The sequence below is a fragment of the Vombatus ursinus genome, unplaced genomic scaffold, assembly GCF_900497805.2.
Source record: "Vombatus ursinus unplaced genomic scaffold, bare-nosed wombat genome assembly UNPS02014926.1, whole genome shotgun sequence".
Lineage (NCBI taxonomy): Eukaryota > Metazoa > Chordata > Mammalia > Diprotodontia > Vombatidae > Vombatus > Vombatus ursinus.
Genome location: NW_020954704.1, coordinates 5,316,031 through 5,388,119, shown reverse-complemented (window position 1 = coordinate 5,388,119; position 72,089 = coordinate 5,316,031). Strand labels below are relative to the sequence as shown.

The 72,089-nt window shown below is 39.5% G+C and overlaps 2 long non-coding RNA genes across 4 annotated transcripts; one reads left to right on the top strand and one right to left on the bottom strand.

The window, feature by feature from the left end:
* Nucleotides 1-18,741: 18,741 nt before the first annotated feature.
* LOC114029321 lies at nt 18,742-39,812 on the bottom strand. Of its 3 annotated transcripts, none has more exons than XR_003567468.1 (5): nt 39,498-39,810; nt 26,379-26,595; nt 25,861-26,095; nt 24,852-24,941; nt 18,742-18,974 (listed from the first exon to the last, which is right to left on the bottom strand). It is a non-coding gene; the product is annotated as an uncharacterized LOC114029321 (long non-coding RNA). The 3 variants fall into 3 exon arrangements; XR_003567469.1 differs by lacking the exon at nt 18,742-18,974 and having other exon boundaries at nt 24,492-24,941; nt 39,498-39,603; nt 39,744-39,812; XR_003567467.1 differs by lacking the exon at nt 18,742-18,974 and having other exon boundaries at nt 24,492-24,941; nt 39,498-39,808.
* Nucleotides 39,813-39,845: 33 nt separating this feature from the next.
* Nucleotides 39,846-46,039, top strand: LOC114029322. Its single transcript, XR_003567470.1, has 3 exons — nt 39,846-40,155; nt 45,381-45,492; nt 45,956-46,039. It is a non-coding gene; the product is annotated as an uncharacterized LOC114029322 (long non-coding RNA).
* Nucleotides 46,040-72,089: the final 26,050 nt, after the last annotated feature.

Here is a 72,089-nt window from a genome sequence, read left to right as displayed (position 1 = left end):
ATGACCCTGAGCATGTCACTTAACCCTGTTTGCCTCAATTTCTTCATCTATGAAATGAGCCAGAGAAGGAAATGGTAAACTACTCTAGTATCTTTGCCAAGGAAACCCCAAATAAGGTCATGAATAGTCAGACATGACTGAAACTACTGAACAGCAACAAAAATGGTCTTATGACTTTGTCTGGACTAGCTAATACAATGATTGGCAACTTCTGATCAAAGGGAAGGGAGATAATAAAAAATCTCCTTGAGCCCTTCTACATTGGGCAATGGAAGCTGTTTCTTGTCAGATAGCAGGTGACTAAGTGGAATAAGAATAATCATAATAGTTTATAATTATATCTCATTTATATTGCTTAATATAAACCTTAAAGTACTATGTAAATGTAATTTTTAAAAATTTCACCTAATGGGGTTATCATGTGGTGTTGAGAGTACTTAAAGAAAACCCTCATCATGATGTGTGGATGCCCTCTGGCAGATTTTTGAGAGGACACGGACATTAGTAGGTATGGATTGGTTGCAATCTGCGTCATAGGAGGGACTCTCCGTATTGATAAGATTGCAGATCCAATGGAGAATTGAAGGTTTACAAAAAGCTTTCCATATGATAATGCTTGTACATAGGTTGGACAGGTTAGGAAACTGAGGCTCATAAAGATAAATTGAATTGTTTGTATTCAGACAACACATAAGTGGCACAGCCTATAGGTTACCTTGGCCTGAGTTATGAAGGGGACTCCAGAGGTGTGGGTATACAAAGGGAAAGGAAACAAGTATTTATTAAATACCTACCATGTGCCAGGCACTGTGCTAAGTGCTTTACAAATATCTAGTTTGATTCTCACAACAACCCTGGGAGATAAATGCCATCATTATCCCCATTTTATAGATGAGGAAACTGAGGCAAACAGAGTTGAGTGACTTGCCCAAGGTCACACAGCTAGTAAGTGTCTGAGGCTGGATTTGAACTCAGCGCTTCTTGACTCCAGGTCACCTAGCCACCTCAAAACATAAACAGTTTACATTGGTCCAGAAATCTGTCCACCCTGAAAGACTCTTGGACACTTGCTGTGCTGCTGATAAGACAGCAGATGATTCAGCCTCTTTCTGGGGTCAATCGTTTGTTTCCTGAAGGACATTAAGAGCTTCTTAGAGCATATCCAGCTTTGCACAACTTTACTCCAGTTTTGGCCCTGGTGCTTCTGTCTGGGCCCTGACTAGGTCTCCACCTCCAGGGCTTCTGGGGTGGCAGTGAAGGTAGATTTAAGTTGAGTTTCAAGGGATGGATTTCAAAGGAAGAGAGAGGGCACAGGCCTATTATTCTGAGTTCCTCCAGGACAGGACTATCTCCTGTTTCTGCTACATGCGCTTGTTGGGTGTTGTTTTACACTCAAACTCTATTTCTGCCTAATTGGTTTGGAGAATGGTATTAAAGTTTTCTCAGATACTTTTGATGATACTCAGGAAACTGTCAGATTTCACCTTGAATGCCTGGAAGAAAAGAGTGGTATTATATGGGTGTACAAGCATAAGGGATGAGTTGAGTTTGGAGTCCCCTCCCCCCATGTTTGGGTTGGATAACCATTGAGATCCCTTCCAGCTCTCTTAAATTCTGTGATCATTTTGTCTCTACTACAGTAGGACAGTAATATGAACACAATAGATCTCAGTAAATACTTGATGAAAAAATAAATGTGACTTATAAAAAATTAGTCCTTTGTCCCTGGTGAAAGGAAATATATTTTATTTGCTGCTAACTTACTTCTACTCCTCTAACTCTACCACATATAGTGGTGTTCCTCAGAACCATAGTTTTCTAAAATTGGACTTTTAATAATGCTTAGGAATCTGACAGGTTATACTTTGCATACTTTGCATGCCTGGAAGAAAATAATAGTATTTTACAGGTATGCTGAGGTGGTGGGTGAAGGGAAGAATATATTGTTCTGGTAAATCTGAAGAGGGTTTTTCTATACAGTTTTAGCACAGTTCACATAGGGAAGAGAATATAGCTTGTTAATTGTTATTTTATAAAATTTTAAGATCACAGAAGGCCCTAGAGGAAACCTTAAAGGCTATCCAATCCAACCCCCACATTTTGTAAATGAGGAAACTGAGGCTCAGAAAAGTTAAATGACTCGGTCAAGTCATAAAGGTAGATAGAATGATAGATGATAGATAGATAGAACATTTATTAAGCTTTTCTACATGTGAGGCACTGTGCTGAGCGCCAGAGCTACCAATAAAAGCACACCAGTCTCTGCCCTCATGGGACATACATAATAGTGGGGAAAGATAAAACTTAAAGGGGGCTTGAAAGGGAGAGGGTTATGGCTAGAGATGTCCAGGAAATGCTGTCGAGGGCTGGAACTGAACATCAGTTTTATTTATATGCATGTTTTAAAATATTCAAAGTAAAAATTTATTATGTTATAAATGAAAAAGGAAGGAGGATGACAATAACAAGATAAACTGCTGAATATCATGATGGGAGTGTAGCAGTCTTATATTTAAAACTCAAAGGGTGTGTAGTTGGGGTCCAAAACAGCTAATACGCAGATCAAAATAAGAATTCTTTAAACTACCATGTTAACTCTGAAACCAGTTCATCTCCTTCAGCATCCCAAAGATTAATAAATACATATTCTACTCAACTATATAATAAAGTGGCAAGCAATGCTATACCAGTCAGCCAGTCAACTGGCAAATTATTAAGCACAAGCGATATAAAGAAAGCCCAAAACCAGGCAGTCACTACTCTCATTAAGCTCAGAGTCCAATGCAGAGATGGGGAACCTGTGACCTCAAGGAGACATGTGGCCCTCTAGATCCTCAAGTGCAGCCCTTAGACTGAATCCAAACTTCACAGAACATTGGCCTTGAGGCCACAGGTTCCCCACCCCTGATCTAATAGGAGAGACAGCATGCAAACAACTATGTACAAGCAAGATATAAAAAAGATAAATTGGGGCTAATCTCAGAGGGAAGGCACATAGATAAGGAGGACTGAGAAAGACTTCTTGGAGAAGGTTGGACTTTCGACACCACTAACATCATGAGACAGTTGCTGATAAAACTAGTAGTTCTGACATTGGGCTCTAGCAAGGTAATATTTGTAAAGTGCTTAGCACATAGTAGACACTTAAAAATGCTTGTAAAAAGGAAACTCTCGGGGCAATTAGGTAGCACAATGGATAGAGCTCCAGTCTTGGAGTCAGGTGGACCTGAGTTCAAATTTGGCCTCAGACACTTGACACTTACTAGCTGTGTTACCCTGAGCAAGTCACTTAACCCTGAGTGCCTCATCAAAAAGCAGAAAGAAAGAAAACTCTTTATGCCACTCAGGTACATTTTTTTTTTAATACTAAAACAAATATACAATAAGAAAAGAAAAAGAAACATAAACTTAAATATTGAAATTTAAATAGAAAAGAAAAGCATGTCATGTGCACAACAGATTGTAAGAGAGACTTCAAAAGATACAGCCATGAATTTCTGTTTCAAGAAAGCCTATCTAATAAATACTACATGTTGTGTTGGAGCTGTCCATCTTTTCTTTGCTTTATTGTAAGTTTTCTTACACTTTTTTACATTTTTTTTTACATTTTTTTTTTCTTTTTTAAGCAATTGGGGTTAAGTGACTTGCCCAGGGTCACACAACTGGTAAGTGTCAAGTGTTTGGTCTGAGGTCAGATTCGAATCAGGTCTGCCTGACTTCAGGGTCGGTGCTCTATCCACTGTACCACCTAGCTGCCCCCTGTTGTAAGTTCTCTTTACTCTGCTGTGCACTTTTTAAAAAATTTATTTATTTATTTATTTTTATTTTTCAACATTCACTTCCATAAGATTTTGAGTTCCAAATTTTCTCCCCATCTCTCCCCTCCCCACACCCCAAGATGCAATTTGATATAGGCTCTACATACACATTCATATTGAACCTATTTTCACATGAGTCATGTTGTAAAGAAGAATTAGAACCAATAGGAGGAACCACAAGAAAGAAGAAACAAAACAAAACAGAAGAAAAAAAGAGAGAGAGCAAATAATATGCTTTGATCTGCATTCAGACTCCATAGTTCTTTTTCTGGATGTGGACAGCATTTTCCATTGTGAGTCCTTTGGAGTTGTCTTGGATCCTTTCATTTGCTAATAAGAGATGAGTCTATCAAAATTACTCATCACACATTATGGCTGTCACTGTATACAATGTTTTGCTGATTCTGCTCACTTCACTCAGCACCAGTTCATTTAAGTCTTTCCAGATTTTTCTGAAGTCTGCCTGCTCATCATTTCTTATAGCACAATAATATTCCATTACATGCATATACCACAACTTACTCAGCTATTGCCCAGTTGATGGGCATCCCATCAGTTTCCAATTCTTTGCCACCACAAAAAGAGCTGCTATAAATATTTTTGTACATGTGGGTCCTTTTCCCATTTGTGTGATCTCTTTGGGATACAGACCTAGAAGTGGTATGGCTGGGCCAAAGGGTGTACTTTTTACTTTGTTCCTTTTTCCCCCTTTCTCCCCCAACAAAGGTACAATTAAGCACAGATGTATGTGTGTACATATATATGTATTATATACACACACACACACATATATGTACATACACACGTACATATATATGCATATATACATATACTTTCAATAACAAATTCTACTCCTGATCTTTATTTTATGTTTGTGCATATCTCTTATTCCCTATCCCTGCTGACTCCTCTACTTTGCTTCTACCCACTCCCTTAACATCCTATTACTTAGCCTACCCCACCCCCTCCAAGGAGCCCTCCCTTATCCTCCCATTCCCATTAATATAAATACCCTTCTATGCCCCCCTTTAATCTGTTCCCTCACCTCCTCTAAAGATCCCTCCCTTGTCCTCAACCCTCTCCGTCTTCCATTAGCATTTTATTTCTTTCTGAATTTAGAAGACTTTTATAGTCTTCTAGATATATATGTATTGTTCCTTCTTGAACCCATTCCCAATGAAAGTAGGTTTCCAGAACTACCAGCCATCCTCTCCCATCTAATTCCTCTGTGTTGGTTCTTTCTCTCACATCTCATTTGTATAAGATAATTACTCTTTTTAGCTGTTCCTAAATGATTGTACTTTTAATATCATACTCAGGTCTACCCCAGTCTTTCTTATAAACCACCCAATTACTAATAACAATCTTAGACATATGTTTTACATTTTATATACATAAAAAGTAAACAGTCTGTCCTTATTGAATCACTTGTAATTAGTCTTTGGTATGTACCTTATATTTCTCTTGGATCTCATATGTCAGATCTTCTATTAAGTTCAAGTTGTTTTTTTTTTTAAACAAAATCCTGAAAGTCTGACAATTCATTAAATATCCATTTTTTTTTTCATTTAGGATTATGCTTAGCTTTGTTGGGTATGATATCTTCAGCTGGAACTCCAATTCTTTTGCTCTTCGATAAATAGTGTTCCAAGACCTGTGGTCTTTTAGTGTCACCAATGCTAGGTCTTTTTAACTGTGGCACCACCATATTTAAATTGTTATTTTTTTCCTTGTTGCTTATAATATTTTATCCTTGAGCTGGGAGTTTCAGAATTTGACTATGATATTCCTGTGGGTTTTCCTCATAGGATCTCTTTCAGGTGGTGATCAGTGGATTTTTTCTGTTTCTACTTTCCCTTCTTATTCTAATGCTTCAGGACAATTTTCTTTATTTCTTGTATTATTGTATCAAGATTCTTTGTTTTTAATCATAGCTTTCAGGTAGTCTGATTATTCTTATGTTTTCTCTTCTTGATCTGTTCTCCAAATCAATTGTTTTTCTTATAAGATGTTTCACATTCTCTTCTATTTTTTCATTCTTCATATTTTGTTTTATTATTTCTTAATCTCTTCATTAGCTTCCCCTTGCCCAATTCTAATTTTCAAGGTGTCATTTTCTTCCTTAAGATTCTAGATGTCTTTTTCTAATTGGTTGACTTTCTTCTCATAATCTTGTTTTTCTTTTCTTTTCTTTTTTAGTTTTTCCTCAATCTTTGTCATTTGATTTTTAAAGTCTTTTTAAAGTTCCTCTATGAATTCTTTTTGGGCAGTAACTATTTGACATTATTCTATGGGGTAGAAGAGGTTTTCTTTGCTTCAATATCTTCCTCTGAAGATGAACCTTGGTCTTCTCTATTCCCATAATAACTTTCTGTGGTTGGATTCTTTCTCCTTTGTTGTGCATTTTTTTTTTTTGTAGTAATAGCTTAATTTTTGTAATCACCTGTAGTCTATGAGGGATGGTGCCTCTGGACCCAGATTTCAGTTCTCTCCTCTAGCCTGGAACCAAAACCAAGACCTCAGCTTCTGTAAGTGCCCACAGCCAGCTGCATACCATCTCACTGCTTCTGCACTCACCTGGCATGTGCTGGTTCCTTCTTGCCCCCAGCTGTATCTCCACAGCTCAGCTGGGTCTGGTATTCCTTGTCAGCAGAGGTTCCCTCAGTCTTCCCCTGGGCTCAGATGCCCAACTCCCCTCACTGTCCATGGGGGTAAAAGTTCCTGTGCTGGGATCTAGGCAGCCTCCCAACCCAGCTAACCCCAGAGTTTGCCTTATTATTTAAGTGGAACTACCCTGAAGGTGTTTATTCTCCACAGCAACCAAACCATCCTGGGATTTTGCTTCATATCTTCCCAGGAGGACCACTATCTGCCCCTACTCTTATTTATTTTTACCACTGTATGTTTACTGGGACACTATTTTATCTTATTTGTGGGGAAAATCTGGAGAGCTTGGAGTTTTCTGACCTATTCCAACATCTTCCCAGAATCCTCTCACTACATTCTTGCAAGTAACTCCCAATGTTACATCAAAGATTATAACAGCACACTGAGTTTGGATGTAATAACCATCTCTCAGACCTCCAAATTTTTCTTGGCCAGCTATATCTCATACATTGAATTTGATAGAACCTCTGTTAGTCTAGAACTCAAGGAGATAAACCTTAGTGCCTAAGGTAGCTACATACTCCTCAAATTCGCCAGTCAAATGATGTTTTGCAAATAAGGTTTTTCTTCCATCATCAACTAATATAAGTTTGGACTGAACTTGGGGTTCTCCTTGGATTGCCTTCTTGATAGTCTTAAAAAATAGCACATTTCCAACTCCACTTGACTTAATTGGAATTGAACATTTAGAAAAAGGCAAAGCTGACCTAACCTAGCCCAGAGTCCAATTTTCTGGTGAGGAAAAAGTAGAAGTGATGGCCCAAGGGAAGTCAGCATGGCTGAGGATATCAAGGAAGAGCTATGGAGGGCTAGAACTGAGCAAGATTAGGCTAAAGTTAGCCTATCACAGCTCAGGGTGTTTCCATGGGTAAAGTCCAGTTTTCCAGTCACAATGAGTCAAGTGGCAATAGAATGGCTGGAGATATCCCAGAAGCTAGTAACTAGAAGAACCATAACTTATACTCAGGTCCTCTGATGCCAAATCTATTTTCTTTCCAAAATTGTGCCCTTGCTTTTACAAATTATCCCAAAACCCAAACTCTAAAAATAAAATAAAAAATAAAGCCACTCCAAATTCACTGTCCCTGCACGCTCAGAACTCCTGAACTCAAGTGATGTACTGGCTTCAACCTCTGCAAGTAGTAGGGATTAGGGGTGTGCCCCACCATGTCCAACTCATTCCTTTTATTCTTCAAGAGATTTGGATAAAGGGGTTCTAGCTCAATGTCAGAGTTCTATCTTCTGTCAGAGGAGGCGAGGTATAAGCCAGAGTGGAAATAACAGGGTTAGAGGGACAACACAATCCATCTGAGAAAGGGTTAAGGAACTATGGAAAATATCAAATTGAATACATCAAGGCCTCCACCCTGGATTAATGTAACTATAGTTCAGCAGGAAACTCCCAGATAGCTACTATGAGGATGCTGATAGAATGTTCATATGCTAGGACTCCCTTAGGCAAGCAGGACATTCCCCGCTGTCTCACTAACACTGTGGTCTCCATCCTAAGACTGTCACACAGCCAATTCCTCAAGGATAGAGAGAAGAAACCCTCTACATCCTTCAGTTCAACTCATCCAGTATTTATTAATCATGTCACTTATAGTCATCCTTTCCTCCTAGGATGCTTCCATTCAATATCTTTTCCATTTGAGGCCTCAAGTAGCCAAGTTCTTGAATCTCTTGCTTCCTACCTCACCCATTTGGCAGCCTCTGCCTTTCCCTGGGCAGTAATGAGGTTTCATTTCTAGTCTCAAACGGTTGTGCTATCTTTCATCCTGCTCAGCATCCCCCTGGCTGCATTCATTTTTCTTTCCACTCTCGGGTTTATTCAGCTGTGTTCTCCTCTGCTCTGCAGGCTATCTGTCATAGAAGGCTGTCACAGGCCCATTGAAATTCACTTTATTTCTCACTCCGCCTTATTCTCTGAGCAAACGTGGGTACTTGGCATTTTGGTCCTGAAAACTCCTTGGTACTTTCCTTTTCCCCCTAAAACAGAAACCTTCATAGTTTTGCTGAATGCTGAAGTCACCATTTCTCTTGTACCAACTAAAATCTCATCTTCTACATGTGTTTATTGAGGAATTATTATCAGTTGATCGACAAGAATTTATTAAGACCAGCCACTGTGCTAGATGCTGTGGATACAAAGATAAAATAAAAAAAAGTCTTTGACCTCAAGGATCTTACCTTCTGGGGGGGGGAGGCGGGGATGCTGTGTAAATACACAGCACAGTGTCTGGCACATAGTAGGCACTTAATATTTGTTGACTGATTGATAAGTTAGTGAAAGTTAATCTGAGGCAGGGGAAAGCACTGACAATTCTGGAAATCAGGAAAGGCTTTTCATAGGAGGTGGTACCTAAGTGGAATTTTGAAGGAAGCTAATGATTCTTTGAAGAAGGACTGAATTCCCAGAATTCAAGATAAACTATGTGAAGACATGGAGATGGAAGATGGAATGAACTTGCTGTTCAAGGAACAGCAAATTTGTAATCTAATGTAATGCTTCATTAGAAGGGTAGGGGATAATATATAAAATGAGTATGGAAAGATATTTCATAGCTGAATCAATCTATGAAAGGCTCTAAATGCAAAGTCTGAGGAGTATGTATTTTATACTACAGGTAGTTAGGAGTCCCTGATGATTCTTGAGTGAGGAGTGACATAATCAAACATGTTCTTTAGGAAGGTTATTTTGGAAGCTTTGTGGAGGATGGATTGGAGAAGGGAAGTAGTTGGAATCAGGAAAACCAGTTAGGAGGTATTATAGTAGTCCAGGTAAGAGGGGGTGAGGGACTTAACTAGGGGAGTGGCTATATGAGTGAACAAGAGGGGATATACAAGACAAATGGGAGGAGAAGAGACAGGACTTGGCAACTGGTTAGGTATTGGGGACAGGGAGGGAGAGGGAAGAGTCCCGGATGACTCCAAGATTGCAAGCCTGGGTGACTGAAAGGATATTGGTACCTTCATCAGAGATGGGAAGTGTGGAGGAGGATGGGTTTAGAAGGAAGATGAGTTCTGTTTGGAACATGTTGAGTTTGAGATGCCTCAAGGACATACACCTGGACATTCCCATTAGGCAGTTTGCAATGTACCTAGTAATGAAGGAGACACGAAAGAAACCTGTATCTTATAAAGGTTCTGTTATTGGAAAAACAGAATGTGTCCATGCACATGAACAATTGAAGAATGCTATAATTCAGCATCTGGCTAAGTGCAAAATTGTGTGGCACTAGGCAGCCAGTGCCTGAGGATTGGGAGGGATAGTCAGAGAAGGGAGAGATCTGGGTGTGCCAGCTGAACCTATTTTCCAGGGTCAGAGTGGGGCAGCTGAGTTATTTCCAAAAAGGCTCAACTTCAGACACAGGTGCAGTTCAGAAGTGAAACAGGAGGACTAAACTGTGTTATCAACCTTGGTCAGGATTTGTCAGAAAGGATTTCAGTGATCGTGCTCCATCCACATCTCATCCAACTCTTAACCCAGCTGATTTCACTTGCCTTCCGATGCTCTGTTTCTCTCTTACCTGGAATAGCTCCTTTGACAGAATTGCCAGAAAAATGGGGTTATTAATCTACCCAGTTTGGGAATTTCTGCCCTGGACTAAGCTGCCTTGATTGGTGAGAAAGTAATTGCAAACTTAACCAGCCTGCTGTTATTTAGCCAGGCACAGACTGCCAGACCAGACCATGCTTCTCATCTTGTTTAACCACCTAGCTCTTCTCCATTTGGTTCTTCCCCTCCACCATGTTTCATCTTTTATTGTGAGCATAGTAATCAAATCAATCCTACCTCACTACTATTATTCCTATAAAAGGGTATGGTAGTTGACTACCCTAAGGATCAATTCATCAAACCGGGTAGTATAGAGCAAAAAGAGAAGATGACCCAGGACAGAGCCTTGGGAGTGGCATGGCTGAAAAACTGGAAAAGGAGATTGAGAAGGAGCAGTCAGATACATAGGAGGAAAACCAGGAGAGAGCATTGACATGAAAATTTAAAGAAAATGAGACAATGTTTAGGAGGAGAAGGTGATCGACAGTGTCGATTGTTACAGAGAGGTCAAGGGAGTGAGGATGGAGAAAAAGCCATTAGATTCAGTAATCAAGAGACATTAGTAACTTTGGAGAGAACAGATTTTGTAGAATGATGGAGTCAGAAGCAGAATTTAGAAGAGAAGAAGAGTAGAAGTGGAGATGCCAAATGTAGATGACTTTTCTACAAGAAGCCTTTCCTGATTACCCTTAATGCCTAAAGACTCCCCTCTATTGATTATCTCCATTTATCTTGTATGTATCATGTTTGTACATAGTTGTTTGCAGATTATCGTCCCCATTAGACTGTGGCCTCACTGAGATCAAGGATTGGTTCTTTTGCCTTTCTTTGTATTCCCAAGATTTAGCACTGTACCTGGCACATAGATGGTGCTTAATAAATGCTTAATAAATGACTGACTTTCTCAAAGAATTTAGGCATGAAGTGGAGACATGGAGAAGGTATGGGATCAAGGGCACATGTATAGGGGTTCACCTTGACAAAGAGAAGGGCTGTCTTTTCATAAGAGACCATAGTGAAGGAGGACATAGTGATCATACATATAGGTCTGGGATGGACCTTTGAAGTCACTTAGTCCAACCCACTCATTTTGCAGATCGGGAAATTAAGGCCAGAGAAATGAACTGCTCAACATCAGAAAGGAGCTGAGGTGAGATTTAAACCATGATACTCTAACTCCAAATCTAGTGCTGTTCCCACTATACCTCATTGCTTCCTAAGGAAGTGAATCTGCTCACTTTCTATCCCCTCTCTTACCCGCCTCTTCCCTCTCTCAAATTAATTATCCCAAATTTGATCCTGGTGTCTAGAGGGAAAAAAAAGAAAAGAAATTATGTGAGCTTTTCCTAAGTCAGGACCTAGAATTGAGCCAAGTCAAGAAGCATATTAAGTGCCTACTCTGTGCCAGACACTATGCTAAGTGTTGAGGATACAAAGAAAGGCAATAAATAGTCTCTATTCTCAAGGAGTTCACAGTCTAATTTTGGGGGGGAGGGAGAGAGAACAAAGCACTTAATAAATGACTCTTATGTGCCAAGCACTTTGCTATACAGTTTATAAATATTATCTCACTTGATCCTCACAACAACCCTGGAAGGTAGGTGTGTTATTTCCCCATTTCACAGCTGAGGAAACTGAGGGAAACAGAGTTAAGTGACTTGCCCAGGGTCACACAGCTAGTATGTTTCGAGGCCAGATTTAAACTCATGTCTGTGCTGACTCCACACAGAGAGCTCAGTGCTCTATCTACTATATGCTACATAGCTATGGTAGACAACATGCAAATAAACTATGTGCTAACAAGATATATGCAGGAGAAATTGGAGATAGTATTAGAGGGATCAAGAAAGACTTCTTGTAGAAGGTGAGACTTAAACGAAGTCACGTATGTCAGGAGGTGGCCAAGGATGGCAGAGATCTTCACAAGGGTAGCCATAAAAGGGAGGAGAGATATAGAACAATAGGGCTTTTTGAGGATGGGGGAAACATGAATGTCTTTGTAGGCAGTACAGAAGGAGCCACTAGACAAAGAGATTGAAGATAAATGAGAATGGAGATGATAGAGGGGGTGGGTAATCTGCTGAGGAACATAGGACTGGATGTCCCTCATGCATGTAGAGAGATTAGCCTTGGCAAGAAAAAAAGCCACTTCTTCATGTGAGACAGGAGTGAAGGAGGAAATAGTGGTGGAAGGCATCTGAATGGTGTGAGATGAGGAGGGGATAACAGAGTGCTCAGGAAAGAGTCTTAATTTTTTTCTTCAGTGAACTGTGAAGCAAGATTTTCTGCTGAGAGGGTGGGAGAGGGGAGCTATAGAAGGTTTTGTGACATTTAAAAACTTTGAGACATAGTTTCTGGGTAATTTAATCATTTTACTAATAAGGCTAACATGTTACTAATAAAAGGTCAGTGGCACTCTCAAAGACCCCTCATGGTTGTGGGCTCACAGTTTATGTGCTCTTGGAGGAGTAAGTGTTTCTAAGAGTGGCAATCAATTCTGATTGATTAACAATTAATGAAAGAATGAATATTATAATGAGAGGTGGGATATATTACAATGAGGGTCTTGAGGTACATGAGACTGAGCACCTAAATCTTGGTCAAAGAGACTTATCAATTTCCATATCACCTGTCTGACAAAAAGGAGAATCCATATTTCCCCAAACCTGTCTGAGTAAACCCAATAATAGGAACCCACTTATTAGCCTAAACTTAAAATTTCTTTTACTGTCTTTGATTAGATTGTTAGCCTGGGTAAGTCTTTGAGAAAGATTTCCCATACTGGTTGATTTCTGGATAAGGAAGTAGAAAAGGGGAAAAGCCTTGGTCCTGATTCAACAAGAGAGAAATAATCATTTCTCTCAGTTTGAAAAGCCTCTGGGTGAGTACTGTATAGTGAATTGTTTTGTTGTTGTTGAGTCATTTCCAGTTGTGCTTGACTCTTCGTGACCATATCTGGGGTTTTCTTGGCAAAACTTCTTCGAGTGGTTTGCCATTTCCAGCTCCTCTTACAGATGAGGAAACTGAGGCAAATAGGGTTAAGTGATTTGCCCATAGTCACATACCTAGTAAGTGTAAGTGTCTGAGGCCAGATTTGAACTTAGGAAGATGATTCTTCCTGACTCCAGGCATAGCGCTCTATCCACTGTACCACCTAGCTGCTCCAGTGAATTAATTAGGGAGGTATAGAAAAGATTGCCTTGTGTGGTTGAGATTATGTATCATAAATTTTGTAGAGGACACAATCGGCATGGTTTCATGATTTTCTCTAGTTTCATTCAGCTGTACTCAAGTAGGAGGAAAGGCAGGAAATGGTGGGAGTAATCCAAGGCTGAGGCTTGGGAGGACAAGATCAGCAAATAGGATAAGGGGTCAAGAGAAGAGGGCATTGTAGAGATGAACTGGTTCACTAGGAGGTCAAGACTGGGGAAAAAAAGGAATATAGCCAGTGCAGGGGTGATGGCCTGGGGAGGTTGGGGGGGAGGGGGAGGAAATGAGAAAACTTGAGATTTAGAATTGGGAGAGCTGGTTCAGGTGTAAAAGAATTCACTTAGACCTTCTCTGTAACCATTGGGAACTTTATTGATGCAAAAGCATCAGATTAGCCTGGAAGGACTAGCAACTTAAAGAAGGACAGGAACAGTTTTATAAGGATAGAATGCTTACAGAAGATGGTTGCTTACAAGACAGTTTTAGAAGTTTTTATGGGGGTTAAAGATTAGAGACAGGTCAAGGAAGGATTTTATGACATAGGATGAAGGAGTCGAAGGGAATTCTTTATGGTTTAAGGATTTAAGGACAGGGCAGGAGGGCACAGGTTAAAAATTAAAGGACACGGGGAACATAGGATAAGGGACACAAAAGCAATTCTTTTGGTACAAGTTCAAGATAAGGGGGAAAGGACTTTAGGACGCCTTTCGGGTTAGAGAATAAGCTGGGGTTTCACAAAGTACTGGAAAAGCAACATTAATATTCTCTTAACCCTTAGGGCACTGGATGTCTACGCATCAAAACCAAGCGGAGGGATTAGAGGTTATGGTGAGGATAAAGAGCAGGGTTAGGGGTTGCAAGGCAGAGGAATAGTTGGAATGACAACAGATTATGATCAGATAAGGGAATATCAGAGTTCATGAAGATGGATGTAGAACAAGTGGGTGGTGGCAAGATCAAGGTGGCAAGACCATCTCTGTGTGTAGCTGAGGTGGGGTGGAGGAGTAGGTCATGGGAAAATGAATAAATTGAGAACTAGGTTCCTAGTATGTGGACAAGAGTATGTAGGAGAAGAGAAAGACTGAGCAGGGCACTGAACTTGTTGAAGAACGAAAAGGAGAGTATCCTGGGGGTCAGTAGGAACAATTAACTTGACTGAGCATTAGGTATGGATTAAATGAACCTAAAGGAGGAGAGTTTACAGATAGTAGTAGAGAGAGAGCCTAGAAGTATAAAAGGTGTGCAAGAAATATTTCACCTCTCCCACCAAGACCACTGAGTTGGGGGTATGAGTGAAAATGCAACTGGTGCTGGAAAAGGTGACAGCGAAGTTGTGGCCTCAGTTGTGGATACTTACTAGCTGTGTGACCCTGGGCAAGTCACTTAGCCCTATTTACCTCAGTTTCCTCATATGTAAAATGAGCTAAAGAATGACATGGCAAACCACTACAGTGGAGTCACATGACTGAAATGACTAAACAACAGCAACAACAATTTGACTGAGTCAGGTCTCAGTCAGTTCAAGATTATGGAAGGAAACGGACAGGGTTTAAGATGAAAGCAGATTTGTTACCTATGGAACAGGCATTCCAGAGTGCGTGGTGGAAGGGGTGGGTACCTTTAGAGTGGGACATCGGGTGTTGGGTTAGGGGTGAGGGGGATAGGAATAAGGGAATGGTTAGTGATGGATGGAAAATAAGCTTGACAAAGGATCCATGATGAAAAATGCTATCTATCTCCAGAGACAGAACTGATGAACTCTCGGTATAAATTGAAGCATATTTTTTCACCTTATTTTTCTTTCTTATTTTTTGTAACATGGATAATATTGAAATATGTTTTGCATGACTTCACATGTATAATGGCTATCATATTGCTTGCTTTCTCAATAGGTAGGGACTGGGCTGGAAAGAGAGAATTTGGAATTAAAAATAAAAATGAAAAAAAAAACCAGGTTTCACAGCTGGGAGTTTAGAATGGCAGGGATGGGGGAGAGTATAATGGGAAGGGCATGTTAGTCATTGAGGAATGAATTCAAGTAGATTAATCATCTTCCCTAGGAGTTCCACTTTAGGGTAGAGTCATCCCAGGGCATCAAGCAGTGTGGTATGTAGCTGGAAATCAGGGACAGGAGGTGGAAAGAAGTAACCAATAGTATGGGGGTGAGTTGTGGCAAAGCAACTGGTTTGGAATTACGAGAGGCAAGAAAACTTGCCAGGAGTGGGATGGAATGGCTGACTTGTGGACGTTAGGATGCTTCTCTCCTTTGCAGGCAAGACAGCTAGAGGGCTAAGATCAGCTGTCAGAGATATCCAGAAAACTAGGGTGAAACGTTCCATTTATTGGTTTATTCAGTTGGGTCCTTTGCTCTGGGACAGTCTTTTTTTTAGCATGATGGGTAAAGTAGAAGATGAAGAACAGGTGAGCAATCAGCTGTGAAAAGCTTTAATGGGCTAGACTACCCTTGGGGAATGAGACCTAGGCTCTTGTCAGAACTAATGACCAGTACCTCTTCCAGTTCAATGGGCTTTGTTTTTGTAATGGGTATTTAACATCCTCTGTTGGTCCCAGGGCAGAGAGACAATATAGTGTATTTCCCCCAAGCATGGTGCCTTCCACACAATAGGCACTTAGTAAACTCTTATTGAATTGAATTGAACTCAACCAGTCTGATGGCTGAAATTTCTTTATATAGAATTGAAGTCTGTTTCCTTATATCTTGGTCCGAGTTCTGCCTTCAGAAGCTATAGGTTGAATCACTATAAATATATATCAGGTTAGTTGCCGTGTATAGCATTTGAATTGAAATCCTGTAGTTTTTGCTAAAAATGCAATTACTACTGCTACCACCACCACCACCATCACCACCACCACCACTACTACTACTACTACTACTACTACTACTACTACTACTACTACTACTCCTACCACCACCACCACCACTACTTCTCCAAGTAGATTCTAGAGAATCCATTTGCCCTGAACTCCAAATGGTCTTGTTATTCGAGTCCAGAGTTCTCCCACCCCTTATTCTAGGCCTTGGGGGATATACTGCTTGGTTCCTTCAATGATCGTTTTCCCAAGTCTCCTTAATCAATAACTTTATCTCCTCAGCGTGGTCTGGACTAATGATACATGACCTAAGGCAACAATGTCCTGTTTAGCCAAACTTGATCTGGATTTGATCTGAACAAACCAAACTGGCAACAAAATTTTGAAATTGGATGGTAACTCCTTAACAGTTTGGGGGAAGCTATTTTTCCTTCCTGGGATACTTCCAAGTCCAATTCTCTTTTTCCCAATAAGGCATCTACTAGAATGAAATGAAAATTAAAAAAAAAAAGATGTGGTTGTTCATTGTAATTATAACTATTTAAAAAGTGTATGTGTGTGATTATTTATTGGTGACTGGGTTATGTGCCCATCATTCAGCTTCAGAAGCCGAGACCTTTGCCCCTTTTCGCCAAAAGGAATTTGGCTCCCATTTGTAGAAAAACCTTAAACTTTTAGATTCCTTATAGACTCCCCTTATCTCCTTTCCAAAGCCTTAGCCTCACAGCCTTTTGATCTTATTCAGATGCACCTTTGCCCCTAGCCCTAAAAGAATCTGGCTCCCCTTTGTCTACCAAGAGCACCCTTAAACTTTTAGATTCCTTATAGACTCCCCTTATCTCCCTTTTAAAGCCTTAGCCTTACCTTTTAATCTTATTCAAATGCACCTTTGCCCCTAGCCCTAAAAAGAAGTTTGTCTACTAGTCCCAGAAAACCCTTTAACTTTTAGGTTCCTTATCTACTCTCTTTATCTCCCTTTGTAAGCAAACTTCTACCTTTCAGTTCCCTTCATTATCTATTCTCATTGTTTATTCAAATCTCTCAGACCTTCCAAACAGAATTCTCACCTAAACCCTTTTCCCAACCAACCCCCTTCCTCTGGCCACCTAAAGTTGCTTTAAGTGTATAAAAGATCCACTCTAACCTCATTTAGATGCTGAGCTTTTCTCATGCCCAAAAGGCTAAGACTGTCTCATGCCCGCATGTCCCTACTGGCGTTACTGATGTTTGGGTTCCTTGGGAGTCTGACCTATATGCTTTATCTCTAATAAACTTTTTCTCTGGCTAGAAGAAGGTTTGAGTTGAATTCTTTCAGGCAGGGCTCGGCGCCGTGATCTTGGGGTGCCTCTGTGCATCTAGGAGCACCCCAAACCTCTAGACCCCTTCATTGGGATTATATCTCTATACAATTTTTCCTCTAGCATCTCCAAGGATATTCGTTCACAATGTTTGAGTTGGAGTTTTTTCTCCATAAGCCAGTTTTCTCTGGCTCATGGCAGATACTGGCACCACCTCCCTAAATAAAGGGCTCTAATAAGTTTCTGTTGCCTGGGATGAGTAGTGGGGCACTGAGACATCTACACATTTTAAAACAATAGAATCATAGGTAGTAGAGTTTTTTCCATCCCTTCATTCCCCTCATAGAGGACTCAGGGATAGCTATTATTAGTAACAGTAAGATTAATTTAAAAAATTATGCATCTCCTGTCAGTGGGCAGCTAAGTGGCACAGTGAATAGAGGGCCAGGCTTGGAGACAGGAAGACTCCTTTTCCTGAGTTCAAATCTGGCCTCAGATACTTACTAGCTGTGTGACCCTGGGCAAGTCACTTAGCCCTATTTACCTCAGTTTCCTCATCTGTAAAATGAGCTAAAGAATGACACGGCAAACCACTACAGTGGAGTCACATGACTGAAATGACTAAACAACAGCAACAACAATTTGACAATCCTGTCAAATCTCTTGTCAACCTGAGAGACGTTAAATCATTCAGGCTAATCTTAACAAGTGACTTTTTGGTTCTGAGTGAACTACTGTGCCACATTTATATCAGAATGTGTTATTTGATTCCAAGTAAAAGCCATACTTTTTGGAACAGCTCATTTATGTATCAGAACATCACATATTCAAGGGGTATCATCCATGCTTAGCAGGTAGGAAACTTTCCCATTTAGAAGAGAAATAGCACAATGGGAAAACTGAGTCAGGAGGATCTTGCCATTATGAGGCTTCAGCCTTCCTAGCAGTCTGTGCCCACTTGGCTGAATGTAACCTTTGGAGGTGACTGGAAGTACTTCGTGTGCGCAGCTGTTGGCAGCTTCCTCTTCCTGATGAGCTATTGACTCAACTTTTGCCTGGATTCAAATGGAGATCAGACTAAAATTGCAGACCCAAGAAATCCCACTTCACACAGCAAGTTCTATTGCTTGCATCTTAAAACAGAGTAGAGTTGTTTCTCAAGTTCACATTAAATACCAAGTTGTTGAAAACATTCATCTTTTGTAGTCACTAAAATACATCTTTTCTAAAAACACCCAGTTCTTTTCCTCGCTTACCAGTTTACCTCCTTCTGAGGCAAATACAATGGAAAAATTAACAATTACAAAAAAAAAAGATAATCACATCCTGTGATTTTGATCATAAAGAGGATACACAGCAATTCACTTAAAACTAGAGAGTCATTTGTTAAGGTGAGCCTAAATGACAATATCTCTTAGGGACCTACATATCAACTCCTAGAGGGAAAGGTCTTTTAAATTGGGCTCTGTTAATCCAAGATCTAATGTTCTGATGGTTAGCAGAAGGGCTGGTGGTCTGAGGTCTCTTATAAGATCTATCCTCAGTATGCTTCACAGCTTTCTTTGTCCTCAATGGCTTGGTGAAAAGATTCTAGATGTGGGAATGAAAAGTTTTTATACATTTTACAACAATTGAAAAACTTATCTTACACATAGATATAATCTAATGTTTAATTATTTTTCCATGTTTCTCAAAATTATGTAATTAGTAGATGGGACAAGTAAGAAAATATGCTGATAAATTTCCAATGATTATCTAGTAATTCTCCCTAGATTACATAATGATCAGTAAAAACTATAATCAGTATTCATTCAATAAACATTTATTAAGCACCTACCACACGCCAGGCACTGTGCTAAGCACTGGGGAAACAAAAAGAGTCAAAAGACAGAAACTTACAATCTGAAAGGGGAGGCAACATGCAAACAAATATATACAAAGCAAGCTATGTACAGCATAAATAGGAAATAATGAAAAGAAGGAAATAACTAGTATTAAGAGGGATTAGGGAAGGCTTCCTGTAAAGATGGGATTTTAGTTGGGATTTAAAGGAAGCCAGTGACATCAGTAGTCAGGGCAGAGGAAGGAGAGAGTTCCAAGAATGGGAGATAGCCAGAGAAAATACCTGGAGCTGAGAGATGGAGTGTCTTTTTTGTGGAACATCCAGAAGGCCAATGTCACTGGATTGAAGAGTACATGTTGGGGGAGTAAGGTGTAAGAAGACTGGAAAGGTAGGAGGGGGCCAGGTTATAAAAAGCTTTGAATGCCAAAAAGAATATTTTGTATGTGTTCCTGGAAGCAATAGGAAGCCACTGGAGTTTGAGTAGGGAGGTAAGTGGTCAGACCTGCACTTTAGGAAAATCACTTTGGTGTGTGAATGGAGGATGGATTGAAGTGGGGAGAGACTTGAATCAGGCAGACCTACCCTCAGGCTGTTGCTGTAATCAAAATGTGAGGTGATGAAGGCCTGTACTAGATGGTGACAGAATCAGAGGAGAGAAAGGGGCATATAGGAAAGATGTTTCAAAGGTGAAAATGACAGGCCTTGGCAACAGATTGGATATATGGGAATGAGAGATAGTGAGGCATCCAGGATGACTCCTAGGTTGGGATTCTGAGGGACTAGGAGAATGGTATCGCTTTCTACAGTAATAGGGAAGATAGGAGGGGAGGAGGGAAGTTTAGGGGGAAAGATAATGAGTTCTGTTTTGGACATATTGAATTTCAGATGTCAAATGGACATCCAGGATGAGATATCTTGAAAAGCAGTTGGATATTTGAGCTTGGAGGTCAGCAAAGAGATTGAGGCAGGAAAAGTAGATTTGAGAATCATAAGTAGGGTGGTAATTTAATTCATGGAACTATTGAGATGACCATGTGAAGTAGTATAGAGCAGGGCTTCTTAAACTTTTTCCACTCAAGATCCCTTTTTGCCCAAGAAATTTTTATGCAACCCCAGGTGTATAGGTATATCAAATAGGTATACAAATCAAACATTTACTGATAATAAATCATAAAGAAATTTATTTTAAAACAATTCTTTGGTATGCATATAATTTTACCATTTATTAAAGATGAAAGATATTTTCATACTAATGAGATGGATGTGCTTGTTTATTTTTATATAAAGAAATAAATCTTGGTGAATACTTGATACTTCAGAATTAAAGTATCTTCAACATTTTTCAGAGTTGATAGATATTTTTTGTAATTTATGTATATATATTATATTATATACTTTATGTGGTTATGTTATATATTATATAATATATATTTATAATTACATTTTTAAAATTTTATTTATATATCTTTTATTCCTATATCACTTGTTCAAGTGATCCTATTCCATCCCATATTTAAAATCATATGATTTAAAAAATATAATATAATTATATATATATATAATTTTTACAATCGTCAATGCTGAGAACACCGCTTTGCATAAATACATAGTACAAAATGGCAGATGTATGTTTGGGGCCATTTCAGAAATTGTTGGAAATTCTGTCCTAATCCCAAGCCAAAATTCATTTAACGATTTTGTATGTACAGTAAAAACACTGTAATTCATAACATATAATAGTCTCGAATCTGGGCTGAGGTGTTTCTGGCAACATTCATTGGTATTGTGTGGCATGATGGCATATGTAGTGCAAAGTGTGCATGCTGTGTGTTCAGAACCAAGGCTGCAGTGAAGTCACATGACATAATACAAGCAGCTGCCAGAAAAACCTCGGATTCATTGCATGTTTGATTTTGAATTAGTTTTTTTTTTAATCTAGGCAATGGGGTTAAGTGACTTGTCCAGGGTCACACAGCTAGTGAGTGTTATGTGTTTGAGGCCAGATTTGAACTCAGGTCCTCCAGCCTCCAGGGCAGATGCTCTATCCACTGTGCCACCTAACTGCCCCCTTGAATTAATTTTCGGTGTGTTCAGAAACCTTTTACTCTTGCCAAATTTTTCGTGACCCACATTCAGTTACGTGACCCCTATGGGGTCATGACCCGCAATTTAAGAAGCACTGGTATAGAGGGAAAGGAGAAGAGGACTAAGCACCCATACAGTCCTGAGGGGATGCCTACATTTAGGAGGCGTGGTCTAGAGGAAGATCCAGCAAAGGAGACAAAGGAGTGATCAGATAAGTAGGACGAAAACCAGGAGACAATGGTATCCTGAAAACCTAGGGAGAAGAGAGTATCAAGGAGGAGAGAGTGATCAACAGTATCAAAGGCTGCAGAGAGGTCAGGGATTAATAAAAGGCCATTGGATCATTAGTAACTTTGGAGAGAGCAGTTTTAGTGGAATGATAAGGTCGAAAGCCAGATTATAAAGGGTTAAGAAGGAGTGAGAGGAGATAAAGTGGAGGCTCCTATTATAGGTGACCTTTTCAAGGAGAGAGTGGAATAGAAATAAGATTGCAGTGGGGATGGAAAGATCAAGTGAGGTTTTTTGTTTTGTTTTTGTTTGTTTTTTTAGGCTAGAGGAAAGGAGCAAGGAAGAAATTAGTACACAGGGAGAAATTGAAGATTAGAGAGAGAGTCAGAATGATATTGGGGGTGGTCTGCTGGAGAAGATTGGAGGGAAGGGAACAAAGGTGCATAGAATGGGGTTGATCTTGGCAAGTAGAATGATTGCCTTTTCATTAGAGACTAGAAAAGAAGATCATAGAATATGATGTTAAGGGGATGTGAGTTAAGGGGGAAAGGAGAAGAGGAAGCTCTTCATGAATAGCCTCATTTAAAATGAGTCATTTTTTTTCAGTGGAGTATGACAGGAAGTCCTCAGCCCAGAGTGTAGGTAGAGGGTGCCATGAGAGCCTTGAGGAAAGAAGAGAAGTTATGGAACAGCCTCTGGGATTAATGGGGTATAGAATAAACTAGGAAAGAGTAGAAAGAATGCCTTGCTGTTTGTAAGGGTCTAGCTGAAATTAGACAACATATATTTGTAGTGTATACAATCAGTGTAGTTTTAGGACTTTCTCCAGTTCAGCTCAATAACATGTTAGTAAAGAATGAAGGAGTGGGTGGTGAGAGTAATCCAGGGTTAGGATTTGACAAGGAGGAATCAATGATAGAACAGAGTCAAAGGGATTTGAGAGTAGGGGATGATGTAGAGTTGAAGTAGTTTACCAAGGAGTTGAGACTGGGAAAGCTGAATTATCTTACTACTGGGTCCACTCAGAATTTATGTTACGTGACTTCAAGTGGGCTCTCATTGCTATTAGGCAATCCTACTGTACCTTCTTTATCAATTCACAATCCCACTCTCCACAGCAGCTTTTCCAAACTTTTTTATCTCTCTTCAAACCTCCCATGGCTCCCCCTCCCCCTATACTCTCTTGCCTCATATTTTACTGAGGCCATTCACTGTGATCTCTCTCTTCTCCTCTCTTTCTCCTTTACTATCACTAAAATGCCTTCTGCCATTTTCTTCTTCTTCACCCCTGTTTCACATGATGAAGTGGCCCTACTCCTTACCAAGCCTAACCCCCTCCACTTGTTCAAGTGATCCTATTCCATCCCATCTCCTCCAACAGATTGCCCCCTCTGTTATCTCCACTCTATTACTTATTTTCAATCTCTCCCTCTCTACTGGTTCCTTCCTACTACATGCAAACATTTGGTCCAACCATCCCCACTAGCTAGTGTCCTATTTTTCCCCTCTCTTTTTCCTTGAAAAAGGTGTCTATGCTCAGTCCATCCACATCCTCTTCTCAACAATTCTACTATCTTCTAAACCCTCTGCAATCTGACTTTTTAACTTCAACTTTCAATTGAAAATGCTTTCTCCAAAGTTATCAAGAATCTCTTAATTGCCAAATCTAACGACCTTTTCTCAGTCCTCTATATTTGACAGTTTGTCACCTCTTTCTCAATACTCTCTCTTCTCTAGGTTTTCATTTCACTTCTCTCTTCTCTTCCTTTCTGTTGGATTGCTCTTTCTTAGGGTCCTTTGCTGGACTTCATCCTTGATGTACTCAATGAGTGTTGTTAGTATGCTTATTGACATACTCACTTTGTCCTGGGCTGTCTTCCTAATTTGCCCACTTAGTGATTTCATCAGCTCCCAGGGGTTTAATTATCAATGTAGATAATTCACAGATCTATTATCTCTAACCCTAATCTCTCTCCTGAGCACCAGTCCTGCATCACCAATTGTTAAACATTTTAAACTTGATAATCCATAGGCATCTCTCACTCAAAACGTCCAAAACAGAACTCATTCTTTTTTCTCCCAAACTTGTCCCTGTCCTGAATGTCCCTATTACTTTTGAAGATACCACCAGGCTCACAACCTCAGTGTCATTCTCGATTCTTCAGTCTCACTTACCCCATATATTCAGTCAGTTGCCAAATCTTACCATCTCTGACTTCACAATATCTCTTACTTATGTCTCCTTTTGCCTACTCACACAGCCTCCATCCTAGTCCAGGTCCTTGTCACCTCTTGCCTGGACTACTGCAGTAACTTTCTAAATGGCCACTTGCCTCAAGTCTTGCCTTGCTTTACTCCATCTTCCACTTGGTTACCAAAGTGATTTTGCTAAAGCTCAGATATGACCATAGCATCACCTTAATAAATTCCAGTGGCTTTCTCACTGTCATTCATACAGTCAACAAACATTTAGTAGATTGTTCTGCTTTGTTCAAGGCATAGGGCATGGCACAAGTAATGTTCCTACTGGGTGCAAGACATTGTGCTAGGACTATTCATTATCTATTACCAATATACTATCTTTTGGAAAATGCTGTCCATATCCAGAAAAAGAATTATGGAGTCTGAATGCAAATCGAAGCATATTATTTGCTCTCTCTCTTTTTTTCTTCTTTTTTTGTTTGTTTCTTCTGTCCTGTGATTTCTCCCATTGGTTATAATTCTTCTTTACAACATGACTAATGTGAAAATAGGTTTAGTATGAATGTATAATGTAGAGCCTATATCAAATTTCACGCCATCTTGGGGTGGGGGAGGGGAGAGATGGGGAGAAAATGTGGACCTCAAAATCTTATGGAAGTGAATGTTGAAGACTAAAAATAAATAAAGTAATTTAAAAAATTTTTTTAAATAAAGCAATAAAAAAAAACAACATACCATCTTCCCTAGCAGTGGGTTTATTGTTTCCTTGTTTGCCTTCTTACTCTTAAAAAAGCATAAATATCCTTTTTTTGTTTTTCTGAGCAATTTATACAAACTCCAGCTTATGCTTCTTTAAAAATATTTATCCTTGGTCATATGCCTTAGCTTACACATTTTGAATATGTCTTTTTAAAACACGAGGTCATCAGAGAAATCACATTCCCTTGACCTTGTCATACAAAGCCTAGCAGACTAGGCAACAGCCCAAAAGAACATTGTTTATATACCCTGTTATTGCTAAAATAAAGAAAGGATACACTGTCAGGTGAGAAAGAAGATGAGAAAACCTATACAAGCAATGACTATGAGAAAAAAAGAACATCACCCACCACAAAAGAGGCTTATTCTCTTGACACCTCTTCCCTGTAAAAGTAACCTAAAGAAAGTAGGTCTTGCACAAAACTCTGAGATTGAGAGTCCTGTCGAAACAAAACAAAACAAAACAAAACAAAAAATCCTATCAGTTCAAACTTGATAAATGACAATTCAATCAATATGTTTTCTTAATTTTCTTCTCAGCCTGCAAAGTGACCCCAGTATATTCACCAGAATGAAGTTCCACAAAGCTATTTTCTTCCTTTCTTCAGCTAAGCAGCTGCCACTAAATGGAAAGGAAGAGTCCTTAGTTTAAAACATGCCTTTAGAATAAAATGGAATTGGAAATGCCTCAAATCCATTTTAGAGACATCTTTCCTGTCAAAAATCAATATAGCATTTGCATTATACAATGTGCCAGTTCATAAAGTATAAACTGCTAAGACCCTCAATTTAACATTCTCTGAGATGATATTAAATTCCAGATTTTATATCTGCTATTGCCTATTTAAGACTGAGTTGTAAATCTAATGTCTCTCCCCAGCTTACAACTCTGACAATGCTCAATAAAAACTTTTATAATCAAGTTCAATAAAGAATCACAAATCTCCATCTTGTGATTTTTACGTTACAACAAACTTCGTAAATAACTTTGCCCTGCCTTGACATTTGCCAGTTTGTGTCCTTTTTTAAAGGAGGAAAGAAAAATACTGTGTAAACTCTCCATCTCAGGCAGAAATGATTCTTAGCGAAGGATTCAGAAATGATGTCTCTATAGCATCTTTCTTTGATACTGGTTCATGAAAAGAGTCAGAAAAGTGAATATTTTTGTAACATATGTGTGTGACCTGTCATCTGTATAGAATACTCACCTGGCAAAGGAAGATAGTATTTTCCTAAAATTTTCACAAAGCAATACTTTTCTAAAATTTCTTTTTTATTATTACAAAATTGACAAATATCAATGAACAATAACATTTACTTTGCAATGAAGAACAGAAAAAAGAGGCTTATATATATTACCTTGAGACTTGAATACAATTCAGCTTGTTTTTTTAAACTCTGAAGTGCTCCCTTTGTCCTCACTCTTCTAACTCCCACTTGAACTGGCAGGCTGGGTTCCCAGAGGGTGGCTGGTTACTGCTCTCTTCTGGATTCTAGAGGTAACCTTGAGAGCTTGTAGCTTCTAATACTGTTACTCATGAGACCCCGTCTGGTATGCTCCCTCAATATTGATCAACCAGTTGACATTAGTTAGCTGTTAGAAAAAAGGTATTTACTGAGATGGTATATAATAAACAGTAGTTACAAAACATTCCCCACCCCAAACCATGGTGTACACCCTTCTCTGACACATGCAATGTTCTTGGGGAGAATGGGCTCAGATTTAAAGTGCAAAGGTAGTGAGATTTACATTTAGTGAATACATTGGACTGCTGTGTACCTTACAACTTCTGACACTGGGTAGTCTTTTCTCTTTTTTTTTGCAGAGTCATTACCGAATTTGCTGTGGGGCAATACGTGGGTAATAGTAGACTTACTCCTTTGTTTAGCTGAACTGACTCCTTGTATGAAGTCTTAACTGATAGGTCAGTCTTCAGTTGGTCTGGGTCAAGCAGGTTGCTTGTGTGATGGACTCTTCATTAGACTCAACTATTGCTGCCATTCTCTCAAGACTCTGGTTGTTTGTGGAACATTGGGTGGCTTTGGTGGATCTCCTGGTGACTTAGGCACTCACATTTCAGGATATCCATTCGCCTGAGTTAAAGAAAAAATAAACAGAGAACACTGTGTGTTCATGGATACATAGTGACTAGATAGGGAGATAAGGCTACTAACTCCCTGCAACCCCCATTCTGCCACAAGCACCTCACCGCAATCCTAGAAAACTTTCAGGGAAGAGGTAGAGGTAATCTGTTCTAATCTTTTGTATTCACACTCAATTCTGGTTCAGCCTCCTATATCATCAGTCCTTCTGGTTCCTCAGCAAATCAGAAGATTCTTTGTCACTCCACACTGCCAGACCCTCAGTCATTCGTAGCCAGAAGAAGGCTTACCAAGGTTCCACATGTTGGATTTCCTAGATGGGAAATATTGTTCATGCTTTGATGTAGAGGAAAGGTCTGTTTGACAAGATGTGATTTAAAAAATTTTTAATAAATATTCATTAATAATGTTACTCTATAGTCTTTCTTCTTTCTTTTGCTAGTCTAAGTGATGTGGATACAAATAGTGGCCTAAGGGCTAAAAGAATATTAATGGTTGTTTTTTCAGTATCTTGTGAGGTCCCTCCTGAGCTTGAGGGCATCCTAAAGTCTCTTCCCCTTATCTTGAGATATCATAAAACTTCCCTTTATCCTGGACCATAAAATTCCTTGTCTCCCTCATCCTGAGTCATAAATTTTCCCATCTTCCTTATCCTGGGTCCCCTATCCTGTCATCCATCTTCCTCATCTTATGTCATGACAATTCCTCCTTATCTTGTAAGCAACTGTCTTCCTCATCCTGTCCTCACAAAAATAGACCCCTGTCCCTCTATAAATTGCTAGTCCTTCTTCCAGGGCTAGCCCACTGCTTTTGTGTCAATAAAGCTCCCTTTGGTTAAGAGAAAGTAGTCTCAGTGAATTCTTCCACACCTGAACCACTCTCCCAAATCTGACCTCAACATAAGTATTAGGACTTTATTTGTTTCATAAAAGAGCCTGGTAGAAAACTTTCTTTTATGAATCCATTGAACAGGAATTTATTTTCTTCAGTAATTCCTTTACAACTAGTCAGTTTCCTTTTCTGAGATTAAATTATTTAAGGTCTCTATATTTTGTCTTCTGTTAGTACGAATATTTTATATTTTTGAAGGTATTCCTCTATTTTGTGTTCTCAGTTTTGTTAGTATATCACTGTGTATAGTAAGCTCTGATAATTTTTTAAAATTTCTTTTGGTACTGTAGTGATTTCACCTTGTTCAATTATTATTTTGTTGATTTGATTTTCTGTTCCCTTCTTTTTAATGAGGTTAGATAAAGGTTTATCAATTTTGCTAGTCTTTTTCACCACCTTTTAGATTTGGCTGTCTTTTCTATAGTCTTTTTGATTTCTAATTTATCTCCTCTACTTTTCAGTATCTCCTCTTTTGTGCTTATTTTGGATTTATTTGTTGGCTTTCTAATTTAAAAAAAGATAAATATTCAATCAGTCCTCCCTTTTTCAATTTTTTTTTCTTTTGGAACTAAACTGCAGCCACAGAATACCTTGAACCTAGCATAGTATTTCTGAAGGCCCCACATGTATTGAGGAGGAAGAGACCACTGTAGATAGTACAAATAAAATCTTACATAAAATCCTTAGCATTTAATAAAATAGAACTAATGAATGGGGCAAGTGGCTTAAAAATATTTTTTAAAGGTCTTTGGTCTGTGTGCCCTTCTAAATCTGCCTAACGTTCTGCTGTCTCTGGCATTGGTTTTGCTTTTGTTTTTGTTTTTGTAACCCACTTGTGGCTGAGGACCTTGCTTACTTTCTCTCACCCTAAATTATAATTTCCAGTGACTTTGTAAGTGGCAAGTATATATACCTGGTTCTGATGACTTTACCTTGTATCACATTTCAAAGATCATTCAAGCCCACACTGAAACAGAATCAGTCACATCAAAGTGTAAAGAACAATAGGGTCACCCACAACTCTACCCTCCCTCCCCCAACATTGCCAAGAACTGACAAGTTATTGCTGAGAAACAGCCTGTTTGATCCTCAGAAAACAAAGAGGAACCTGACAAGTAGAAGGGTTGTTGTTGATTCCTCTACAAGCCAATAAGCTTCTTGAAATTGGAAGAACAGGAAGAAGACCAGTAAAAACAAACAACTAACTGTTGTTATGAAGAAAAAATGCATGTCATAGACAAGATAATTCAGATTTAAATTGAGGGAAAAAGCCATTTTTACTGAAGAAACTCCACTTTCCATTCAAAGATATACCAGAATTGTTATCAAAAGAAGTCCAGGTGAGTCTGTAATGTGTAGACATCTTCATCAGATTGTAAAATACCTACCCCCAAAAGATGCTTTGGGGATTTTTTTTACTTCCAGTGAGTCTAGAAGTCTTGTTCCTGTTGAAGATCTGATGAACTCTGATAAATATAATAATATACTGAGAAGCAAAATGTTTTTGGAATTATAGAAATTCCCAAGTGGAGATGAAATACTGTATTGCAACCTTGCCCGATTCCACATGTTGTGAAAAGTTAAGGAATTTATCCAAGAGATGGAGATAAACATACTTTAATGGCCTTGGAACTCACTTGATTTCAACCCCATTAAAAACTCATAGACTGTAATCAAGAGTACACTTGGAAAAATGGATGTTTGCCAAAAGTACACTTAATATCTAACATAAAAAAGAGCGGTTTCATGGTAAAGAATGAAATAATATCTGTCAAAATCTTGTGAATACAATCCAAATCATGTAAAACAAGTGATTGCAGTAAATGGAGGACATATTGTACACTGAAAGCATTTTTAAGCTATACAAATTGAGTGGTTTATTGCATATCAGTGATTTTGATTATTTACTTTGTTCCAGTTAATTTACATGCTTCTATATTTTTCTACTTCAAGTACCAGACAGTTCTAATAATTATAATTTATGATATATTTTGAGATAGAGTAGAGTTAGTCCCACTCTGCTAATATAGTTCTTCACATTCTTGCCTGTCTATTTTTTCCCATATAAATTCTATAATACTTTTATCTTATTCAGTGAAATAATCAATTGTTATTTTGTTAATTATGAAAAATAATTTGGGAAGTATTAACATTTTTGTTATATTTGTTTGACATAACCATTAGCAAGGGATAGCTCTCCATTTGTTCTACATGTTCTTGATTTCTGTTGAATTAATTTTCGGTTGTCATTGTATAGGTCCTTTTTGTGTCTTGGTATGCATCAAAGTGCATATTTGATGCATTTTATCTTTATTATAAAAGGTAATCCTGTTTCTATCAGTATCCTTTTAGTCTTATTGGCAATGTATTAGAATTTAGATGATTTTTGCAGACTTATCTTTTATCCCATTACTTTACCACAGTTATTTATTACCTCCATTAATATTTTGTTGCTGTCAATTGTCTTGAATTTTCTAGTTATGCAAAAGAGATTTTTTTAATGCATTTGTTCCTAATGTTTATTACTTTAATTTTATGGCTTTTTGCTATGAATTCTAAAACTGTTAAATAGGAATGACAAAAATAGATATCCTGTTCAACACTTCTTTTGATGAGAATGCTTCTACTATTGTTTCATTGAATATAATATTTGTGCATAGTTTCCAATATCTACTTTCTGCCATAGTTTTCTCTTCTCATATTAGATTTTTAAATATAACTGAATGCTATATTTTGTTTTTAAAGGTTTTATTCTTTATCTGATGACATAATCATTAGGTCTTTATTTTTTCTTTTGTTGATATTATTTATTACACTGTTATTGATGGAATGTAAGTTCCTTGAGGGTAAGGCCTATTTCATTTTTGTTTTCCTATTGACACCTAGCATAGTGGCTGGCACATAATAGGACCTTAATAAGTGCTTATTGATTGATTATATTTTAGTATTTAACTATTCCTGCATTCCATTTTATTATGCTTAGTCATGATAGATAATTTTCTTTTATGTACTGCTGCCATTCTACTTGTATTAATTTTATTTATTTTGTGTCTGTGTTTGTTAATGATAAAGGAATATAGTTTTCTTTTTCACCTTTGTCCTTGTTTGATGTAGGGATCAATACCATGAGACTACCATTTTAGGCTACCATTAAAACATCTCTATGTTTTGAAATAATCTATACAGTAAAGACTATATTTGTTCTTAAAAAGTTGGGTAGAATAGTTTAGGGAATGGCTAAATAAATTTTGGTAGATGAATGTAATATGATATTACTATGTTGTAAGAAATGATGATTATGAAGAATATGGAGAAGCTTGAGAAGACTTATATGAACTGATGTAAAGTGCAGCATGCAAAACTAGGAAAATAGTATGTACAATGACAATGTAAATGGAAAACAAAACAAATCCCAAATGTAAACACTGTAATTACAATGTCCAGGCTTGATGCTAAAGAAAAGATGAGAAAACGTATTTTCCTCCATCCTTTGCATAGGTGAGAACTATTGGTATGGAAAAATCAACAAACCATCGAACTCAGTTGATAATATTAATTTTGCTAAATTGCTCCCCTCGCTTTTGTTCTTTGTTATGGAGGATTGTTCTTTGGATTGAGGAAAAGGGAGGGACATATTTGAAAGTGAAGGTGATGTAAAAAAAGAAACTATATCAGTACAACATTTTAAAAAGTTTAGTAGATTTCAGTTGTGAATCCATCTGAGGACGGTCTTTTTTTCAACGGTACTTCTTTAATGGCCTGTCTTATTTCTCCTTCTGAGACTGGTCTATTTAAATTATTTACTTCTTGTCTCATTCAGTGTTTTTTTGTTTGTTTGTTTGTTTTGTTTAGGCAATTGGGGTTAAGTGACTTGCCCAGGGTCACACAGCTAGTAAGTGTCAAGTGTTTGGTCTGAGGCTGGATTTGAACTTCAATATCCCTGACTTCAGGGCCAGTGCTCTACCCACTGCACCACCTAGCTGCCTCTCTCATTCAGTTTTGGTATTTTATATTTATGTGGATATTCATCCATTTATTTTAGATTTTGCAATTTATTACCCAAAGAGAGTAGGAAAAATAGGTCTCCTTGGTCAGCTCTGCTTAGCCTATACCCCATGGAGTACTGAGCCCACACGCTGGCCACTTCCAGGGAAATAGGTGGCAAAACTCTTAAGGGCTCGTCACTTTGGAATGATGTAGCAAAGCCTGGGCATCACTTGATCCTCCTATTCCCATGACAGGACAGCTAAAGACTGTGTCAAGGCTGCATCAGAAACAATAGACCACTAAGTCAGTAGGAGTCAGTATTCAGTAGATTGCTAAAGGAGTGGCTTAACCCTCTAGATCACACTCCCATCTGACAGTCAAGTTGGTCCTCTTTAGTCCACTCCCTGGAATTAAGGTGAAGGGGCTGGTGCTTTCCTCCTCCTAGTAGCATGGTGGTGATGAACACATGGCAGCTAAATCACATGTGCTGGCTTAGGCAAGCCTGAGTCTGAGTCTTGGGGTCTTAACTCCCTCTTCTGTTCTGTTTTCTTTCTCTGAGTATAAGTGATGAATATCAATCCTGAGATGAACTTTGAAGGCTTGGAGGTAACCTTGTAAATTCAAGATGTTGGAAGCTTCCAGGACCCACCCAGTGCTGTCTTTTCATTGGAAGTAGTCCCCAGCACTCCAGTGCTTCTTGGAGAAGATGATGACCATTGGCAGGAAGATGAGCCCAATCCCTGGCCTGGATTTCCAGAAGACATGGACCTGGAAGGATTTGTTTGGACAGTGCAGAGCTGAGAGGAACATGAAATGTCAGTTTAGTAGTCTCACAAAATACTTGCATATCAAAATCTTGTGAATTCAGTGCCAAATCTCAACTTCTCAAGTATGTCATTACAGATGCTTAAGTCTTTGTCAACACATGCTTGTATTTCTTGTGTAAAAATATCTTTTGTGTAAAGGATCTAAATTGTTATCCTAGTTTACCTGATTTATATTAGCCTTCTATGGCTCATTGTTTAGGTTTTGATGACTTAGAATGAATGTAAATTGCAATCGTTTTTTGTTTCTGTCAAAATCTTTGAAGGTCTTTTCCTCCCAGTTTAATATTTTTGTGATGGCAAATTAGGCCATCTTTTGTCTCAATTCTTACCTAGCCTTTAGTTATTGAAGAGGTGTTGCCTCAGACAAACTGAGGCCTGAGAAAGACCTTAATTTAGAAAGGCCAAGGTCATCCACTGCATCCTTCTCCAGTCTTCTTGACTTTTATCTTGCCACTGTTCTTTCATGACTCTGGAGAAGAGAGTGAGGCTGACAACTTTGAGTAGCTTTGCCTCACTTAAATCCAATTCATGCACAAGTCAAGACATCACCCTGTGATGTCATTGGTCCTCTTCAAGAAGGATGAACAACAATACTATACGTTGAGTACCTTTATACTTCCTCCTTTTGGAAAGACCCTAGACATATGCCAAAGTGATTCTCCCTAGAGCTCCAGGGTGGATGGGAGTAGGGGTGGGGTATAAAGATCGAGAGAGTAGTATAAGAAAAGGAGTCCACCACATGTACTAAAATATTTATAGCAGCTCTTTTTGTGGTGGCAAAGAATTGGAAATTGAGGGGATGCCCATTGATTGAGGAATGGCTGAACAAATTGTGGTGTATGAATGTAATAGAAGACTATTGTGCTATAAGAAACGATGAGCAGGCAGACTTCAGAAAAACCTGGAAAGACTTGTATGGACTGATGCTGAGTGAAGTGAGCAGAACCAGGAGAACATTGTACACAGTAACAGCCACATTGTGCGATGACTTTGATAGACTTAGCTCTTCTCAGCAATGCAGTGATCTAAGACAGTTCCAAGGGGCTCATGATGAAAAATGCTGTCCATGTCCAGAGAAAGAACTATGGAGTCTGAATGCAGATTGAAGCATACTATTTTCTCTCTCCTTTTTTTTTTCTTTCTCATGATTTTTCCCTTTTGTTCTGATTCCTCTGTCACAACATGACTAATGTGGAAATATATTTAATATGATTGTACATGTATAGCCTATATTAGGTTGCATGCTGTCTTGGGAAGGGAAGGGGAGGGAGGAGAAAAAAATTTGGAACTCAAAATCTTATAAAAATGAATGTTTAAGACTAAGAAAGAAAGAAAGAAAAGGAGTCCAAACTCTCTTGTTAAGGGCCAGAATCCCCTAGGACTGACCCTGGTCCATATGTATAGGTCCAGAATTAAGACGGGCCCCTTAGTGGATAGGTAGAGGGTGAGCATCCCAACATCCCTGGTCCCAGCAGCAATTAGTTGACATTGTCACAATCAGCATAGGAGCTATGCACATTCTACTCATTTCTCAAAATATAGAAATCATGAGGCTATTTATAGGCCATGGAAACTTTTCTCTTTTTCCCTTTGGAATATTCTTTGGCCTATGGTTGGCTACCAATGCTTTTCTTCTTATGATATCAGCAATGAGTGCTTTCCTTTCTTTACCCTAACCCATTCTCAGGAAACGTTAAACTTTGCTTTATGTTTAGATGAGTTGGCAGAGGAGCTGCACACTTGCTGACAGAAGCTCTCTCCTCACTCTGGGCCATATGGGCATGTGGAGATTATCCAGATGGCCACGCTTCCAGCCTCATTGAATGAGCACTCTTTGGGATACTTTGATTCCGCTAGTGCTTCCTATGGCTGTCAGAGCTAAGCATAGAGATTTCATGGAAAATTCCACGAGAAGGGAGTGAATTCCTGCTGGTAGGAAAGCTGGTGAATATCCCCTGGAATGAAGCACAGTCCTCTGAGCCCCATCCAGAGGCCTCCCTGAGGTAACTAAAGACAGCATCGGTTCCAAAAAGCAGCAGACACAAACTCATTTGTGGAGCTCTTATTTCATGAAAAACTCTTACCTCACTTCTCCAATTGTTTTCTGCCTACTCCCTCTCCCCATCTCCCACTCAACCACATAGGGACCATATTTTCCATACCAAAAATTAGGACACATGGTTTGACAGGGACCATTGATTTGCAAAGCCTCATTAAAACTCACTTTATTTTCCTGAAATCAGTCCTGTCCCAGAAAACCCAGGGTGCAGGTTACCCTATCAAATCCCCCTCACAGTGTTTCTCCATGTGACCCTGTCCATGATGTGGTCTGGTATCCAAAAATACTCTCTCTCTCATGCAACATACCCATAGTCACAAAACCAGCCAGCAGGGGCTGGCATGGACAAATGAGATGCTGAGAGAGTCTTCAAAAAGGAAGCAATGAGGCAAATCCAAAGGGTCTTTTCCTATGCAGATCCAGCAGAAAACAATAGACTAGTAACTCTTTAGGACACTAAGCAAGAAGGAACCTTTTCAGGTACCACTATCAGTTGTCTTCATCTCACTTCACCACTTCCCTACCCCCACTCAAAAGAAAGTCATGGTCATTCTTCCTGTCTTTTCTAGGAAGAAAAAAGAGGCAGGTGGGACCTTGAGGATGATGCCAGCAGTATTGTAAGGAGAATGAGGTACTAGGATTTCCAGCTTCCCCTCAAACTACCACTTGGAGCTAAAGTGACAACTGGTTGTCCTTGTGCCAGAATATTTAGGGAAGACAGATGGTGGAAAGGAATTGGTACATTTGGGACTAAACTAGCCTATATACGAATATTTATGTTACACTTTAATTTTTGCACAGCCCTTTACATAGATTATCTCATTTTTCAATGAGTGGAGCTTGTGTTAAGAGTGTATAATGAGTGCCCTGATAGAAACTAGAACGAGTACTATGTCTGAGTGGGGCCTGGGTCCTTTCCCTTGTATTGGCATTGTGATGGATGGGACATGGTTGTTTCTATCGTTCTGGGCTTGTGACTCGTGCTGTTCCAAAGCCCGCAGAAAGCATGCTCCAGTATCAGATGAGTAAGTGATGATGAGAGCAATGGTAAGATACACCCCAGAACAATGTCTCTGAGTTATGTCAGCTGAGGTTTGTCCCAATGTCTCAAGGATATGGAGCACTTTTAAAGAGTAATGCTTCTTCATCACAGTATCTTTCACCATCCCTCATTTTAACACGTCAAGGAACAAGTAATTTGGCTTAGATAATACAGCCTGACTCACAATTCAGATGGGGTTTCTTTAGACTGGATAGCAACTTTTTTGAGTAATATAGCCTCATCTCATTAGTTGTTGGTTCTAAGTCTGTGTCACATTTTGGGATGCTATAAGGAAATTAGGCCACCCTGGACAACCAACATCATGTCTTCCATTCTTCAACTCATCCCTTGATATTCTAGGAAGTAGGGCTTTAGTGATTGCTAAAAACTAATTGGTTTCCTATGTGAAACCCCAAAGACAATGATGTTTTAGGTGAATCACATGTAGAAACTGGAATATCCTTATCTCAAATACCACTCTCACTTATAAGTTGGATCCCTAGGCAAAGTTACATCTCTCCCTCAGGGTCTAAGAGTACCTCTGAGTGGGGCAGAGCCAAGAGTAGGGACTCTCATGAACTCTCCCCCAAACCCCTCCAAATCCTTGTAAAAATGACTCTAAACAAATTCTAGAGCAGCAGAACCCACAAAAAGACAGAGTGAAACAAATTTCCAGCCCAAGACAACCTGGATGGTTAATGTTAATGTTAACCTTTGTCTGTTGCACCGAGTTGAGAGAGGAGTGCAGTCTAGCTTGGGCTGTGCCAGCACAGACCAAGCCCCAGCAAACCTGGAGCAAGATTCAGGGGACTGAATCACTGGCAGTTACGGTGGTTTCCATACTTCTCAACCCACAAATGCCAAAGACAATGTAGAAGGTCAGATCTGTCAGACCTGAATGAGAGAGGAGCACAGGCCAGCCCAGCCCCAGCATAACCCTGGTACAGCAGCAGCAGCTGCTTCCAGAGATCTTAGCCCACAGACAGTAAGGGGATCAAACAATTGATCAGAAGGAGATTACAAAGATCTCTTTGTGAGCACTGAAGCAGGATTTTGTTCCTTTGCCCGTGCTTGGATCTGGGTCACAGTCTTGGGTAGCAGTCCTGGGGTGAGGAGGAGCATTGGCATAGTAGAGCTTAGGGCAGCAGTGGAGAGGAAACCCTCCTCACAGTTCCAGGGCAGAAAAGAGTACTTGTGGTCACTCATAGACCATACACGGGCCGGGGAGAGGAGTAAACACCTCTCCTTGGATCATACCACCTTGGAAGAAGTGAAAACTTACAGGTCTCTAGAAGTATCTCTAAAAACAGCTGCACGAAACCCCTGAAGCTTGGGACAGTACACCCTCCACCCTGGAAGCCGAGCCCTACCTTTACAAAGAGTTAAAAAGTCAAGTAATTGGCTGGGAAAATGAACAAACAGCAGGAAAAACTCAGACTATAGAATCTTACTTTGGTGACAAGGAAGATCAAAACATACAACCAGAAGAAGACAACAAAGTCAAAGCTCCTATATCCAAAGCCTCCAAGAAAAATATGACTTGGTCTCAGACCTCAGAAGAGCTCAAAAAGGATTTTGAAAATCAAGTAAGAACAGTAGAGGAAAAATGGGAAAGAGAAATGAGAGTGATGCAAGAAAATCATGAAAAACAAGTCAAGCTTGGTAAAGGAGACACAAAAAATACTGACAAAAATAACACCTTAAAACAGACTAGGCCGAATGGTAAAAGAGGTCCAAAAAGTCAATGGGGAGGAAAATGCCTTAAAAAGCAGAATTGGCCAAATGGAAAAGGAGGTCCAAAAGCTCACTGAAGAAAACAATTCCTTAAAAATTAGAATGGAGCAAATGGAAGCTAATGACTCTATAAGAAATCAAGATATTATAAAACAAAACCAAAAGAATGAAAAAATAGATGACGGTATGAAATATCTCATTGGAAAAACAACTGATCTGGAAAGTGGTTCCAGGAGAGAGAATTTAAAAATTATTGGACTACCTGAAAGCCATGATCAAAAAAAGAGCCTAGACATCATCTTTCAAGAAAGTATCAAAAAAAAAAGAGAAAAGATAAGAAAAAGAAAGAAAAGTATGAAGGAAAACTTCCCTGATATTCTAGAACCAGAGGGTAAAATAGAAATTGCAAGAATCCACTGATCATCTCCTGATCCCACAGGATCCCACAGAGATCCCACAAGAAAAACTCCCAGGAATATTATAGCCAAATTCCAGAGTTCCCAGGTCAAGGAGATAATATTTCAAGCAGCCAGAAAGGAACAATTCCAGTATTGTGGAAACACAATCAGGATAACACAAGATTTAGCAGTTTCTACATTAAAGGATTGGAGGACTTGGAATATGATATTCTAGAGGTCAAAGGAGCTAGGATTAAAACCAAGAATCACCTACCCAGCAAAACTGAGTGTAATCAATGAGAAGGAAAAATTGATGTTCAATGATGTAGAGGAATTTAATGCATTCTTCAGAAGCCAGAGCTAAATAGAAAAATTGGCTTTCAAATACAACCCAAGAGAAGCATGGAAAAGTAAATAGGAAAGAGAAATCATAAGGGACTTATTAAAGTAGAACTGTTTACATTCCTATATGGAAAGATGGTATTTGTAACTCATGAGACCTTTCTCATTATTAGGGTAGTTGGAGGGAATATATGTGGACAGAGGGCACAGGGTGAGTTGAATATGAAGGGCTGATATCTAAAAAATAAAATTAAGGGGAGAGAGAGAGAGGATTGTACTGGGAGGAGAAAGGGAGAAATAGAATGAGGTAAATTATCTCACATAAAAGAGGCAAGAAAAAGCTTTTAGAATGGAGGGGAAGAGGGAGGAGGTGAGAGAGAATAAATGAACTTCATTCTCATTGGATTTGGCTTAAGGAGGGAATAACATGCACACTCAATTGAGTAAGGAAATCTATCTTACTCTACAGGAAAATAGGGGGAAGGGGATAAAAGAGGGGGACATGATAGAAGGGAGGGCAGATTGGGGGAGGGGTAATCAGAAGCAAACACTTTTGAGGAGGGACAGGGTCAAAGGAGAGAACAGAATAAACTGGGGGAGGGCAGGATAGGATGGAGGTAAATATAGTTAGTCTTTCACAACATGACTATTATGGAAGTGTTTTGTAGAACTACACATGTATAACCTGGATCAAGTTGCTTTCCTTCTCAATGAGGGTGGGTGGGGAGGAAGGAAGGGAGAGGATTTGGAACTCAAAGTTTAAAAAACGAATGTTAAAAATTGTTCTTACATGCATCTGGGAAATAAGATACACAGGCAATGGGGTATAGAAATCTATCTTACCCTATAAGAAAATAGAAGGGGAACAGGATAAGAGAAGGGAGGGCAGATTGGGGCAAGAGGTAATCAAGATGCATGCCATCATGAGGTGAGGGAAGGGGAGAGATGTGGAGAAAATTTGAAACTCAAAATCCTATGGAAGTGAATGTTGAAAAATAAAAATAAATAAATAATTTTTTTTAAAAAAAAGAGTATCTCTGAGAGGTTGGGAAGTGATACTTTAGCACTATCAGTTTGCTAACATGTTCTGAAATCTTCTCCCCAATATCAATCACAAGATAGAATTCATATCTGTCTTATATCATTGATACCCTTCAAATCATTTAATCAATTAACATCCATTAGTTTTTTACAAAGGATATTTACTGAGAGGATATAGCAAGAATAGAAGTTGTGGGGGCAGCTAAGTGGCACAGTGGATAGAGCATCAGCCCTGAGTTCAAATTCAGCCTCAGACATTTACTAACTGTGTGACCCTGGGCAACTCACTTAATCCCAATTGCCTCCAAAAAAAAAACAAAAAGCAAAAACTAAAAAAAGAATAGAAATTGTAAATATTTCTCCCTAGTAGCTGGGGACACAGTCTACCCTATATCACCTCAGCCCCTGGGGGCATCAAGTTCAAGCTTAATGCAGTTTCTAGAAGGCATTTGCCCCACCAAGTTCACTTCCAAATTCATCATAGCCATTGAATGAGTCACCATCTCTCAGCATCTCAGCTACAGCTGGGCAAGGTCATGCGGGTCACTTGAGTTCCTCTGCTGCTGCCCTACCTGTGTTCAGTCTCCAGCAAATCGTAGCACGGGTTCCAGCTCTGGTGTTCTCTTTCCCAACCTTTCAAAGCTCACAAGATTGAACCCATCACCAATATTCCTTCACCTAAAGCAGGAAAAAATAGGCACAGCAGAAACAGAAGCAGTATCAGGACCATGCAGTCACAGGCCACAGGGCAGGGACATAGGTAGGGGAGATAAAGGCCTGAGGATTCTTTCCCCGCTGGAGAGGATTACAGTACTCACTCCTCCCTCAAGCACAGCCAGGCAAGAAAGGCGGAGGTGCCTTCCTGAGAGTCTTTCCTCTAACTCAGTTCCAGTTCAGCAGTCAACCCCAAAGGCCCCTCTTTACCACAAACAGAACATCCGCACCTGTTTCAAAGTCTGCCTAGGGGATTGCTGTGCAAGTTCGTATAAACTGTGCTCTCATGGGCCAATCTTAGTCTCTCCCATTTCATAATGGTTTTAGACATCCTCAAAAAGAGACAGAGCTGACACGAAGAGGGGAAAAAATTCCCAGAGTTTTTCATGAGCTTCGCAAAGAAGGAATCAGCAGAAAATGGATTTGTGCCTCAGTTTCTCTTAAGCTGCACTGGAAATGAAAATGACATGCAGCTGAAGCACCACCTGCTGAGAGGTTTTATATGGAGGAGAACAGGTACATTTTCAATTGCTGCTTAATTGTTTAGCATAAAGAAAGAGAAATCAATATGAAAGGAAGCAACAGAAAGGAGCAGGAATTGTAGGGTCACAGATCAAATAGCAGTTTATAGAGAGGATGCCCAGGGTAAGAAAGTGTCAGGGGCTTGAATAAACATGCCTTGACCATCCCTACTCCCAAACCCAGATGATGAACTGGGAAGCATTTGGAAAACTCATGGAATGTTCAGTGTCTCTTGGCCCTGTTGGAGACCCTTGTCCGAGACTCAGAGAGTTCCTGAGCCAAGGATTAGGAAGCTTTTTTGACATAGTGATATCACCAGTGAGCATATGCCTCAAAGACAAACAGAAGGGAGAAAAAAAATTATATATATATACACATACATATACATATATACACATTTATATGTGTGTGCATATATTCTTAGTAGTACTCTTTTTTTGCAGCAAAGAACTAGAAATACAGTACATGATGGGTACAGTGGGTACCCATCAATTAGAGAATTGAGGTATATAAATTTAATAGGAGGTGATGACTATAATGGACTCAAAGAAACCTGGGAAGATTTATATGAACTGATAGAGAATGAAGAGAGCAGAATTAGAAGGGCAATTTACACAATGACCACAACAATTGAAAAGAAAACAACTCTGAAAGAGTTCAGAACTTTGATGAATGTAGTGACCAGTTGTGATTTGAGGGGATAGACCAGCAGTGTAGAATGAAACATACATTTTCTTCTTTTTCTTCTTCTTCTTCTTCTTCTTCTTCTTCTTCTTCTTCTTCTTCTTCTCCTTCTCCTTCTCCTCCACCTCCTCCTCCTCCTTCACAATTTTATACATAATCCTTTGTATATTAAAATGTTGATGTTCATTGGTATTAAAGTTCATAATTTAATGAAGCTACTGTCCTAGTAGAGCTAGCATGCCTTTAAACACTTAACATTCAGCACAGTGCCTGGCACATTTGCTATTGTTGTTCAGTTGTTTTCAGTCATGTCTGACTCTTTGTGACCCCATTTGGGTTTTTCTTGGCAAAGATATTGGAGTGGTTTGCCATTTCCTTCTTCAGCTCATTTGACAGATGAACAGACTGAGGCAAACAGGGTTAAGTGACTTGCCCAAGGTCACATAACTAGGGGATTGCTATGCATTCATATAGACGGTGCTGTCATGAGCCATCCGAGTCTCTCCCATTTCGTAATGGTTTTAGACATCCTCAAAAAGAGACAGAGCTGACAGGAAGAGGGGAAAAAATTCCTTAACTAGTAAGTATCTGAAGCCAGAATTGAACTCAGAAAGATGAGTCTTCATAAATCCAGACCTGGCACTCTATCCACTGCTCCACCTAGTTGCCCCACCTGGCACCTAGTAGATACTTAATAAATGTTTATTGATTGATTGATTGATTAATAAAATTAAAATAGCCCTCCAACCCCCCAGAAGAGGTGGCCAGAAAGTTCTGATCCAACCCTTTTAAAAATGGCACCCAAAGTCTTGGTACCTAGGAGTCCTCTAGGGTCTTAATCTGTTATTGTAGAGGAGATCCTAACCATTCCCCCTCCCTCACACAACCCCCTTGGCTTTCCTAATCTCAAGTGGGCCTAACAATCATACATCTTTCTACTTAACTATATGCTCAGGTCTAGTTCCTGCTTACCCAGTCATAGATTAAGGTTCTCTGGAACTGTAGACCCTGACTTTGGAGGTCTTCCTTCTGTCAGAAAGAAACACAGCAATGGGATGGAGAACAAGTGGGATTGTGTATAGGAAGGACTGACAATACCCCTTAGACACTTCCACCCTGCTGACACATAGAACAGATGTGCCAAACACCTGTCTCACTGGCTGCAAGCTTCCCACAACAATTCCGAATGCAGCTCTATGCCAATTAAAATGTATTTGGGAAATATTTACCAAAATAAGTGAACATACAATAAAACATAGGTAATGTTAACATGTGGTTTTTTAAGGCAATATGCAGGTACCGGGATCCTTATGGATAGTTTATTAGTCCATTTCTATCTAAGTTTGACATCACTGCTATAGATATGCAAGATGGCTGGAGTAAGGAGAGGGTTGATTGTGTTAGGATTTATACCTGAGGCTAAAGTTACCTAAAATGTTGTAGAGACAGAGCAGAGCTGCTATGCTTTTCATCAAACAACCATACACGGTGATGATCAGAGACTGTGGGTGTAGCAGCCAAATGAGGCTGGAAGGAGCAGTTAGTGTAGCCGTGTGCCCCATGGCTTTGGGATTTCTTCCCGTTGTGTCTTCCTTGTGGTAAATGTGGGTCATTTCCTAGTGTCTGAGTGGGTTATGTGCTTATGGTAATCTAACACGACATAAAATTTACCAGAATAAGGGAAGCTGAGTCATAATGAAACTATGTTGTGTATTCAGCATAAAAGAGGCCAGGAGGGCTCACTACTGGGCTGACATCCTGGGTAAGAGGTGTTGGGTAGCAATCACTGGGATCTGACAGTTACACCAGCTTACCATGCAATCAACTCCCCCATTTTCTGTCGCATTAGAGACTTTTATGGGATGATACCCCTGGCAAAGCCAGGCTTCATAGCAAAGTAGAACAGCTACAGGGGTCTGGTGTTCTTGTATGAATTCCTGAGGAAGTTTTCTGTGGTGGGCTATCTTGAAGACTGCCTGAGGTCTTGAGCACAGAGAACAGCAGATGGTCTGAGTAATGATCATTTGTGTAACAAAGTTAATGTCCTTGAGAATAAGACCCTATAGGACCCCTAGGTACCAAGACTTTGGGTGCCATATTTTAAAGGGTTGTATCAGAGCTTTCTGGCCACCTCTTCTGAGGGTTGGAGGGCTATCTTAATTTTATTAATCAATCAGTCAAACATTTATTAAGCATTTACTATGTGCAGTGCTAAGCATTTAAAGGAATGCTAGATTCTCTTGGGTGCAGCTCTACCAATAACATTTGTTTGATGGTGCTCTTGATAGAAAAAAGGAAAATACTTTCTGACTTTTTCAGATGCCTTCATAAAAAATTATGTTTTGGTTTCCATGACAGATATAAAGCTGGAAACAAGACCATTCCTAGCATACATTAATAAGTTCTGACAGCTAAGAGCCATTTGGGGTGGGGAGGAGGCAATGATGTAGCAGAGATTTTCAAGAAGAACCAGAATGAGGAGCTCTGGTCTGATTAGCAGAGTACACCCTCTAGATAACCTGGTAGGTCTGATAAACTTTCCCATCCAGCTGAATGACTGCCTTGATGACTCAAAGAGTGAGAGTGCTGAGGGACAGACAAGACAGCGAGGAGCCCATGCAGCGAGGATCAGCTGGTGTTGGTAGGGTTCCTGGGGTCACTGTGACTAGGGATTCTGTTGCAGTGCCTGATCATCTGTCCAGCAGCGTTCATCAGAACCTTTGTTCATATATTCCTGAGAAATACCCTCTACTTACTTATTAATTCTTAAAGGCCCAAGTCAAAAATTGTTTTTAATCAGACCTGTGATTTCATCTAGTGTGAGGAGCTCCTACGGGTGAGAAATTCCTTCTGTTCATCTATTAATGCCAATTGGCATCTACTCTGCAACCTTTTCTCAGAGAGCTGCCCAAAGATGTTAAGAACACTTGCCCAGGGTTACCCAGAGCACAGCTAGAATGTGAACCATAGGATCATAGAATTATAAGATGATAGATTTAGGGTTCAAAGGGACCTTGGAGATCATTGAGTCCAACCTCTTTACAGATGAGGAAACATGCTCAAAAAACTTAAGTGAACAGCTCATGGTCACTCAGATCATTCTGACTCTGAGAGCAGTTCTCTCTGCCTTTCAACTCATATAATAGTAATTATTGTTACAATATGGGACAACTAGATGGTACAGTGGATAGAATGCCAGGCCTGGAGTTAGAAAGACCCAAGTTCAAATTGAACCTTAGACACTTACTAGCTATGTGACCCTGGGCAAGTCACTTAACCCTGTTTGCCTCAATTTCCTCACGTGTAAAATGAGCTGGAGAAGGAAATGGTAAACCACTTTAGTAGCTTTGCCAAGAAAACTCCAAATGAAGTTACAAAGAGTCAGACATGACTGAAAAACAACTAGACAACAACAAAAATTATTAGAATATAGAACAGTACTGCTCACCTGTGACAAACAAGAAATTTATCCCCTGATATGATGTTCTACCAGGGAATGTACATCCCTGTCTAGCAGGTTAGTTTGGTTCCTGTTTTTGTAGAGTTTTTTGTGGGTAGTTAGGCAGTGTAGTGGATAGGGCTCTGGGTCTAGAGTTGGAAAGACCTGAGTTCAGATACAGCCTCAGACACTTACTAGCTGTGTAACCCTGGCCAAGTCACTTAACTGCTATTTGCCTCAGTTTCCCCATTTGTAAAATATGGATAATAAGAGAATCTACCTCCCAAAAGACTATTGTGAGGATCAAAGTAGATAATATTTGTAAAGCACTTAGCACAGTGCCCAGCACATTGTAATTGCTAATATAAATGTTAGCTACAATCTTTTGTATTAGTATTGTGTCCCTTGTAATATTTAGGAAAGATGAGTTACTTTTTTAAAGGGGTAGCACAGGGAATGTCCCCCTGCTACCACAGATGCCCCTTGGCTTGCTTTTGCCCTAACAACTTATTTCTACTAGTTCTAGTAGTCAATTTATAATCTCTCTTGGCTTATAGACTTTCGTCTTTATGGGAATTTGCCTTGGCTTAAGGAAAGTATTTTAACAGACAACCAGCAAAATATCTACAACTCTCCTATTTGTCTCTAGCTATCTAGGAAGCAAGCTTCAAAGACAGTAGTGATGTTCTGAGACTTCTTTAAAGTGTCACTTTTGGATAGCATCATGATTGTCTTGTCCAACCCCATCCCACGCCGCCAGCCTCAGACACACTGAAGTGGGAATGATGTTCTCCCTTGGCACAGATCCAAACCTTTTCCCAAATAGCTACTTGTGCCATAATTAATCACACAGGTGAGAGGGGAAGTAAAACAATAGCAGTGAAAGAAGAGTGAGCAGTGGGGGCTACAATTTGTTAGACAAGAGTAAGCCAGAACTCATGCAGCCTGTTGCGGAGGCTGAATCAGCTTCTTCCCCTTTTCACTCCTTACCTTGTTGGGAAAGAAGGAGACAAAACTCGGAGAATATGGGGAGTTAATAGGAGCTGCTCCTTGAAGTACTTGCATTATCTCACCAACCACTGCTCTCATCTCCCAGCAGGGTCTTTGGCATCTCCTTGCTGTCCAGCCATGGCAACAGAAACTCATCTAAGACCCAGAAGGAAAGAGGAGGGGAACAGACACCCAGAGAGAAACCAGGCATAACCCTGGTAACTCAACCATAACTCAACCCTGTCCACCCACATGACTCCAAGATGGAGAACAGACTTCCTCTTCTGGCTCCTCTCTCCCAGAATTCTCCCAAAGCAAGGGTTCTTAACCTGGAGTCTATGAATTTGCATTTTAATTGATTTGGGGAACTATTTTGGTTTCTTTTGTAATACTATATATTTTATTTTATGCATTTAAAAACATTATTCTGAGAAGAAGTCTGTAGACCTAACCCAGACTGACACAGGGGTCTGTGACCTACAAAAGATTGAGAATCCCTGTCCTAAAGCAAAATCCCATAAATCCAGATTCAAAGCTGGTCACCAATTGGCAAACTCTGATGTAGTCTCTACTCACCTCCATAGCAGCGCTTGGGATACAGGTGCTACATCATGACAATGATGATGCTGGCTGATATTATAGGTTTTTTATATATTTATAGCTTTTCTGACTTGTTTACAGATGTTATCTGGTGCAGCAAATAACGTTGAACCTGGAGTCAGGAAGACCTGAATTCAAATCCAGCCTCAGATACTTGCCAGCTGAGTGATCCTGGACAAGTCACTCAATCTCTGCTTGCCTTAGCTTCCTTTTCTTTAAAATTAAGATAATGATAGCACCTATCTACCAGGATTATGGTAAGGATAAAATGAGATAATATTTTTAAAGTGCTTTGTAAATCTTAACTATATATGCTAGTTATTATTATTTCACTGGATCTTCACAATAATTCTGTGAAGTTTAGGCACAGCCAATGTTATTTATCTCCATTTTACTGATTAGGAAATGGAGTCACAGACATTCTGCCAAACAGATACTGTAGAGGAAATACTTTGGAGGTGTTTTCGCAAGAGATCAAATAATTGTTGTGGTAAAAGATGAAATGACTGAGGAAAGCAGAGGTGCAAACTTCTGAGTGTATTGATTTATTAAAAGAATGCATACCAATTGCCTAACAAATTGGGACAAAATTTCTTCAGCTTAGCCCTAGACTCCAAATACAGGAGACAGACTTTTATGCATTAAAAACAATTAATCAAATTAGGCCAATTAATTAAAAGGAAGCAATACAACATTAGATAATCTGATTTCTAATTGGATGAAAGATTAGGGCCTTTCCAAATTGGGAGGGGAAGAATGAACAGATACATTTCCTTGAATTTAGAAAAAGAAGTGTCCCACTCCCCCTAAATGTCTGTGAATAATCAAAGGGACATAAAAACAATAACTGATTGATCAGTGCCAGGCCAGTTTTCAGATAAGACATATGGGTTACTTGAGATGTACAATTGTGAGAAAACTCCTTATATCAGTCTTTCAATCTGACTGGGTTTCTGGCTGCATAACCTATGTCCTTGGTTAAGGGTCTCTAAGCAGCAGGTAGAGATGGTCTACTTTCCTAGACAGGCAGGGCTAGGTTCAAACAATGCAATAAGGGTTTTCTCCCAGTTCCCACAATTGAAAAAAGTTTTGTCACAAGACAGAAATTGGATTAGACCCATAATTGAATAGAAACTAAGCTAACTCCAGAATTGAGTCACAAGGTAGAGTTAATGTGGTTCACTCAGTTCCCACAATCAACCACTTGCTGCCCTAATCCCCTCAATTCCCTTAGAGGGCAGGCCCAGACTCATCACTGCAGAGCACATGGGACACCTAGAAAAAATGGGTTGCCTGCACAGCTATAGCTGTAGCCTTCTTCCCCATGAGCTGAAGGCTTACTTGTGTCTGTTCTGCAACTCGGTTGTGCTGCTAAGCCACTTCCACTGAGTGGCAATAGGTTTGTGTCTTCCATCTGCCGGCAGTAGTGATTATCCTACTTTCTTAAATATCTAGGCGACGTGCTACTTCCATAAGTAAAAATGGCAAAACAGTCCTTCACATAGTATTTCCTCTGATACGCTCATAGCTGAGGCCATGTGGAATTCTCCTAGTGACCATGAGAACAGGATTTGTACGGGTTTGGGTACACATGCTTGTGTTTCTCCAGTATTCAATCTGTGTTCAATATAATGAAAGAGGGTTGAGCAAATACTGTGTTCCAGGTTCAGCCTAAACCTATCTGCCTTATGATAGTGGCTAAACTCATTTGCCCTGATCCATCACAGTGAGGGTCTGCCTAACCACAGGCCCCAGAATCTGACTTTTTAAAAAAATTTATATATATATGTATAAAGACACATGCAAGTATTATGGCATTATATTAAAATATTTTTATTTTAAAATATAACACTTCATTATTTTATTTCTAAATCATTGATGTCATTTGACAGATGCACAAGGATAGGAGTGGAGGAAAAAAAACCAATAGGGACTGAGAGGAAGTGAGAATGATAGAGCTCAGTAAATGAGTGGGGAACTATCAAGAAAGGGAAGGGTCATTGGAAGGAACAAGTGGATGACCTTATAGGATACGAATAGAGTAATGTTGGATTTACTTTGGGGCATGATTATTTTCCATTTGCATAGTAGCACCCTTCTTTGAAATTGGCAGGTTGCTGGCCTGGTAAGCTTTCACCCCAAGGGATCCAAAGTTCCTGGACTTCTTCCATATCCTATAGCTTCTGCCTCCCTTGATCCTCAGTCTCTCCTTCCAGCTGGGAAAAACTACTCTTCCCATCAGCCTCCTTACCAATAAAGGCCTTTGCCCTAAACCCAGAAAAGACTATAGAGAGTAGACATACTGTAACCAAAGGAGGGAAGGAGGAGTAGGTATTCCAGCCAGCCTTGCTGGCTGGTTTTAGATGCTTCTTAACTGAAATGACTGGCTTTACCTCTACTCTGCTGTGTATATAAGAGCTACCTTGATGTTGAGAGGGAAAGGTAAGCAAGATAAATAGCAAAGCAGCCAAGTAGAACTGATCTGAGATTAACTGTACCAGCTATGGCCCTAAGACCTGTCTTAGATCTCTTCCTCCTGGTGTGTTGCTATGGGAAAGCTGCAGAGAAAGGAAGCCACAATTTCAGATGTGGCCAATGTGTTGCTTGATTATACTTATCTTTTCAGAACTTGTATGGGGGCAAGGGAAGCTTTAGTAAGGAAGGATAGAAATGCAGAAAGGAAAGAAAGAATTAATGAAAGAAAGGAAGACAGAGAGAAAGGAAGGAAGGAAGGAAGAAAAGAGAATAGAAGGAAGGAAAAAAGAAAGAAAGGAAAGAGAAAAGAAGGAAGAAAAGGGAAAGAAAAGAAGAAAAGCAAAGAGAGAAAAGGAAGGAGGAAGGAAGGAGAAGGAAGGAAAGAGAAAGAAAAAAGAAAAAGCATCAAAAATATTTTCAAAATATACAGAAGAAAACAAAGAGAATTTAAGGAAAGGCATATTTAAAGCACTTAAATATACTTAAAACCACACTGTGACTAACAGTTCACAATTTCATACATAATCCTCTTTTTTTTGGTTCTTTGCATACTAAAATGTTTGTGTTATTGTTAAGTTCATAATAAAAAGAAAATTTAAATTAAGCTATAAACACAATGAATGTCAATAAAAATTAAATTTTAAAAAGAAAAAAACAAATTGAGTGACTTAAAAAATGAGAATATGACATGGAAGGTTTTGGGGTTTTTGTGTATATGTGTTACATGTTAGTCTACCATAGCTCCTTCACTCCTCACTTATTCCTATATTTTATTATTTCTTTTTCCTTTCTAAGCCTTAATCACTGAAGGGGCATTGCCTCAGTCTAACTGAGACCTGTTAAAGACCTTAACTTAAAAGGGCCAGGGTCTCCCATTTCATCCTGGGCCATCTGCAATCTTCTTGATCTATATCTGGTCACTGGACCCAGATGGCTCCAGAGGAGAGAGTGAGGCTGGTGACTTTGAATAGCCCTCCCTCACTTAAATCCAATTCACCTGCATATCATGGCATCATCTTCCTGATGTCATGGTTCTCTTTAAGAATGAAGAACAAACAACTAGCAGCAGCAGCAACAATTACCCTTCCCTGACATAAATACTACTGTCGACTTGGTCACTGTCTTTATAGGGGCAGAGTCCAAGGGAAGTAGTAACTCCTTGAAGAAAAGCCTCTGTTGTCTTATCACCAAAAGAACATGTCCCAAGGCTACCTCCCCTAGCATTGGCCTAGCTAGTGAGGGGCAGAAAACTCTTTAGGACACTTTAATTGTTTTCCCCCTTGCCCGTGCAATTAATTGCAATTTCACTATTTTGCAGTATACTCCAAGAGTGCTGGGAAGATCTCTCCCTATTTCCAAGATTGTGTGATAAGACTCAATTCAAAGCAAGTTAAGTTTTTGTTTCATCCCTATTCCTATAGATAATAGATTTCTGTGTGCTTGGTAGAGATAGGGATGAGCCTTTCTATCCTAAGCTGACTGTCCCATTGAGCCAATCACTGCCCTAGAATCTCTGGGAACTAGAAAGTGGAAACACCCTTAATATGCCTCAAAGACTGGGCCTTTTTGTATAAAAAGAGAAAGCTCGTGAGCCATCTTTGGAGCCAAATACTTGAGGGGATCACCATGGGTGCTGGCTCCTTTCCCTGCCCCTAAACCCCACCCCCACTAGCTGATCTTCCCTGTGGCCTACTGTCATCCAGATAGCCAGGGGAAAATTATCTCTGGTGCTGCATCCCTTCTAAGACCCCTGGGGATTGCTACCTAGCTTAGTTCCTCCACCCTACCCCTTATCACCTGGGCAGATGCTACCTTCGACCCATCCACCCACCCATGCCCTTCTTCATTAGCTGGCCTCTATTCTGCTAGAATAGCTAGTAGAGGCCCAGCTCAAGACATAGACCTGAATAACATTCCATCTCATCTCCAGCATTCCCAAGGCCTCTACTGACCTTGAGGAATATCCTTCGATAAACCTCATTATGGTTCACAAATTCATTGTGTGTGGCCTGTTTCTTTCTTCCTTGGGTACAATGGTTTTTTATTTTATTTTATTTTATTTTATTTTATTTTTTTAATTTTAGGCAACTGGGGTTAAATGACTTGCCCAGAGTCACACAGCTAGTGTATGTCAAGTGCTTGGTCTGAGGCTGGATTTGTACTCAGGTCCTCCTGACTTCAGGGCCGGTGCTCTATCCACTGCACCACCTAGCTGCCCCTACAATGGTTATTTTAGAACAAAATCACTCATTTAAAGGACATCGATCTAAATGTAGTTAGCAACATAATAAAAGGAATATGTTTAAGTCCCCTTTTCAGTTACTTTCTATGAACACCAAAAGTAAACTTGACTTATTTGGAAAAAGGAGTAAATGACTGACTCAGAGTGCTATCCGTACCTTCGTCCCAATCATTGATAAAAATGTTAAACATCACAGGACCAAGCACAGATTCCTTGAATCTCTCTAACGACTTCCCATATTGGAAATGAAGGAAGGAAGGAAACAGTACTTATTAGGTACCACTGGGCTAAGCACTTTACAATCTCTCCTTTGATCCTCACAACAAACAACAACTGTGGGATATAGGTGTTATTACAGTATCCATTTTATACTTGAGGCAGGCAAAGGTTAAATGACTTGCCCAAGGTCATGAAGCTAATAAATGTCTAAGGCTGGATTTGAACTCAGGACTTCTTGATTCCAGACCCAGTGCTCTCTATCCTTTATGCCTAGCACAATGAGCCTTTTTTCTTTCCATTCAATCAGCTCTTTGTATTACACATTAGCTCACATCTTTCTATCCTCTCTACAATTATAGTATGAGATATTTTATCAAATGTGACCCTGGGCAAGTCACTTAACCCTATTTGCCTCAGTTTTCTCATCTGTAAAATGAACTGGAGAAGGAAATGGCAAACCACTCCAGTAGCTTTGCCAAGAAAACCCCACATGGGGTCACAGAGTCAGACGCAACTCATATGACTGTACACACATGTTATCAAAAGCTTGGCTAAAATCTAGGTGAACTACATCCCTCTCATCTACTACTGAAGTGTGATAGTCTTGTCAAAAAAGGAAATGAGGCTAGCCTGGCATGGGGGCTCCCTGTCATCACTTCCTTTTTCAAAATGCTCACTGGTCCTTTCACTAGCAATCTGTTCTAAAATTTTCTCTAGAATTGAAAGTCAAATTCACTGACCTATGGTTTTTAGATTTTATTCTTGTCCCTCTTTTGAAATTGGGATCTTTTCTCCTCTTCCTCAGAAGCCACATTCATTAGTTCTGTCAGTACCCCAGGATACAGTTCATACCATCGGGCCAAGTGACTTGAATTAATCAAGGGAAATGACATGCTTTCTAATCCATATCTTTGCTTATCTTGGGCGTCAGACGGCCCTCTTAACCATCTTTGTTCTGACATTTTCAGTGCAAAGAAGCTGAATGAGAATCGAGGAACCCTGCCTTTCTTCTATTGTCATTTATCATAGGATTGTAGATTCAGAGAAGGGAGGTCAGAGATGGTTTAGTCCAACTTCCTCATTTTACAAATTAGGAAGAGACCCAGAGAAATTAAATGACTTGCCCGGCCTCACACAGGTAGTTAAGCAAACAGGGTTGGGATTAAAATCCAGGTCTTTTGGACACCAATTCAGTTTGTTTGGTTTTTTTTTTCCCCTACTGTACCTCTCTGCCTCTTTCTACCATCCATCGCAAGCAATAGTCATATCTTGCTTTTGAACCTTCTCTTTTTCCCAAAGCAGCTTAAGAGCCCTTTTTGTTGCTGTTGCTGTCTTCAAATGAGCTCTATGCCCTTATGTTCAACTTCCATTACTTACTTTTGCTTCCATTTTCCGTGCATATCTTTTTAAAATCTGTGTTTATTTGTGAGTTCCTTGTGCATGAAAATCATTCCCTTAAGATAACTCCTATTTTTCCTCCTCATTGGAATTGCTTCCCTTTGTGCTTTCCAAACTTCATTCTTGAATGTTTTCTATCCCTTCTGGTTGACTTCCCCTTTTAGTCCATGGGACCCTGCCTAACCCTGACTGCTTTCTTCTCCTCTATCAAAAACTCTCAGAGGGAGTTGTCACTTTTCCTACCTCCCCTACCATCCTCACCCAAGGTTCCCATCATTTCCACCCCAGCAACTTCCTCTGTTTGTGAGAAAGTGGATGCAGGATAGAATTTCTCCTTTTTTGGTCTTGCCTCTGCCTTTTAAGGGATGAACGTATCATTAAAGCAAGCCAAGAAGTTAATAGCTTCTCTTCTTTTGGCAGAGAGAGATTTCACCAGCAGATGTCTCAAAAATCTAATTCTCTCATCGATGCTAAATCATGCCCTCTGTGCCAGGCTTGTAATATTTTTCCCAGATTCAGACATTTGTTCTTTCTGACCAGTCATTTCTGACTCTAGTGAAAAAAATTGTATCTATTTCTTCCTCTCTTGATCTTCACCCCAAAGTTCACCATACTTCCCCACTTTGGTTCCTGCATTTTTTCACATAAGTATGTCTTCTTAATATACAATGCCATCCTCAGCCCAGAGCAAGAAGGGCTGTGTACACTCTCATCTACTTCCCAACAAAAAGAGATAGAAAAAGAAATTCCTTTCAAAATAACCATAAAATATATAAAATATCAGGGAGTCCACCTACCAAGACACATAGGAATTATATGAATACAACTACAAAATATTCATTGCAGAAATAAAGACAGATTTAAAGCTTGGAAAGATATTGATTGCCCATATCAGGCCATAGCAAGATAATAAAAAAAAGAATACTACCTAAATTAATTTATAGATCCAATGCTATACCAAACTAACACATTTTACTTTTATAGAAGTAGAAGAAAATGCAATTCCTCTCAGGTACAAAAGGTCAAGAACATAAAGAGAACTACTGAAAAAAAAGAAGTGGGAAGAAAGGAGGCCTAGCAGTACCATATTTCAAACTGTACAACAAAGCACTATTCACGCAAACTATCTAGGACTAATTTTTAAAAAAAAAATAGAAAAATTGATCAGTGGAACAAATTAAGTATACAAGACCCAGAAACAATCAAACATACTAATATAGTGTTTTACATACCCAAAGGCTCCAACTACTGGGGTAAGGACTCATTATTTGACAAAAACAACTGGGAAAACTGGAAACCTATCTGGTAGAAAGTAGTTTTAGAGCAATACCTTATACTGTATATCACAGTAAACTTTAAATGGATATACACCCTAGTAACAAAATGCCATATTATTAAAAAAAAAAATTAGAGGAAAAGAGAAAGAGAAAACTTCCCACTATGTATAAGGGAAGATTTCTTCAGCAAACAAGGGATAGGAAGGATTACAGGATGCAAAATGGACTATTTTGATTAAATGAAATTGAAAAGCTTTTGCACAAAATCGATGCAATTAGCGTTAGAAGGGAAGCAGTTAACTGGGGAAAATATCTTTGTATCAAGTTTTGCTGACAAAGGTTTGATATACAAGATACACATGGAATTGATTAAAATATATAACAACAAAAACCATTGCCATATAGATAAATGGTCAAAGGATGTGAATAAGCAGTTCCCAAAGGAGGAAGGGCAATTAATTGGCAATTACATGAAAAAATATTCTAAATTATTGATAATAAGAGAAATTAAAATGAAAATAACTGAGTTTTGACCTCATACCTGTCAGATTGGTACAGATGACAGAAAAGGAAAATGACAATTGTTGGAGGGGCTGTGGGAAAATAGGTACACTAACAAACTAACAAACTGCTGGTCAAACTCTGAATTAATCCATCATTTCTGGAAAACAATTGGGACTGTACCCAAAAAGTCACTAATCTGTGCATACCCTTTGACATAGTAATATCACTACTATGCATATACTCCAAAGAGATCAAAGAAAGAAAAAAAGATATATATAAGTATACCTATATAAACATATATGCACACATATATATATGCATATTTGTGTATGTTTGTATGTGTGTATACACTGTTTGTATGCATGCATTGCTGAAAATACAGTGGGTGCCCACCAATTGGGAATGGCTTCTAGTATATTAATGTAAGATAATGTAAGAGGAATATGACATGAAAAATAACAAAAGGAATGCATTGAAAGAAACCTTGGAAGATTTGTACAAACTGATGCAGAGTGAAGTAAACAGTGCTAGAGGACTAATTTATAAAATGACTACAGTCTTGTAAAGAAAAACAGCTTTATGCATCTCAAGAACTATGGTCAACATCATGACCAATCACAACTCCAAAGGAATGATTATAAACCAAGCTTTCTATCAAAAGTTAGAGAGGTGAATGACTAGAGGTACAGAGCAAGATATTTTTTTTCCAGCTACAACCAATGTGTGGTTTGTTTTGCTTAACTGCATTTATTTGTTCCAAGGGGAAGCTTTTACCTGCTTGGTGTTTTTGGAGAGTGAGGAGTTACAGGGTACCTACAGGTAGTAATAGTGATAACAAAAAAAAAAAAGAAGAAGAAGAATGAAAGAAAGAAAAGGCTGTCAATGAAATATTTTTCAAACATAGAAGCAAACAAAAGGAAGTTCAGAAGGGAACACAGACAAGCAGCTCAGGGTTGGAACTACTATAATAAAATTAATATGTATTTTTAAAAATGTTTAAAAACTAGAAAACAGAGATTCAACGTGAATGCGCAATCTTTTCCTCCGTTTTTTTATATAAGGAAATGCTCTGATTGTTGATATTTACTAAGTTCACAATAACAAAAAAAATTATATATATATATATATATATAATACTTTTAGCAGAGAAGGAGCTCCAGTAGATGTCTGAATCATTGACATCCCCCATCACTGTTGTATTACACTTCTGTGTCAGACTTGAGATCTCTTTTTCAAACTCCTCATGTATTTTCTTTGCAGTGGTCTATAGTATATTCCAATGAAAAAAAATTTGCTTTCCCCTCCACTGACCTCCACTCAGATATTCTCTGTCATGCTTTCCTCTCTCATTCCTATAGTTTCTCTCATGAATGTGTGTATATGTATGTATGTATGTATGTATAGTATATGTATGTATAATGTGTATATATCTATATTTGGTATACCTTTTTAATATGCATTGTCATGCCACACCCACAAAATATACCCATCCAGAGCTGTAGGACAGTCGTGAATTTCATTCCACCAAAGCTCAGTGATACCTATGAGTTCAAATTTGCCCACTTGGATTATGATGTCCAATTTCTCTACTTTGTTACCTAAGCTCTGGACCTTGGTGTATAGAGACACTTTGCTTTTGGCTCCTTTCCTGGATTTTGTCTCCTATAAATTGTGGGGTATCTACTGTTCTTCCTAATGTGTGGCAATTCTCTGTAGCAGCAGTTTTCCAACTTTTTGATCTTGAGACTCCTTTAGACTCTTAAAATTATTAAGCACCCCCCAAGATCTTTTGTTTATGAGGGTTATATCTATTGATATTTACCATATTAAATTAAAACATCTTAGTATGAGAAAATCTTAATATAGCGAAAATAGTTTTGACTTCAATGACCTCCTGGAAAGATCCCTTGAATTCGCAAGATAACACTTTGAGAACCATTACATATATATGTATATTACATTATATGTATATGTATATGAATATATAGACACATATGTATCTTATATATAAACACTGTAATAGAATGTGTGAAGGAGAAGAATGATTATATATGATATATAAGCCATGTATATGATAGAGAAGATATATAAACATTATATATGATATAATATTTTATACATAAGCATCCTCTGTCTTATATGTAAGCATTACATTACATGTGTATATGTATGTATACATGTGTATTTACATATATACATTACATATGTGTAGACACATATCTGTATGTAAAAGTATTCTTCTCCTTTACCCATCCATATTGGTAAAAGCCATTTTGATTAGATTTGCAAGACACCTGGCAAATACTCCATCTTTGGCCAGGAATCTGTCAGTCATGATCTAGAAATACAAATCCCATTCTCAGACACCACCTTCTTAACCAGCTGTTCATTTCCCAAATACATTTTTCTATCTACATTCTTTGCCATCATTGACCAACAGTGAGATAAGACAATGTCCCTATGATCTTGAATATCTTGCCCAGGACTTCATAATCATTGATCATGTTTTTTAGGCTCCTCCTACCAGTGTCATCTGTGACTGCATGAATTACCAGAAATAGCCAATTGTCATCCATTTTAGTAAGTCTTGGGAAGTTCTCTATTATGTCTAGAGACATGCTTCAGAAAGACACTAGAACTCTCCTGTTGGTAACAAGGTAGAAAAGAAGGAAGAAAACAAGACTTTCTGTAGTACCTACCATGTGGGAGGTACTGTGCTAAGCGCTTAATTTGATCTTCACAACAACTCTGGAAGGTAGGCTCTATTATTATCTCCATTTGACAGATGAGGAAATTGAAGCAAGCAGAGATTAAGTGGCTTGGCTAGGGCCACACAGCTAGTAAGTGTCTGAGGATGGATCTGAACTCTGGTTTCCCTGACTCTAGTCCAAGAGCTCTATCCACTGTGCAACCTTGCTCCCTGCAGTAGATGAATAGCTGGCCTGGTGCCACTGAGCGGGGAATCATCAGCTACTTCTTCTTCTGCCCTTTCTGCGTGGTCCTTAACTGATTGTTTCTGTGGCTCTCTTCTATCATTCTTGGGAGGAGAAGCAGCTTCTTCCTCCTTAGAATAATGGTTCCCAAAGTGTGGTCCAGGGATCCCTGGGTGGGGGTTAGAGGGATTCTTTTGGGAGGCCTGTAAGGTCAAAACCATTTTCATAATAATAATAAGATATTCTAATTTCTACTATGATAAATATAGATACATATAACCCATGTAAACAAAAGCTCTTTGGGGAATCCTCAATAATTTTTAATAGTATAAAGGGCCCCTAAGACCAAAAAGTTGGCTAGCACCTGCCTTCTAAGGATCCAGAGCTACAGCTGCCTTCTCTTCAGGCAGAATCTTAAATCTATTTTTAGGTTATAGTTGTAGAGATGTCCTTTTTCCTTCCCTCTCTCCTCTATGTAACACTCTTCCAATCTCCACTTCCCTGACAAGGATCAAGTCTCCTCTCCTCTACAACAGGCCCCCTCCCCTTGTTTATTTATTTATTTTTTTGGCCATTGGAACCTTGCTTCTATTTTCTTATTCATTCTCCCTAACAACCTGGAGTGGGGTGAAGCATTCTTCAAGTCACTTCACTGTCTCTTCCAGGAGGGAGATAAGCCTAGACTTGGAACACAGGTAACGGTCACATAGAAATACAAATATCTCATAGTCCATGCAAGTTACTGCATAATTTCTCTTACCCTCCATAATGATTGATATTTTTATCCTTATTTCTTTAAGCTATTTGCAGTTGTTTATGCCTCAACCTGGGTACCTGGTTCAAACTTTTATAGCCACACAACCTGTGATTTCATTGGTAAAGGGAACTTTCTCAACCAACTTGGATTCAGAGTAGTTTCCCTGCCTTTGTAATTTACAGTCAGAGAGTTTCCCACATGAGGTACCCAGAGGCTGTGATTTGTCCAAGTCTCATGGCCGTATATGTCAGCCATTGGACTTGAGCCCAGGTCTTCCAGAGTCTAAGACCAACAGCTTTAAAGACCCCTACGCTACACTGCCTAGGCATAAGACTATTATCACAATTTGAGTTGAAAGTGATTATAGTACCTAACAAGAATCCTTTCTACAATATCCCAGACCAGGTCATTCAGCCTCAACTTGAAGACTTCCCAAAAATGGTACTTCCCCTACCTCTTTAGGCAGCCCGCTGTACCATGAGTTAGGAGACTTCCAGTTAATTAGGATGGATCTAGTATTCAGAGACGGCTAGTACCTCTGGTATGAGTGCTTGCTGCACCCTTTTCAGGGCTACTCATCCACCTTTGGTGTCCAGCTGTCCTCCAACTCTCACCTGTGGCTCCAAGAAGCTGTAGCTTGCACAGTGGTCACACCTTGGTAAAACCACCTTGGCAGAGGCAGATGGGCTAGAACGGGTGGAAGGTAACTGACAGACCTCAAATCCATTGGTGAGTTAGGGGGATGTCTACCTCAAGACTTCCCCCAGTGGAATGGGTAGATGAGCCATGAAGGTGGCTGAAGAAGACATTGTGGAGCTCTTCGAACTTGGTCAGACATTGAAGACACCAAGGTCGTCCACTGCATCCTGGGCCATCCCCAGTCATCTTGACTTTTGTCTTGGACTTCAATGACTCTGGAAGGTATAGTGAGACTTTCCACGACTCATCCTCACTTGAATTAAATTCACGAGCAAGTCAAAATATGAACCCATGATGTCATTGATCCTCTTCAAAAGCAAAGGATGAACAACAACAACAATAGGAAACTTCTATTTTAATCCAGCCCCTAACTTACTTTATTACCCTCAATAAGTCTTTTAATCTCTCTGGGTCTCAGTTGCCTCTTTCTTAAACCTTGTCTATAAGATTTTTGTTGTTCTTATTGAGTTGTTTCAGTCTTATCCGACTCACTGTGACCCAATTTTAGGGATTTTCTTGGCAAAGATGCAGAAGAGGTTTGCCATTTCCTTCTCCAGTTCATTTTACAATGAGGAAACTGAGGCAGACAAGGTTAAGTGACTTGCCCAGGGTCACGCAGCTAATAAGTGTCTGAGGTCAGATTTGAACTCAGGAAGATGAGTCTTCTTGACTCCAGCCCCTGCACTCTATCCACTGAGTCCCCTAGCCACCCCTTGTCCATAAGACAGACAAGGACAATTTCTATTTTCCCCAGAGTACAAGGGGGTTAGGAGAACCAAAGGAGATAATTGATGTGAAGGGATAGGGACTAGACCTATGATTATATCGATGAAAGGAAATCCTGGTAACCCCTTCTGCCAATGCAGGTCAGCACCTTCCCTTCAATTTATCTTCTAAAATTTTGCCGCAAGTACTGACAGTGACTGACTTAAGGTCATACAAATAATATGTGTCAAAAATGGGACTTGTACTCAGATCTTCCTGGTGTCAAGACCAATTCTCTGTCCACTACCAGTGGCGTCAGACTCAAATAGAAAGGGATCCCTGTGGGCTGCATATCGACTTAGAAAACCACGGATTAACGTTAGTTGTGTTTTAGCATCGTTGTACTTGTTTTGGTAAACATTTCCTAATCATTTTAATCTAGCTCTGTCCCTCAGCAGTTCTTCAGACCGTGGAAGCTGGATATCTTTACACCAAACTGCTTTTCTTTATATGAAAGCACTTGGAAAAGCATGAAGGAAGCACATAAAAGGGTAGATGGTGGAATATCGTGGGGGGATTTTTGTTGTTTTTGTGAGGCATGTGGGGTTAAGTGACTTGCCCAGGGTCACACAGCTCCTAAGTGTCGAGTGTCTGAAGCCAGATTTGAACTCAGGTCTTCCTGACTCTTTGACCAGTGCTCTATCCACTACACCGCTTAGGTGCCCTCAAATATAGTTGTGTTGTGGTTGTTGTTTTTAAAGAGCCCGATGGGTTTGGAATCAGATGATTTGGATTTGAATCCTGGTTTGACTACCTGCCACCTATATGAGGTTGGGCAATTCTCTCCATTCCTTAGCTTCTCAGTATCCATATCTATGGAATAAGGGGATTTAATTAGATGGTCTCAAAAATACTTCCCCACTCTAAATCTAGCATCCTATTAAGTGCCATACAAATTAAAATTTTTACAGTAACACCTCAATTATCCAGAGGCCTGCGGCCTTCCAGGGGGCCACCTTCTTGCAGTATCAAGTATATGGAACAGAACCAAAACCATGAATGTAACGTTTGAAAATAAGTATCTGTGGCAATGAAGAGAGAATCTTGAGGAAGTGACAAAAATAACCTAAAAGAACTGAAGCTACAAGATCAAACCGAATGCAGTCCAGTGACCATGTCCCTGACCGGAAGGAAAGGAGAGCGCTCATTAGCTATGGAAGAGAAAAAGACACAGGAGAAGCAGCAGGGGGAAAAAAACAGAAAAGATGAGAAAACAAACACAACAAATAGAGGAAGAAACCTGGAAGATCAGAATTGGTGGAGGCCGTAAATTCAGACATGAAGAGAGCTAGCAATTTCTCCCCCAACTTAACTAGGCTCTTTTAAAAAAAAAAAATTTCCCAATTGCAAACAATTTTTAACATTTCTTTAAATTTTTTTTTCTGGGGCAGCTAGGTGGCGCAGTGGATAGAGCATCGGCCCTGAAGTCAGGAGGACCTGAGTTCAAATTTGGCCTCAGACTCATGACACTTACTAGCTGTGTGACCCTGGGCAAGTCACTTAACCCCATTGCCTAGCCGAAACAAAAAACAAACAAAAAAAATTTTTGTTTTTCTGAAGTCTAAATTCTCTCCCTTCTTTCTCTCCCTTTCCCCCTCCCTGCGATGTAAGCTAGGTTATACCTGTGAAATCATGCAAAACACATTTCCATATTAGTCATGTTGTGAAAGAAAACATAGACCAAAAAAAAAAAGCACCATGAAAAAAATAAAGTGAAAAAAGCATGCTTCGATCTACATTCAGACTCCATCAGTTCTTTCTCCGGAGGTGGACAGCATTTTTCATCGTATGACCTTTGTAATTGTCTTGGATCATTATATTGCTGAGAATAGCTAAGTCCTTCACAGTTGAACATCGTACAGTACTGCTGTTACTGTGTACACTGTTCTCCTGGTTCTGTTCGCTTCACTTTGCATCAGTTCATAAAAGTTTTTTCAGATTTTTCTGAGAGCATCCTGCTCATCATTTCTTATAGCACAATAGTATTCCATCACAATCATATACCACAACTTGTTCAGCTGTTCCCCAATTGGTTGACATCCCCTCAATTTCCAATTCTTTGTCACCACAAAAAGATATTTTTGTACCAATAGGTCCTAGGGATACAGACTTAATAGTGGTATTGCTGGGTCAAAGGGTGTGCAGTTTTATAGCCCTCTGGGCATAGTTCCAAATTGGAAAGCTAGCAATTGGTGTTCAGTTGTTTCAGTTGTGTCTGACTTTTGGTGACTCCTTGGGGTTTTCTTGGAAAAGATACTGGAGCAGTTTGCCTTTTCCTTCTCTAGTTCATTTTACAGATGAGTAAGAAGCAAACAGGGGTAAGTGACTAGCCCAGGATCACATAGTTAGTAAGTATCTGAGTCTGGATTTGAACTCAGATCTTCTTGACTCCAGGCCCTGCCCTCTAGCAATACGACAACAGAAAGATTTAGGAGAATTTTGCATCTTCCCTCACATCCCAGGGCTTCCTTATATAAAGAAGGCAAAACTCCACACAGCTCTGCCATGTCAGGGCACATACCCACAGGGTAGGCTGATAAATGTTTAACAACAAGCTGGGGGAGGAGGAATGTATGCAGGACACACTTTTAAATTTAATCTACATAATTAACATTTTCCCCATGACTTTATTAAGTTTAGACAATCAATAAAATAATAAATCAAGCCTTGATTTATAGCACTTGCCAATGATTTCCAAGGTGTAAATGTTCACACTGAAAATTTGACCATCAGTTCTCCTAAGCAGATAGGAGCTGCCTCTAGCGCACCTTTGCCCATGGTCCTAAACAACCTCTTGGGGCCTCTATATTACAGCATAATACCATTGTTGTTCATCTGTCCTTTTCAAAGAGGACCAATGACATCATGGAATGATGTCTTGACTTGCTCATGAATTGGATTTAAGTGAGGCCGAGTTGCATAAAGTCGTCAGCCTCACTCTCTCTTCCAGAGTCACAGAAGTCCAGTAGTAAGAAAGAAGTCAAGACAACTGGTGATGGCTCAGGATGCAGGGGATGACCTTGAAGTCTTCGAAGTCTGACCAAGCTCTAAGCACTCCACAGTGCTTGCTTTAGCCACCTACGTGGCCTTTGGAACAACTTGTTCTCATCACCCATTCCTCTGGGTGAAGTTTTCACATGCTTAGGCTGGACATTCCCCTAACTCACCGATGGGTTTGAGTTCTGTTAGTTGCCCTCATCCTGGTTTGGCCCTTCTGCTGAGATGGTTTTACCAGGAGGTGGCCGCTGTTCGTGCTATCGCTTCTTGCAGCCCCAGGTGAGAGTCGGGTGAATCAGGTAGACACCAAAGGTGGATGAGCAGCCCTAAAAAGGGCCCAGCAAGCTCTTACACCAGAGGTTCTAGTCCTCCCTGAACAACCCACACAGCCCATAATTAATGCTTGGAATGAGGATGGAGTCAACAAAAAATTATATTCTGTAGACCTTAAGAAAGCAGTGAAATGCTTTTTAGAAAGGTTTCCACTAAAAAAAAATTAATCTGTTAGCAGTTGAAAAGTGAAACTTTAGTAATATGGAATAGATTATTGTCTAGAAATTCCAGATAACTAAAGTACATTATCAAATTAACAAATATTTACTAATGAGGAGTACAAGAAACCAGAAAACTCAGAGAGTTTTCAGTTTAGTCATAGAGACTGAATCTAGCAAACATTACTCATTTATTGCCTACTATGTGCTAGTGCAACCTACTATGTGCAGCGTGCTAGGCCCTGGGGATACTTGGATTTTTTCATGGGTTCTGTGATCTCATTGATGTGGATACTCATTCCATCTGCAGTGATCACAACTGAACCTTATCTTATGTGATTAGACCAGAGGTTGGCAAACTATAGCCTCCAGGGCCAAATTCAGCTATCTGCTGGCCAGATTTGTCCTCAGGCGGTAGCTTGCTGATCCCTGCTCTAGATTATGCCTTTCACAAATTTTCCACAGAGAATGCACCCCATGTTCTGTTGGGTTTACTCTAGTTCTCTTGTGATTAAGTGGATATCAGTGGAGTCTAGGAGTTGTCCACTGACTATATATTCCTTCTTTGTAACCAACCCACTTCCTTTTTCTGTACAAAATAGGTTGCACAATATATCGTAGTTTACTTACGATGACCATGTACCTCTCTGTCGCCCCTTGGGTGACCCACAGCTTTAATTCTTTAGACACTGGTATTTAAGGATTCACAGCCATACATCATCACCAGAAAAATATTGATATGAACAAAACAGGCCTTTGTCCCAGAAAGAAACTTGGTATCATTAAATCATTACACAATTTCCTAGTAGCAACCCTACTCATTTCCTTGTTTCTTTTCAATTCTGTACCCAACTAATTGTCCATAATGTCTGTCCACAACATACATTCTGATGGGCCAACCCCACAGACTATCCATCCAACTACGTACCATATCTGGATAATAGCTGTGCTTCATCCAGTTAGTTTTTCCTGTGTGTGGATAGGTAGGCAGAACTCTTTTGAATAATTTTAGATCCCATTTAGGAGAGTCTGTAATGTTCCAGAATTTGAGGAAATTAGCACAAGATCATCCACAAATAGGAGCATCTAGAAGCCTTCATACTTTATAGGAAAACCCTCTCTGTATTTGGATTCTGCTCTGGACATCCTCCATGATAGCAAAGGACATCCCTTTGGTGAATAAATATATACTTGTTTTATATCTTGCTTGATATGACTAATCAGAATGGTTTTTTTAAAGGCATTTTGGCTGTTACATCTTTTGAGATGAGAGAAATGTTGTTAAAGGAGAATCTTTTTTTTTTTTTTGGCTAGGCAATGGAGTTAAGTGACTTGCCCAGGGTCACACAGCTAGTAAGTGTTATGTCTGAGGCTGGATTTGAACTCAAGTCCTCCTGAATCCAGGGCCGGTGCTCTATCCACTGCACCACCTAGCTGCCCCATTAAAGGAGAATCTTTAAGGCAGTGTTTTATTCTTCATCAATTTTTTTGTAGCCATCAAATAATAAGGCTGGTAGTAGCCTATAGCCACTATACTTTTTTGTCGATTGTGCGACCATAAAGATGTGGTCTTATGTAAAATATCTTTGGCAAAAGCCAACCTGGTCCTTTCCCAAACCTCCAAGAATGATTCCTTCAATGTGTGCATTGGTTATTCTCATAAAGATTTGGTAGAGATAGGAAGAGAGGCATGTGGATCAGCAGTCATTGAGATTTTCTTGGTCACCTTTAAAAAAAAAATCCTGTGATTTTTTTTCTAAGCACTTTATGTCTTCCAAATGGATGGTGGATGCTTGGAATGAAGACTTGATACAGACCCTGGATGGACTATACCTTTCCCTGAGGGCAAACTTTCTGGGCAAAATGAATTCCTGGTTAAACCCCTTCAGTTGTTCAATACTAAAGACTCACTGTTCTGTAGTAATGGGTAAGTTGTTATCTCTATTGGAACCTAGAAAAGTTTCCAATTTCTCTAAGTTGGACTCTGGGCTAGAGCTGAGGTAGGGGAAGATAGGACTCTGAACCTTCCATCCCTGAGGTGATGAGAAGAAAATGAAGTGTCTCAGTTGGAACAGAACTGATAGAAATACACCCAGCAGATCTATTTCTTTGAGCTCATAATGCTCGTCATATTAAAGCAATCACCTTTTTTTTTTCCTAACCAGTATGAAATATGAGTGATTTGTTAATACAACTAATATAAAATGAAGTGATGAATTACCAGCTCCCTTTTTATATTTGTATGGATTGATCACCATCACAAAGTCAAGTCTTATTTTCTTCTCCATGGAAACCTGTGAGCCATCTATCCATTCAGCTGCAGCTTCCTTTTTTGTATATAAAGTTCAGTTCCTGCCCTTAAAGAGCTTACAGTCTAGTAAGGATAAGATATGCATAAAATTAATGCAATTCATAAATAACTCTCATGAAAGACAGAATAGGCTGATAGGAGATGGAAAAGCATTTATTTGTTCAGTCATTTCTGACTCTTTGTGACCCCATTTGGGGTTTTGTTGGCAAAGATACTGAAGTGGTTTGCCATTTCCTTCTCCAGCTCATTTTACAGATGAGGAAATTGAGGCAAACAGGGTTAAATGACTTGCCCAGGGTCACACAGCTGGTAAGTATCTGAGGTCATATTTGAACTCAGGTTTTCTTGATTCTGGGCCCAGCACCCTAGTCACTCAGCCAACTAGCTACTCCCCCCCACCAAAGCACCCACAATACGACAAGTAGTGGGTTAAGTGCTAGAGATGCAGATAAAAAAAAAATAGGAGACAGTCTCTGCTCTCCAGGAACTCACATTCTATTTAGGGGATATAATTCATGTAGAAAGCTTTAAGATAGACAGAAAGGCCATGTGGTCCTTAGCATCTAGAAGGCAAAGCAGCAAGGCAGATCATGACCCAATGGTTGGTGGGGAACAAAAGTAGGGTAGATGGTCCCTGACCGATAACTGTTGGGAAGGAGGTAGTGGGCTTAAAACTCTAGTAGGGCTCTGGGTTACCTCAGGAATGGGGACAGGGGTCAGTATCTAACCTGGACTTAAGCTGGATTGGAATTTTTTTTTTAAGTGCCAATGACTCCCTTCCTTTTCTTTTCATCAAACGAAAGACAACCTGCAAGACAGGAAACCAGCAGCTAGGATTACCCTTCTGACCTAACTGAGGGCATTTAATCACCTGTTTAGTGGAGATCATCTCTGAGAAAGAAAAGAGCTTTCTGTTAAACGAGTGAAATCTAAGTTGGAGGTGCTCTAACAGGATTCCAAGGACAGGAGTGGTGTGGGTCATGTTTCCACTTGAAAATGAAAGTGCTTTTCTGGCTGAGGTTGCTTAACCGTATCAGTGATTTAGAAGCATAAAATGAGTCACTGATACCCTGTGAATGGACTTGAGGGTGGGGTGAGAGAGGTTTCATTGGCCTTCAAAATAAATTCTCTGTTCTGTGTCTCACTGTTATGCAACACAGGTCCTTTTGTATCCCCAACGCTTAGCAAGTGTCTGGCACCTAGTAGGCACTTAATAAATGTCTATTGATTGAGAGATCTACTTCCTACCACCTGAAGAATGTCTCTTGGGGAAAGGATAGTGAGGGTGAGGAGCTGAATCCATCCCTTCCACAAAAGAGCCATCAAATCAGAGCCAGCCTTAGCTAAAAGCTTCCCTCCCCTCCTTTCAAAATCTCTCCCTTATCATCCTGGCATACCATAGGTCCTGAAATTTTCACCACTAAAATGTCTTCTTTGGGTTAAAACATCATGTCTACAGGATATTCCTCCATTAATATACAAATACTTCACTTTTACACACTGAAATAACTCAATGGGAGACAGCATGCCATTGTAGAAAGAGAGCCACCTTTGTAATCAGGAACACCTGGGTTCAAGTCTCACCTTGGACTGATACTGGCTATGTGACCCTGGACAAGTCACTCAACCTTTTAATGCTTCAGGCAACTCACTAAAAATATAGGTGGCTGAGCGACTGTTGATCTGCATTGCACCTGGAGTTCCCTACCCAATATAGGTGGATGAAGAATAAGAGTTAACAACTCTATAAACATATAGGGAACTGATTAGAGGAGCCACCTGATCAACTTGACAAGGTTACGGAAAAGTGAAGCTTAGTCTGGGACTCTGCCCCTCCTTATGGAAGGTGTGGAATATGACCATTGATAGCTTCATTGGCAGGATCAAGGATCTGTTGTTGGCTGTGTCCTACTCTTGGTGATCCCATTTGGGATTTCTTAGCAAAGATACTTAAGTGCTTTGCCATTTCTTTCTCCAGCTTATTTTACAGATGAGGAGACTGAGGCAAACTGGGTTAAGTGACTTGCCCAGGGTCACAGAGCTAATAAATGTCTGAGATTGGATTTGAAGTCCTGATTCCAGGCCCAGTGCTCTATCTACTGCACCACCTAGCTCCCCAGGATTAAGGATTATATCCAGGGAATTGGGGATGATTTGCTTCCACAGAGTCCACAGAATATGTACAGGTCAGACTCACTTTGTGCACTACTATGAAAAGGGGGTTAGTTAAGCCATCTCTTTGGTGAGATCCTGAGAGAGCCGAGCACAGACCAGAGAGCTGCAGAGCTAAAAGCACAATCTATTCCAGGTGAGGAGGGGTTAGTATAGCCTCAAATTGCCCCTTCCTAATCCCCAATCCCACCCCAAGCTGCTACTACTGAGTACCTTGGGGCACCTTGCACTTGTTTATATGGTCACCTAGGTAGCCAGGAATGTGATGAAACTACCTTCAACTAGATTGAGATTGTTACATTTTCAGTATGAACATTTACACCTTGGAAATCAGCCAACAAAATCAGGGTTTGATTTATTGTTTTATCGATTGCTTGCCTTAAGAAAGTGATGAAGAAAATGTTAATAATGCAAATTAAATTGAAAAGTATGTGCTGTGAACATTTTTTGTTTTTGAGAGCCAGTCGTTAAACATTTACCACAGTATCTCTGTATGGCAGAGAGCGAGTAGAGTTCCTGGACCCCAGGTTCCTAACCCCACCCATGCAAACATGTAGATGGGAATCACATGAACTCAGAAGTCATGAGCTCCAGCCTCGTGGATGGGGGAGGGGAGTGTTGCCTCGACAATGCCAAGTTTCTGGATAATTCAAGGACCCCAAAGTAGAAAATGGCTATCTCAGTAGTGAATTTCCCATTACTGGTAATCTTCAAGCAGAGGATGAATTAGGGATGTGATAGAGGGAATTCCTATTCAGCTACTTACTGAACTAGGTAATTAATCTCTGAGCTTCCTTTTAACTTGAGATTCTATGATTCTATTAATGAAGGGGAGGGGAGAAGGGATAGAGGAGAAGGTGGGCCTAGTTTTGGTGGTACAGGCAGCCTGAGGCAGCCAGTGCCAGCAGCTGGGCACTGTGCTATAGTGTTAGTCATCAATCTTCCCTTACTTGGCCATTTTGTCTGAGGTTCGAGTTGAGAGTGGGGATGGTCGTTGTGCAGGGGGCTCCAGTGTTTATGGGACAGAGAAAATAGATGTTGTTGCTAAGATATTTAGAAGGCAGTAGATTTTATCTCAGGCCGTTAAGTGTATTGATTTAAGTCATGACAGGCTCAAGGGCACTAAGAAATTTCCTCAAAAGGAAATCAAACCATTTCTCCAGATAAGCATTACTTTTTCTCTAGGCACAGTCCTATAACGATTGAGGAGAAAGCCACTAGGCCTTACCTCTGGAATAATCTAGGGAGACCTACAAAGTTTATTGATTTAACTTAGCACAAACTGGCTAACAATAAAACAATTCAATCAGTCCTCGAACCCCAAGAGAAGGATTGCAGAGTAGATTGATTCTTCCCTAGATGTGACAATTTATAAGAAAAACTTTGCCTAAAGCAGGATGATGGATGAAAGTCTTCATACTGGGCTTCTGACCCATTGTAGGGACACAGACCAGGAAATGCTTGCTTACGTTCCTACTTAGGCAGAGGGCTGGGTACATGTTGCAAGCAAGGAGTTTGTGACCTCTGTGGACAGTGAAGGACCAAACAAACCCATCAGGTGGCCGGATGTGTTATCTGATCTCCAAAGCTACAAGATTTATTTGTTTACCCAGGGCCAATGCCGGGAATGGTTGAAGAACAGCTGTTTGAGGCAAGTGGGTGGCAGGGTGGCAGAAGCCAGGGAGGTAGAATCGGTCTGCAAGCCTGAGGCTAAAGGATGCCAGCAGAAATCTCCTGAGGCCCAGAGGGAAGCCCTAGAGGAGGAATTCATGGCTGTTTTCCAACAGACTGGGAGGGAGCTGGAAGAACAATTAATTTTTTTTTTTAAGTTTTCAACATTCATTTTTTATAAAGTTTTGAGTTACAAATTTTCCCCCCTCTCTCCCCTCCTCTGCCCAAGACGGCAAGCAATCTGATATAGGTAATACTTGTGCAATCATGTTAACATATTTCCACATTAGTTATGTTGTGAAAGAAGAAACAGCATAAAAGGGAAAAACCACGGGAAAAAAACAACAAAAAGTGAAAATAGTCTGCTTTGATCTGCATTCAGTACCCATTAGTTCTTTCTCTGGATGTGGATAGCATTTTCCATCGTGAGTCTTTTGTAGTTGCCTTAGATCCTTGCATTGCTGAGAAGAGCTAAGTCTATCAAAGTTAGTCATCACACAATGTTGCTGCTACTATGTTCTTCTGGTTCTGCTCACTTCACTCAGCATCAGACCATACAAAGTCTTTCCAGGTTTTTCTGAAGTCTGCCTGCTCATCACTTCTTATAGCACAATAGTATTCCATTACATTCATATGCTACAATTTGTTCAGTCATTCCCCAATTAATGGGCATTCCTTCAATTTCCAATTCTTTGCCACCACAAAAAAGCTGCTATAAATATTTTTGTACATGTAGGTCCTTTTTCCTTTTTTGTGATCTCTTTGGAATACAGACTTAGTAGTGGAATTGCTGAATCAAATGGTATGCACAGTTTGATTGGTCTCCAGAATTGCTGGATCAGTTCACAACTCCACCAACAATGCATTAGTGAGGAACAATTAAATTCAACAAGTATTTCTTGGGCACTTGAAACACTGTTTTGTGGGAAATATCAAAGAAATAACAAAGTGCTTCCTCTTTTGATTTGAAATAGCATCTTATTACGTGCTAAATGAGTAGTACACATAAGTGCTATAGGAGTTGAGGGAAGGAATATTTCACTATGGGAAGCACTGATTTCGGGAAAATTTCATAGAAATGTAGGCCCTGAGATGTATACACCCTAAAGAATGGTTGGAATGTAGGTTTATAAATTTATCTTTTAGAAATGTATCTTCCCAGTAGGGCATTATGTAGTAAGAGCTAAAAAGCAGTGATATTACTATATGGACTATATCCTAATGACGTTATTGGAAAGAGAAGAAAAATGCCTTTCTGTATGAGTATATTTGTACCAATCTTTTTTGTAATAGTAAAAAAAAGATGGAAATAACCTATATGTGCCAATGCCTGGGGAATGGCTGAACAAGTATGAACATAATAAAATATTGTTCTGCCATAGGAAATGGAAAATATTAAGAATACAAAGAAATATGAGAAGGCATATGAAGTGATTCACAATAAAGAAAAATTAGATCAACTTACACACTGACTACAACTAGTTAAGTCATAATAACAGCAACAAAATCTGAAGAAAAAAAACAAATAGAAAGGAGTCACGGAAGCAAGCATAGTGTTTGTATTATCTAGTTAAAATTCATGGATGCCTTCTTGAACAAATCAAAAATAATGGAATTTGGAGTTCTGTGTTGATTATTTCTTTCTTTAGTTTGTGTATTCAAATGTTTGATGGTAACTAAGTTCAGAATGCTTACTTGAAGACCTCCAATGTTTTCAGGCAGAGACTGGAAGAACACACTTGGTGGGTGCTGGAGAAGGGATTCCTACCCAGGTTACAGGTGGGCACTCCATGGCCATTGAGGTCCTTTCCAGTTCTAAGCATTGGTGAATCTGTGAATACTTCAAGCCCCTGTGATTTTGAAGGTATGTGTATTTCCTCAACCAAGGCAGATCACGGACCCTCTTGGACTCAATATGTGACTTTTGGGATTTGTATGGCATTTATTTCATCAACTTAATATCTCATTAAATGAATCAATTGTAGAGAAAAAGAAAGCAAAAAATGATAGCTTCCAATTGGAAAAACAGTCTGCCCAATGTTTGTTTCTCACCGAAGGAAAGGAAGCTATCTTCTGGGCACTAGAACATTAATGAGTTAGCAGATTGCCATTAACTTCGTCAGTTTTGTTTTGGTTTTTTTTTTTGCTTTTTGGTGAGGCAGTCAGGGCTAAGTGCCTTGCCCAGGGTCACACAGCTAGTAAGTGTCAAGTGTCTGAGGCTGGAGTTGAATTCAGGTCCTCCTGACTCCAGGACCAGTGATTTTTCCACTGAGCCACCTAGCTGCCCCAACAGCGTGGGTTTCTCAAAGCAAACTTTACCTCTGCATATTATTACAGCTGGGAGAATGGGTTGTTGTTCAGTAATTTTTTTTCAATGATTTTCTAATCTTTGTGACCCCATTTAGGATTTTCTTGGCAAAAATACTAGAGCAGTTTGCCATTTCCTTCCCCAACTCATTCTACAGAGAGGAAACTGAGGCAAACAGGGTTAAGTGACTTGCCCCGGCCACACAACTAGTAAGTGTCTGAGGCCAGATTTGAACTCAGGAAGAATCATTTTCCTGACTCCAGGCCCAGCACTATCACCTAGCTGGATACTGGATAGGAAAATCTCTCTCATTATCCTAAGAGCAAAGGAGGTGACAAAATAGATCTTTAAAAATTCATTTTGATTTTTCTTCTATACCAACTCTGGATTCCACTGTTCTGTTCTTTTCTCTCCCTCCTCCCTCCTTCCCCACCACACACCATACTCCCCAGAATGCTCTATGCTCTCTGCTTTTCTCCACCTTTTTAATCCTATCTCCAAGTCCCATCTCCCTCTCTGAATTCCTAAATAGACTTACTATATGTCCTCTTTTGGCATTTAATTATACACAAGGCCTGTATGCCTTGCATGTACTTAGTTGTTGATATGTTATATCCAACAAAACTGCAGATTCTTTTAGGGTGATCACTATGTCTTCTTCTTTTGTACCCCCACAGCATGGAGCATATAAAATACAGTAAGTCAATAAAAGCTAACTGAATTCAGTCAAATCCAGAATGCAGACTTTCCTTCTAAGACTGCAGAATTTGTTGTTATCCTTCCAGCCTGCCATCCTCCTTGCATAAGGATTACTCCTGTTCTGAGGCAATAGAGCTAGAATTTTTTTCTCACTGTTCTGAGGCAATATAGCTGGAATTTTTTCTCACTGGGGCACATAGTGAAAGTTTGTTTTTTTTTAAATAAATCTTACAAATGCCTTTGTTCTTATATCACAATCTCATTTCTTGAACTATCCCTTTTCCTCCATCCTGCTTT